The 70121-nt window shown below is 40.7% G+C and overlaps 6 protein-coding genes across 9 annotated transcripts; 4 read left to right on the top strand and 2 right to left on the bottom strand.

Annotated features, from left to right (window-relative positions):
• Positions 1 to 9711: 9711 nt before the first annotated feature.
• Positions 9712 to 14619, bottom strand: LOC306700086 (uncharacterized protein). Its single transcript, XM_079164986.1, has 5 exons — positions 14529 to 14619; positions 12279 to 12641; positions 11053 to 11322; positions 10675 to 10737; positions 9712 to 10478 (listed from the first exon to the last, which is right to left on the bottom strand). The coding sequence occupies exons 1-5, from the start codon at positions 14596 to 14598 to the stop codon at positions 10366 to 10368; spliced, it is 879 nt and encodes a 292-aa protein (XP_079021112.1). The 5' UTR covers positions 14599 to 14619; the 3' UTR covers positions 9712 to 10365.
• An 865-nt stretch (positions 14620 to 15484) lies between these two features.
• On the top strand, positions 15485 to 20312 carry psmc4 (proteasome 26S subunit, ATPase 4). The gene is made up of 11 exons (XM_079165550.1): positions 15485 to 15544; positions 16193 to 16291; positions 16482 to 16668; positions 17268 to 17414; positions 17779 to 17888; positions 18046 to 18139; positions 18328 to 18495; positions 18607 to 18683; positions 19106 to 19274; positions 19612 to 19667; positions 19828 to 20312. The coding sequence occupies exons 1-11, from the start codon at positions 15512 to 15514 to the stop codon at positions 19939 to 19941; spliced, it is 1254 nt and encodes a 417-aa protein (XP_079021676.1). The 5' UTR covers positions 15485 to 15511; the 3' UTR covers positions 19942 to 20312.
• A 2747-nt stretch (positions 20313 to 23059) lies between these two features.
• On the top strand, positions 23060 to 37790 carry LOC306699653 (beta-1,4-galactosyltransferase 3). Of its 2 annotated transcripts, none has more exons than XM_079164347.1 (7): positions 23060 to 23163; positions 30140 to 31487; positions 33240 to 33475; positions 33999 to 34186; positions 34299 to 34421; positions 34580 to 34684; positions 34798 to 37790. In XM_079164347.1, exons 2-7 carry the CDS (start codon positions 31214 to 31216, stop codon positions 35066 to 35068), a joined length of 1197 nt encoding a protein of 398 aa, XP_079020473.1. In that variant the 5' UTR covers positions 23060 to 23163; positions 30140 to 31213; the 3' UTR covers positions 35069 to 37790. The 2 variants fall into 2 exon arrangements, with proteins under 2 accessions (XP_079020473.1, XP_079020474.1); XM_079164348.1 differs by lacking the exon at positions 23060 to 23163 and adding an exon at positions 23294 to 23373.
• A 2666-nt stretch (positions 37791 to 40456) lies between these two features.
• Positions 40457 to 45979, bottom strand: LOC306700067 (uncharacterized protein). Of its 2 annotated transcripts, none has more exons than XM_079164960.1 (5): positions 45768 to 45979; positions 43556 to 43720; positions 42817 to 42955; positions 42328 to 42435; positions 40457 to 41922 (listed from the first exon to the last, which is right to left on the bottom strand). In XM_079164960.1, the coding sequence occupies exons 2-5, from the start codon at positions 43699 to 43701 to the stop codon at positions 40861 to 40863; spliced, it is 1455 nt and encodes a 484-aa protein (XP_079021086.1). In that variant the 5' UTR covers positions 43702 to 43720; positions 45768 to 45979; the 3' UTR covers positions 40457 to 40860. The 2 variants fall into 2 exon arrangements, with proteins under 2 accessions (XP_079021086.1, XP_079021087.1); XM_079164961.1 differs by lacking the exon at positions 45768 to 45979 and adding an exon at positions 45035 to 45158.
• A 5024-nt stretch (positions 45980 to 51003) lies between these two features.
• LOC306699694 (uncharacterized protein) lies at positions 51004 to 55500 on the top strand. The gene is made up of 11 exons (XM_079164410.1): positions 51004 to 51073; positions 51647 to 51677; positions 51829 to 52286; positions 52980 to 53036; positions 53185 to 53214; positions 53394 to 53654; positions 54135 to 54173; positions 54325 to 54387; positions 54488 to 54528; positions 54745 to 54761; positions 55014 to 55500. The coding sequence occupies exons 1-11, from the start codon at positions 51031 to 51033 to the stop codon at positions 55024 to 55026; spliced, it is 1053 nt and encodes a 350-aa protein (XP_079020536.1). The 5' UTR covers positions 51004 to 51030; the 3' UTR covers positions 55027 to 55500.
• Positions 55501 to 56588: 1088 nt separating this feature from the next.
• Positions 56589 to 69892, top strand: lsr (lipolysis stimulated lipoprotein receptor). Of its 2 annotated transcripts, XM_079164408.1 has the most exons (11): positions 56589 to 56781; positions 57823 to 58152; positions 59851 to 59970; positions 60249 to 60305; positions 61958 to 62104; positions 63393 to 63605; positions 63741 to 63797; positions 64827 to 64943; positions 65831 to 66128; positions 68056 to 68533; positions 69159 to 69892. In XM_079164408.1, exons 1-11 carry the CDS (start codon positions 56742 to 56744, stop codon positions 69192 to 69194), a joined length of 1893 nt encoding a protein of 630 aa, XP_079020534.1. In that variant the 5' UTR covers positions 56589 to 56741; the 3' UTR covers positions 69195 to 69892. The 2 variants fall into 2 exon arrangements, with proteins under 2 accessions (XP_079020534.1, XP_079020535.1); XM_079164409.1 differs by lacking the exon at positions 60249 to 60305.
• The last annotated feature ends 229 nt before the right edge of the window (positions 69893 to 70121 follow it).

Raw genomic sequence — 70121 nt, 5'->3', positions numbered from 1 at the left:
TTCATTAATATAATGAAACCAGGGCTTTCCATTTGTGTTCGGGTTACTCGCCTTAAAACTAAGTGTTTGTCATTAAATCACTCATGGAAAGTTTCTTATTTACTCGCCTGTCCCGTTCTCAGCCTGCCTGTCAGACATTTTAACTGCAAGGTTTTCAACCCACTCTTCCAGCCACCATTGCTCTCTGATTTAGTCATTAATCCACACATAAACGGGCATGCACACACAGCCACACAACCACATGTAACATAACCACAGGTGCACTGACTCACTGTCTGACTCAGAGGGGAATCAGTCCAGTCTGTGTGTCTGTGTGTCTGTGTGCGTGTGCGTGCGTGTGCATGCGCACTGATCTCTCGTTTTGGCCATTTCATCATGCCAGCAGTGAGGATTACACAGCAAATTCCCCTGTGTCAAATATGCAGTGTCAAAGTATATGGACTCTTTCAGAGTTATTACAACAACTGCAAGAGTAAATGCAACCAATATAGCCGCCAGTGTTGGTGAAAATAATCAGAGTTAAAAATGTCAGTGTAAAATATACAGTGTTAAAATAAATTGACTATTTCAGAGTTATTACAACAAAAGCAAGAGTTTTGATGAAGATGTTAGTGTAATCTGGAAATAACTCTTTACTCTAGAAAGCCCCACCCCACCTCCTTCTCTTTTCAACCAGACCACGAGTTTCAGCACCGCGCCTTTTTCCGTCTCAAAAGACTGTGGTAAGTTGTTTTAAATCAATTATTATACCAACTTTTTACATTTCAGCAGACACAGTATTTTAGACTAACATTATATTATTGTTCAACTTAGACGTGAGCTGTTTTTGTGTCTTGAAATACCGAATTGCAGAGAGCTAACGTGACTGAGTTGAAAGCTAGCTTAAATGCGTAAGCAACATCAATTAAGGCTAACAAGTATAACGTTAAACTCTACGTGTTTTATAATTTTGAATGTCCATAGATTACAATAAAATAGCAAAGACTGCATGTGCGGGGAGTTGTTTCAACTATCATTAGTGACATTATCCAGGACAAACCTTCGGACACTCCTAGGATTACTTTCAAGTTAGTGAGTAAACAAATTAGTTTTGTATTAATTATTTACTGCATATAACCGCTTCTTTTTCGGCTAGTTACACTGAATAAGCACTTTTCAAAGTAACGTGAGCGCCACATTGCTGTTTAATTACTGTCAGTCCGTTCTAATGTGTGGTTAGCAAAAGCTTGTCAGTGTTAAATTTCAGTGTTAAAACTTCACTGCGTCATCTCATACGGTAAAGAGAACGTGATTTTACTGCACGTGTCTTTATTGAGAAACTCGTCCCGGGATTTTGATTGGTAGGGTTTCCGAAACTCGCTATTAAACGGTCCCATTCTGATAACTGAAGCACCGACGTTAACGCACTTACAGCGATACCCGTTGACGTTGCGGTGCATTTTATTATCATGCTGCAACCTCTCCATGCTACCTGTGCTAGAGCTGAAACTCCCTGACCGATTAGCACGCGCACACACGTAGGTAAGTCAGTGCACAGCAGAGAGAGTTACGTTAACCAGGTGAAGTGAATTTTAAGAAAGTAGAATACTGTCTGGAGCTACTGCATGAGTGTGGCTTTCAAATGGCACCGGCTAGCAGGTAATATTTACAGGTGAATTAACAGAACACAGTGTAGTGTGCTGAAGTCAGGACAGAAGCGTGTTGACAGAGCAGTAGCTACATTCCATAGTATACACACAGTATATCGTACTTCAAAACTACTACTAATTCTGCTATCTACCTAATGTAAATATGCAAGCTAATGGCGTTCAAACTGTGTCACAATCATGTAGCCTGATGAAGAGAGACAGTAAAGTAGATACCAAAATATGCACAGAAAAGAAATGACAAAATACTATTATTTCATGTGGACATAGCTGATGGAGTGTTTCACCTTTTATTAAATAGACAAATAATGATGAAACATCAGAGCCTTATTTCCTAATGAGCCTAATTGAGTCATCTGATCTGATATTTTCAGAAAGATAAGACACTGATTTGGCCACTCTCATCTTACTGTCTTCTTGTGTATTTTGTTAAATTGTATCATTCCAGGATATAAGTTAAATATTATTTTACATTTATTCCTTTTAATAACAGGGAATGTCTATACTTTTTTCAGATTTCCCCATTCTTTGCTACGGTTCAGTGATGGTAGGTAACAACTTCTAATTAATTAATACTAACATAGGTCTTTGTTTCCACACATCAACATTATTTATGCCTGCATGTCATAGGGGCACCACACAGAGTCCAGTTACCTTTAATTTGCAATTGGACAAATGCTGATTGGGATTTTTTTTAAACCCAAATACAAAAGTATTTTGTGATATAGATAATAATATGGTTTCATTTTGTTGTTATTACAGATCCTATCATGTTGATTATAGCGAAAATCTATAACGAACAGAAATATGTCAAGGTCAACGAACCAAGCTTGGATGCATTTTTGAATGCTGGTAAGTCATCAGTCATACTCCATTGTAAAAACAAAAGGAAAGCAGATGTCACTTCATGACTTTTGAGTGTCTCGCTTTCTGGTAAGCTACATTTACTGGCAAAGTCAAAAGATATCACTTACAGTGTTTTGGGTTTATACTCTGTTATTCTTATTATCTCGTATGTATTTTTTCCCCCTTAAGCTTTCATGAAGTTCTGCATCCCACCTGTCACTGAAGGCATCAGAGTATTTGATGATACGGGAACAGAAGTGGATGCAGATGTCTTTCAAGAAGTTGCACAGCAGCCCAACACTGGCGTATTTACCATCAGATTTGACAATGGTAGACTTGTTCTATCTTGATTACCATTTCTTTCAGCATAGTTCATGGAATGTTGAATAAGACTCAGTTACACGTTGAGGTTGTTGTTTACCTCTCGTCCTTCTTTCTCCTAAACAACACATAGATCCCCAGGGAACAAGTTCACCTGGCTCTTCCAAGGGGACAACTTCGTCCACCAGTTCACTGCTTGATGTCACAACCAATGCTTCGGTGGACCTTTCAGGCTGCAGCCCTAATAATATGGTCTTCCTAGAACTTCTATCCTGCAGCTCGGATGATACAGTCATCCTAGATGAAGATTACAGCCCTTCCAGAAAAAGGCAGAAGGAGGATCAAGATGCCAAACATGTTAGTTGATGTGTAAAACGTTAGCTTCCTTTGGGATTGCCCCCTTTTATAAAAAATAAATTAAAATCCTGTGTATCGATTGTCAATTGTTCAATCATCATTTAATTTCTATTGAATATTGTCTTGTCATCTACTCTCATTTCACAGTTGGTTCAATCTGCGCTGGCCAAAAAACCTGGTGGAGACCGTATTGCCAAAGAATATAACCGGACGAAAGGTCTGACTGACTCCTCACGGCGACAGATGGTTAACATACTTGCTGGGGACATGACGGAAACTCATGGGTATTTTCAATGTCTTTAAGCACATCTTTCTTCTATGCTTGTGGAAAAATATTAATATTTATTATAGCACTGTATCCAACACAGAATTTTGTCCATCAATGGGATTTGGCTGTTCAATACAAAGATGTATTTGTTTTCAGCTCAGCGCCACACTAAATTGAATTATCTGTAGTGTTAAGACATCAGATTCTCACATCGGAGAAATGGCAACATTGAGCATCTATCTTGCTGGGGTGCTGAAAGCACTGCCAGCCATTGCAGCTCATCACCTGCCCTGCACAATCCGCAGTGCACTGCCATGGCTGGTTGCATCACCTGTCCTCCATTATCTTCTCCGCTTCCATCACAGTTAGTTTTATGGTGATTTAGAGACTGTTTGTAAATTTTTCAGCCTGCCATCCTGTTGCAAACAAGAGCTGAGACTTGTTTTACCAACCATTTGTTTCATTCATTTTTATTAAGTGGCATTCTTCAATTCTTATTGCTCTGAAATCTATTGTAAGCCTTGCCGATAATTGAATTGTTCACTCTTCCCTTATCAGGACGGCACCGCCACGACATGTGAGAGAGATGTATGCTAAAGGCATAGTTGCCCTGTTCCCATACCTGATGGATCCATATTCCAAAAATGGATATGTAAGTCTTTTTATGTGTTCTAGTTATTTCAACAACTTAATTAGGATAACCCCTCGAGATGAACCAATGTGTTTACAAGGGGTTCCTTAACACAAATATACAGAAACTACAATACATAAAGCAATTAGACTGTTATAGATTGTTTTATTGGACTGTATAGCATACCTGATGTAGGCAGTACAAAAGAAAGAAAGAAGCCAACAACATAAGTACCTTTGATCACACCAATGTGCCCTAATTTATGACTCGCACAAACTGCAGACTTACATAGTTGTACTTAAGAGACCTGATGTATGATTCACTATTTGAAAATGGTGAATAGCTATTTACAAATATTCAAGTGTTCAAAGCATTGAGACCATACAAATAATCTTGTATTACATTTATCCAATTTCACAATCTTCATAACTTCTGCTGTTTTCATAAACATTTCATCCTGTTTTTATTCAAATTTAAAGGAACATTTCTACGATGGTGAAAGTGGCACTGGTTATCTAGCATGGAGGCTAAAAACCATCCAGAGGAGGAGTGCTTCATCAGAGGTCAGAGGGTCATCACGTCAGACTGGTGGAGGGCCAACAGCTAGAAGAGATGCCTCATTTAGTCCTGAGATGACCCTTAGTGAAGAGCAATGCAAGGAGGCCATATCGTTCATGAAGTATTCTTCTGATGAGGCCACTATCATGCAGAAGATGAAGATGACATTTGAATATCGTCATAATATGGTCCTCAATGAAGAAACATCCTCAGACGTCTTAAGTGAATTTCCACGCTTCAAAGATGTCAAAGGCCTGGTAATTGATTATTTTCCCCCCAAAATGTGCATTATACGAATCAAATGTAAATTAATGTTTTAATGGGACTAGCAAAGAGACTAAACAATGAACCCCTGTGGATGGGGTCTGCAGCAAAGGTATTTTAGACACTTAAAAAAGGTCCACCTAAAGAAAATCTATATCAGTTGAAGTGTAGGCTATGTTTTGAATATTTTCACAACTGCCGTCATATCTCCAAACCAACCAAACTGCATAGGCGAAATCAGTAGGAAAATACTGTTTTCCTGTCAGAAAAGGCTGTCTGGCAGGCAAAGTAAAGCAGCAAATTATTTTAAACATAGCGTAAACTTGAACTGATATACATGTTTTTAGGGGGACATTTTTAGCTAACACACCAACTATCAATAGGTACCTCATAAAATCACACATAAAATAAGAAGAATTGTCCATTTAAGTTTTTCTTTTTTTCTTAAAACTTTCGCAGATTGAGCAAGACTTCATCATGCAGTTTGGAGAAGATGTAGCTGCCAAGTTTTTGGAGAGGTTGGTTCCAGCTCTGTATTAGTCCAAAGCTAAAAACCCAGTTTGTGGAATGGAATATATGATTAAACAAGTATTCTCTATCTAGGTGGCCTACTACATTTAAACAAAAGGTCATCCAGCTGAGCAAGGCTCTCCCGACCACAAGTGACCTTGAAGAACTGATTCATTGCGCAGAAGCTTCGGCAAATGAAAAGGAAATGGATGATGCGACTCTTGCCTCTGGTAGTTTGATTTACTTTGTCTAGGGCTTTGACTTTTTCCTGTGTCAATTTTTCTTGGTTCATCTGTAGCTTTAAAGAAATGGTGTTTTTTAATTTTAAGATTATAGTACCATTACATAACATTTAGCTTTCTTGTTTCTGTGTATAGGGTGGGACAGTGATATTTCTTCCATTATCCTCCTCCTCCACCTGATTCCTCCCTCAGCCCAAGGTCGGAAAAGACCGGGCAAGGTGTCCGCAACCGTGGCTGAAAAGCATCTTGTTGTGTTCAAGAAGGTTTGTATTGTAGGGATTTATTATAGCGATGTCAAAGGTGTTGTTTTTTTTCATTTTGAAACAAATAGGGTGCATATAATGACAACAGAATCCAGGAAGTCTTGCTTGATATTAAGTTGTGCAGACAACCATTGAAAAAAACTAAGGTACTTATGGTGAAATTATACTTTTTATTTATTCTTCAGGCCTGTGCCATCTGTATTATATCCCATGTGGGAAATTGATTTTGGTGTAAAAAAATATATGTTTTACTGACGGTTAAATATTGATTGGTTAAATTGATGGATACAGTTACTTACTTTTTTTATATACCTACAGTAATAATTTAAGAGCCAGAGATATTTAAACCATTTATATCTGTGCTTTTCAACGTTTAACTTTTGCAATATTTTTTACTCTCAGAGTGGAACAAGCATCCAGGAACACGTTGATACCATCAACAGCACCACTCAGCCCTATCTACTTGCTGTTGGGATGAAGAGGAGCACCATCCATGAATTCTTCATTGTTCTGGACAAGCAGGTCATACCATGCAAGTCAACTAGTTCTCTTGGTGCTTTCGATGAACTATTTAAGGTGCACTTTGTATTTGGTACCATGTACAGTAAGCTGCTCCACAACATGTACACCTTCGTACAGACAACTGTGTACAACATAGATATCGGCAAGGTCCAGGAGAGCCCACGTGTTGCAGAGATTCGGGCTAGACTTCTACAGTAGTTAATTCATACATTGAAGGAAATAACTGAGTAGGCTTATCTATAAATACAGTTGTATTGTTGCAATATCTACTAATGTTCTGTCAGCGAAGTGGGTAAAGCACCATGGCACTGAATATCGCCCTGGTTTATTAGTATGTGTTGAGGTAGCTGATGACATGCCAGTATTTTGTAAAATCAGGACTGTTATTGTGAAAGATGAGCAAGTTATACTTACTGGTTCAGGTGTCGAAACCATTTGTTTTGATGAACATTACCATGCATTTAAAATTGTGTTCAAGCCATTTCAGGCACTTAAGGTGTTACATGTTGAAGAGTTGCTCTACTATAAAGTAGTAGATGTTCAAATGGCGTATGGACCAAACGATTCGTCCCTTTTTGTAGTACCATATTGCCATTTAATGCAACCATGAAAGTGTTACGGCATATATTTTAAGATGTAGATGTTTGCATGTTTGTTTGCACCCTTTTACATCACTAAATTCTGAATCAAACCGAAGATTGTATTTTGAAAAGAAATGGAAAACTGTTGAACCTGTCTAAAAAGTTCTCGGTGTCAGATTTGAAAGCAAGAAACCAATGTACTGGAATTTACGATCAAAAAGGCAAAATTTGCCTATGCTTTTTGTATTTTCCTATGTTTTGCAATTTAGCATAAAAGTGTCATTGCTATTCAATTGTTGTGTTGTTCTTTCAGCATCAACAACATCATTTGACATGCATACTACTACATGGACACAGAATATATCTCCAACTGCAGACATTTTTCACACACAGGTTGAAAATCTGTGAATCTCCTTAAAAATATTATTTGAACACCTGATGGAATAGAAGCTGTGGTAAATCAAAAATTCCAATATTGAATCTTACTGCACAATTTGGTATTGAAACAAAGATATACAGATATAACCCTTTTTATTGTTCCACAATGTCGCACAAATGGGAGCTACAAGATAATGAAAAATGTATATGGTTATTTCTATTAATGTATTTAATGGTTTTCATTGTTTTTTCCCCTGTAAACATTTTTAGTTCTGTGTTAACTGTCTTAGCTGGACATAGTAAAGTAGAAAATTGCAAAACACTTCAAAGTTATTCTGTTGAAGAGTTTATTTTATTTAAAAAAATGTACATTAAAAATGAAGTGTTAGTTAACAATAACTCTAATAGGGAGTTAATACAGGAGTAATGTGTTTTTAACACTGGCAGGAGTCAGTTAAAAATCAACACTATTTAGAGTAATTTATTAATCAACACTTAGTGTCAAGTAGGTCTAACACTCATGAAGAGTAACTTAATTAGAGTTAATTTTGATTAACACTAAAAACGTCCTAGTGTCAAATTGAAATAACACTACAAGTGTTATTTACATCATAGTGTCAAATTTGAGTAACACTTCTCAGTGTAGTGTAGTGTAAAATATTAACTCTAACCATTGTTAAATTGACTCTAAAAATGTAACACTATGTCCAGTGTTACTTTAACACTCTGTAGATAGGGACCATATGTTCACTGAATCAGTGTTAAAATTTACTCTTTAAGTGTTGCATTGACACTGTCGATTTTACTGTGTACCAAAAGTCTACGTGAAATAATTTGATTATGACATATAATAAAGGATGCAAAATAAAAACAATAAATGATTGATACACAGAGATCATAAATGTGCAGGGCAGAGCAAAGCAGAGACAAAGAGTGAGCTCACCTTGCTAAAACTAGAGCAGTCGAACACAACAGCCCTGCAATAAATCTTCCCTCCATGAAGGTTATATTATATAAAGTCCACTTTTATTAGTTGAAGCTGTGTTAGAAAGTTCAAGTTTAAACGGTCATTTTGGAGGCTGTTTGTGGTGCTGTTGACAGGTATATGTCTGTGTCCTTTGTCTCATAATCCGTCATGACTAGGCTGTTGCTTTTTTCAAACTCCTATTTCATATTAGAATATTTCAAGTTGTCTACTTGACAAAGCAATGCAACTTTCATTAATATAATGAAACCAGAGCTTTCCATTTGTGTTCGGGTTACTCGCCTTAAAACTAAGTGTTTGTCATTAAATCACTCATGGAAAGTTTCTTATTTACTCGCCTGTCCCGTTCTCAGCCTGCCTGTCAGACATTTTAACTGCAAGGTTTTCAACCCACTCTTCCAGCCACCATTGCTCTCTGATTTAGTCATTAATCCACACATAAACGGGCATGCACACACAGCCACACAACCACATGTAACATAACCACAGGTGCACTGACTCACTGTCTGACTCAGAGGGGAATCAGTCCAGTCTGTGTGTCTGTGTGTCTGTGTGTCTGTGTGCGTGTGCGTGCGTGTGCATGCGCACTGATCTCTCGTTTTGGCCATTTCATCATGCCAGCAGTGAGGATTACTGTGCTGATTGCTTGCCTGTCCTCGCTCTGACAAATACATCCTTCCTGTGTGTGTGTGTGTGCGTGTGTGTGACCTTCCTGTACCTAATTCCACTAACATCCGTTTTCCTTATTTGAAAATTTGTGGATTAATTTCAATCACAGCAACAAGAGATAATATAAATATCCACTCGTGCTTCAGTGATTCTTGTACAAAAAGGCAGGTTTGATGCATCGATAGGCGATGCATTTGAATTAAAAGGTGATTTGAGTTTTGTCTCTTAATTTTAGGCACCGATTTTTCCCTTGATTGCTTGTTGTTTAGGTTTATGCTGAAAGTTAAGCCAGTGGAATATTATTGCATTACTGAAACTGTTGCTCATGTTTACATTTCTGATGAAAGAGGAACGTGTGGGCAGCGATCTGATTCAGAGCGAACTGTTCCTGAGAAATCAACCCCCCCCAAAAAAAAACCAAATGATAGTGTCAACGTGAGACTGTACATTTAACAAAAGATCAGTGAACAATAACATAGTCTACAATTTAAAATGCCCTTTGATACTCTATCACCTCTCTATGTAATATTATTCACAGTCATATACAGTTTACATTGTGAAACAGTTTACAAATAATTAGAGGAGGCCACAGATGTCAATCTTGTTTTGCTTCCTTTGATGCATTTTTCCCCTCAAAAATTGAACTACCATGATTTCATGATTTATTTGACCTTGACATATCATCACAATATACCATCACAATTCGGTTCAGGGGCTGAAACAGTTTTGTTGACTTATCTGACATTATTTACACCTTGCAGTCCACTTCATGTGGTATATATATATATATATAGTCTACATGATATTTTCCAACTTTACAGGTTCAAGACGACTGAAGAAACTACAGTGATGGGGGCAACGTGAGCTCACAAAACACCTGATTTAAATCGCAAGCCGCCATGCAGAGTTTTACTTTAAAACAACCTAATTCACTGGATACACTGCCACTCCTGATTAGAAGTTATAAAACTCCACTCTTCAGGCATGTGCATTTCTATTCTATGCCAAGATTGTGGATGCATTAATGGTTGAAAAACAATCCTCCTTCGTTTCAATGTGCACTCCACATCAGATGTTCTGTGAAGCACCATGAAGTGGCTGGCTGGTTCATTGTGGATTTGGGGATTCTGTGGGTGGGTTCTGCCCCTGAATTAAGATGTCGCCATGTAAATATTTGACAGCGCAGGAACAGTTTTGCCTGTAGTATGTTTATTTTACCATGCACAATATTTTCATTGAAAGTGCTCCCCCTGTTAACTTCAATGGACATAAGCTGACTGTCCATTGCTAAGCCTTTCCGTTTCAGCCAGATGTTGACAAACTCTCAGCATCTGTACATCAGCAGGGCAGTTGCGAGGCTCAGCAGGATGACGATGGGCACCAGGAGGAGAGCCATATACAGGAGCCACGGCTCTGGAAACACCACCACAGCTGCCTCTGAGAAACACAAAACCGAGGACATGAAGCGTAATCCTCCAGAAATTAAGGATTAAAGAGTGCTGGGTTTATTGTAATCATTTCTCCAATTAAAACAAAGCCAACTATCTGCATCGCTAGATTCCACTCGGTCCACAAATGCCTTTTTGTGACGTGTGTGAACATTTTTTCCTGAATCTGTTTTGGACAGACTCACCCGAGGCAGTTGTCGGACATGTTAGGGAACCGTTTTTTGCAGCGTCTCCATCAAAGTCAGCCACTAAGGAGAAAAGGTCAAACAAGTGTTGTCGACATAAGTGCAGGACTTCGGGCCAATGACGCCTTGAAATTGTCGTGTGCAGCTTTAAAATTATATCCACGGTTGTTTTTCACACTCAAGGCTTTTCTAGTTAGAAGAGAAACGCTTTTTTGCAGATGTGGATGGATAACTGGAAAGATGCTGGAACCACAGCAAAGATGTCAGAGTTCATGTTGTGTGGAAGCCTGCAGGCTGAACATTTACAATAACTGGGTGAGCAGTATGTTTATGGCAGCTTTTGTGTTATTCTATAATCTTCAGTACAGAGATTATTACCAGGCGAATGGTAGTGGAAGATGCTTTTCGTTATCAGTTCTCCGTTCAGGTGCAGCTGACACTCGTATTCTCCTTCACTCCTCAGCGGGACGGTGTCGGAGAAGGTGACGTAGGGCAGTACTGCGCCCGCATCTCCTGGAGCGGAGTCAGCAGGTTGGAGTTTGCATCCATCGTGAAAAATGGACAAAACAAATCCGGGATCCGGAGTCACGTTTACTTCGCACCAGAGCAGAGAGTCATTGTGAGCGGTGAGGTTAAAGATCATGGTGTCTGAAAGAGACGCAGGCAGATACACAGGTGTGTACACGGCACGTTAAAACACACTCAGAAACACACTCATTTGCATTGAAGGTTCTGTCAACGTTCATAAAATTCTTCTCCAACTTCTAAATGTTTTAGCCTACACTGCACATTCATATACCATGAAGACTGGTGCTCGTATTCACATGTACAGAAGCAATCTGGATACCAATACAGAATAGTTTTTGCCTTAAAGAATTAGCTTAAAGCTAAATTGTAGGGGTTTATATGTTCTATAATAACCTTTTAAATACTTGTTTGTCAGCAAGCATATTTTTCCTTTTAGTTTAGAGCTAAAAATGTCATATATTAACTTTATCTATCAGTGATATTTAAGTTTGAGTTTATTTTTTTATTTTTTTATTGGAGCAGTTGTAATGAATCAGTTGAATGTAACTTTATTAACTAGGAATAATAGGACAATAACGTGTAAATCCTCCTCCTCCTGGACTGGACCACAAGACAAGATACAATGCTCAGTTACACAAACTAATTCTATGATCGATCCAAACGTCAGGATCTCACTTTAACTTCACTCTTCCCAGAAAATGTAAATAAGATAATTGTGATGATCTTTAATCCCAAATGTAGGTGTGAAACATAGACAATGCTTAGCACTGATATTTCAGTCTGGACTGAAGTGGTGGGCCGCAAGACGTTAAACCAAAGTTCTAACATTGTCATGAACTTCAGTTCATTGTCAAAATCAATGCACTCAGACTTCTGTTTATCTGCGTTCTTCTTCATATCACCCACATTGTATAACTTGGTCATAAAAACAAAGGCCAGAAGGGGATTTTCTTTCATGTCAACATTTCTTGAGAAGTTCATAAGGACAAAATCACAGCCAGCATGTTTCCTCATGCGTCAATGCACCGATATTTGAATCTTAATAGGAATAGAACAATCTAAAACCTTGTATTCACCATAAACCTTCAGTGAAGTTTCATTTCCTTTCTTCCTGAAACTTTTAGCCTTCTGTGTGGTGATGGAGAGTTTGCACAGGTACTTCCCACTGTCGGCCCACTGGACATTCTTCAGGACTATGGACTTGTTTGAAGTGTTCCGACTTTTGTCCAGAAGTTCAACACGGCCCTCATATTTCTCAGAGGGGGACCACAGTCTGGGATTGTCAGTGTTGTCCTGTGTTAAGTACATCCAGTACAGAACCGGCAGGGTCACCATTCCCTCATCGTGGGAGAGATTGAGAAGGCACGGCATCATGACGTCATGACCCAGAGCAGCGGTGAGCACAGGAGGCTGGTGGACTGTGACCAGAGAGCGAGTACCTGAAAAACAGAAAGAAAAAACAATGAATGAGCAGTTTCCTGTTAAAAGTAACCTTCACAGTATCTTTCACCAAACTTCTCAACCTCCATCTCTTTTCAATTGTGTTATGACGGAGGTGAGTTTAGCTACTGCCAGCGACTGACACAAGCAAAGACCACAAGGTTTATACATGTGAGTTTAAGTTTCCAGTTTAACAGAAAGGTGCAGGAATGAGTCCTAAACCCGGCAATGAGTCAGCATTTATGCACTTCCAGTTCGCTCATCTCAAAGTTAATGGGTAAGATGCCTGAAATAAGGTCTTTGGTTAGCACGAGTTTAAGAGATTGCAACGCTTTGTTCTACGATTTAAAATCTGCCAGTAAATCCTTGTGACATTTGAGGCTTTTACGTGTCTTAAATTAGACACATCTTTGCAGTTAGTGGACGCACGAAAATAAAAATCCAAATGCAGACAAAGAGATGCACAGCTCAGCAGCAAGAAACTGCAGCTACCAAACCTTGTCTCTTTCAGACTCAATGCATTATTTGATCATAAAGAAGAAGTGAAATTAGACTTATTTTCCTCAAATTTAATAATTGGGGATTTTCCGAGCAGCTTTAAAGTGCCTACAATATATTGTTCTTGTATTAAGCTGATAAGAGGATATGTGTCTTCTGCGTATGTTGGTTTCTGCTTTCAGTTGTTGAGGTTGCCACTTCCTTTTTGGTCAATGGCAGCCAAACATTTACCAACAACATGTCAAGTAAAAGTTGTCACATGACAAGTTGTTTTCACTTTTTTACTTATGTTGGCCCAGTAGTTGCTGCATGATCTTGGAATATTTTACCAGAATGTTGTAAAGCTTTTAAAAGGAAGACAAAACTTTTGGATAAAAGATTGAAACAAAGAGATTGAAGACTGTGTTTACACATTCATTAGTGATAACAATTATTTTGGGCGTCCTGATAGCTGAATGTTAAATAACCGCAACTCCCTCGAATCAATTCAGGCTTTTTACCTTTGTTACATATCCCCTTCTCTCTTTCTCCTCTACCTTTACACTCTTATCCAATAAGAGCAAAAAAGAACCCCCAAAATATTTTTTTAAATGATGGTCGAGATATTAATCATGGAAATTTTCAATATTTTAGTGTGCTACCCACAAGCCTTGCTGACTTAGGCCACGAGACCAAAGATGCTCCATTTTCTTTTTACATATCCAATGATGGAGAAGAATCTAGCATGCAAAGATATTTGATACGGTTTAAAACAGATTATTGTCAAACTCAGATTGCATTTATCACAGTTTTTAGAAGTTATAACAGAATAACAATTGAAACACAAGAACTGGTTCTTGTGAGAGAGGGAAAAAGCAAATTGCCAAATATGAAAACAGAATTTACAGGAGGTTTGAAATGTAATTTGAAATGTAATTTGAAATGTAATTTGAAATGTAATTTGAAATGTAATTTGAAATGTAATTTGAAATGTAATTTGAAAAGACGTGTCCCGGTCCACCAATACAAAGTTAAGTTGTGAGGGTTCTCTCTCCCTGGATTTGTCATGGACCAAATGCAGAATTAAAAACAAGTTTTTGCCTCTGCCTTCTCCATCTAACCTGATGCATGTTGTTGTTTTTGTTACATATCAGAAAAAAAAGTAGAGCGTGAACATCCACACACCTGTGTCAATACCACAGCAAAGAAATCACTAAAGAAAGGATGAAAGCGCCTGAATGAAACCTGATCACTTACAGGAAGCAACGTCAACCGTATAAATTGCAATGTGCTGCAAGTAAGCCTGCAAAGCATTTATGATAAAACACACTGTGTTGACTTGAGTAATGAGTAAAAAGCCTGTCATCTGTCATCTATAAATCAAAAATATGTCAATCAAAAAACTGTACCTGCGACCATAAAGTAGAACAGTATCCGCTGTGTCCATCCCCATTTCGTCACAACGAGGCTGCGATGCATCTCAGACAAAATGATCTTCAACATGCGTCTCTAAACGGACGACTTTACCTCTTTTGAGTGCAGACAGATGAAGCACATGAAGGCGCATGTTACACCACTCCCACAGAGGCTGGAAGATGTTAATCTTCTGACGCCTTTAAAATGTCACACAGTCCAAAAAATAGTATTTTTAAAATTCTGCAAAGAATTTAAATGAATAAAAAAGGCAGTATAGAAAAAATGTTCTTTATTATTTAATTCTTTATTAAAAATTACATATCAAAAATGAAAGCGCAGTAACAGGATGTGGTACTTTGGTTTAAAGTCAGTTTTAGTTTTTTTGACGTGTATTTTGATGCATGGGATATGCCTCACAAATGTGAGGTGTGAAGACCACCAGCTCTGCAACAGGATATTACATCTTTCTGCACACCCACTTGCACAGTCGGTTAACTTCAGGACTGTGTTACACCTGCATGTGGTGAATTTGTGTAAAATAAAAACGGTTTAAAAGATGATTTTGTATTGTTTAAAATAAACCCAGATGTGTCTCATCTGGGTTTATGTCAATTTAGTCTGACAGAATGTGCTGTGAATATTTATCGCCAAGTACTTTTCCACACAACAAAGAATCAACATGGCAAGAGAACAGAAAAAATATTCAAAAAAAGTCAGGAAACAATAATCTAATAATAATTAATATGATAATGTGCAAGTACAAGTTAAAATGAGAGAGCTGTTCATTACAAAAGTAATTCGTATCCAAAATAATTATTAAGTGTATGTTTCTGTTTTTTAAATATAACTAAATTTATAAAAATATAAATAAATTTAAACAAGTAATTGCCTGTAACACAGCGATGAACTCCATTACCCATAAAACCCCTCTGCCAACGTGTTGCGTCATTACGTCAGACGGCAGGCATATTTCAACATGGAGGACATCGTAGCTGTGGAAAAGAGCCCGGTATGAATTAGTGAGATTGTTTCCTGGTTTTTCTCTTAAAAATTGACAGAGTTTCTTTGGTAGGCCTTTGTGAATTTAAGTGTGTGAGTATTGCTTTCCTCTGGTGTTTGTCGCAGTATTTCACTACTCATTAGCTTGTTAACGCAGCCGAAATGTAAACCTGCCAATTCATTCTCTATTCAGTTTAACGTTAGTTGCTCTGTCACGCAAGTTAGCTGCTAGCGTTAGCTACTAGCGTTAGCCTGATGTTTGTTGAGCATGAGAAAATTGATTGGCTTACGATGACGACGGTTTTATGAAAGCTATACATAGCAAAGCTTGATGTGAGATTGTGTTATTATTACTATTCGGTTTTAAATAGTCTTTTTTTTGCTTTTAGAAGCAGTTTAAGTAAGCTAGCCGGTAACGAGCTAACGGGAACGTTAGCTAAGCCACTGTTTGTCTTTGCTAGGTGCAAGGTAATAGCCGAGCATACAGTTGTTGTCTATCGACAAGTTTCTGTAAGATTCAGTAGTCTGTGACATTACCATAAATATATATTTTCTTGTTTGTTTGGGTGAAATAGAGTACAAGCTCTTCGTTGACGTGTGATGTTAAATATAATAGTTTTAACATTTTATGTTATACTGATGCTTTCACCCTTCACAGGACGAGATGCCTGCAATACTGACCTCCAGACCTCAGACCGGTCTTTCTTTTCTGGCACCAGAACCAGAAGATCTTGAGGACCTCTACAGCAGATACAAGGTCTGATACCTATTACTACATTTGTGTTATGTGATCAGACACAACAGTTATTTTTCTTAGTGGTTGAACTATTCATGGTCACACACAAACGTTACCAACGTTGGTCAATTATCTGCAGCCAGCAGATGTGTGGTACTTTTATCTCCAGCAGGCTCTCACCCGTCTTTCCTTTTTTGCTGTGCGTTTGCAGAAGCTGCAGCAGGAGCTGGAGTTCCTGGAGGTGCAGGAGGAGTACATCAAAGATGAACAGAAGAACCTAAAGAAAGAGTTCCTCCACGCCCAGGAGGAGGTGAAGAGGATACAGAGCATCCCGCTTGTCATTGGCCAGTTCCTGGAAGCTGTTGACCAGAACACAGCCATTGTCGGCTCCACTACAGGTACCATTAATACAATATATATATATATATATATATATATATATATATATATATATATATATATATATATATATATATTCTGCCAACATGGACAGCTGTGCACATAAACAGTGACAACAAATCTATGTATAATAAGACCTATGATACATTTTAAGAGGAAATTTACAATTCTAATTTGCACTCAAAAACACTGAAAAATAATCAGTTGTTTCCTGTTGTGTGTTGTCCTTTTTACAGATATTCATACTGTGGCTGACATTTTGTTCACAAGTTAATGTCGAGCTTAATATTAAGGGGGTACTGAATGAACAATTCAATTCTTACGAGCATTAGGTTTCCAAGAGATAGGTGGATTACAAAAAAGTGTGCATTAAAAGCACAAAAAGAATGACTGAAAATAGATTGTTAAACAGACATTGCAGATAATTAAAAATGAATGAAACGGCAATCGTGCTGTGTATTGGAATGCTTTATCGTGTTCTTGAGTCTTGAGAGACAACCTAGAAGAGATGTACTGTGTGCTGTCAAATTTGAATTATTCAGAGTGAAGTACAAGTTCTAAATCTGTAATGAGTTCTGTTCCCTTGTTCTGCTCTCAGGGTCCAACTACTATGTGCGCATCCTGAGCACCATCGACAGAGAGCTGCTGAAGCCCAACGCCTCGGTGGCTTTGCACAAGCACAGCAACGCTCTGGTGGATGTGCTCCCCCCTGAAGCTGACAGCAGCATCATGATGCTGACGTCAGGTACAGCGCTCGCAACCACTTTCTCCCGGAGGTTCTCTGGTTCGGTTTTAATAGCGCCTCAACAAAGACGGCCGTGGTCTGATGAGGAGATGACGTTTTTCTACCAGTGTCACAGAAGATTTTACTCTCAGCAGTCCAATCACTGAATTCTTTATCAGTTGGCGGTTCATTTATTTTACAAATCTGTTAACAATACATAAATGTAATATTCTACAGTCATGATTATTAAATCCAAAGGGACAGAAACAAGAACAACTCGTCGTTTAATTTCGTCCTCCCTGCCACCAGAAGACTACTTGTATGAAGTTGACGATGTTTGAATCAGAAAGATAACTTTCCCTTTTCGCTGTGTTTGTGCTCCCAGACCAGAAGCCAGATGTGATGTATGCTGACATTGGTGGTATGGACATTCAAAAGCAGGAAGTTCGAGAAGCTGTTGAGCTGCCACTGACACACTTTGAGCTCTACAAACAGGTCAGATGTTCTAGAGAAATTAGACATGTTTTACATGGACAACAAATGCTTTTCGGGGATTTTACACTCGCACTCGTGAAATAACACAAATTTGCTCTAACACAAATTTGGAAAACCTGCACTAGACGCACATTAACTGGTCTATTTCCTTTCTCAGATTGGCATTGACCCACCCAGGGGTGTCCTTATGTACGGACCTCCAGGTTGTGGCAAGACCATGTTGGCCAAGGCTGTGGCGCACCACACTACAGGTAAGTCCTCCATATGAGACCTTCTTGTGTTAATGTACTGAGATGTCTTGTTTTATTTCAAGATGGATTCAAACACTATAAAACATGTCATTATTTAAAGCAACAAAGACACTGTATTTTAGAATATTTATAAGGAGTATCCACAGTGAATAGAAGTCATAATCTTTGTCCGATCACTCTGTCCCCAGCGGCGTTCATCCGTGTGGTGGGCTCTGAGTTTGTTCAGAAGTATTTGGGTGAAGGCCCTCGTATGGTGCGTGATGTCTTCCGGCTGGCGAAGGAAAATGCTCCGGCCATCATCTTCATTGATGAGATCGATGCCATCGCCACGAAGCGTTTTGATGCGCAGACTGGAGGTATGAACGTGTAGACTTCATGTATACAAACCAATGTATTGTTTGAAGATGCATTAACAACATGGTAAAAAAAAATTCCGTCTGACCTTGTTTTTTTCTCTTTTTCTGCAGCTGATAGGGAGGTGCAGAGAATCTTACTTGAGCTGCTTAATCAAATGGACGGTTTTGACCAGAACGTCAATGTCAAGGTGAGCTTACTCCACCTGTCAGAGAAAGCTCTTGATGGAGCTTGAGCTTCATTCACTATGCCCTCTGGCCATTCATTCCCCTTCGCCAGCATGTTGTCAATCTTCAAAACCTTGAATAGACTTTTGCTTTCAAGGAAATGCAGCACAGACTTGCACACAAATAGCCTTCAGTCTGTAAAGAAGGTGGCTGCTATATTCAAGGAATGTTTCGTCTGTTAATAAATACATTATCTAGGGGGGGGTTCCAACTTCATACATTTCAATGAATAAAAATTCAATTCCAAGGACTGGCTGAATCTTTGCCCAAGAAACCATATGTGCATTCGGTCCAGAAGCAAACATTTTATGTGGAACCAAATGCCCCTCATTTCACGCTATGTCTGAATTTTTACCATCGTGCTCACATTTGAACCCTCTCTCAGGTGATCATGGCCACCAACAGAGCAGACACGTTGGACCCGGCGCTGCTTCGTCCTGGTCGTCTGGACAGAAAGATCGAGTTCCCTCTGCCCGACCGCCGGCAGAAACGTCTGGTTTTCTCCACAATCACCAGTAAAATGAATCTCTCTGAGGAGGTCGACCTGGAGGACTGTATCCTTTCTGTTCAATACCGTGTTAAAGTGATGTTTAGTTATTGAGCTCATGATGGGAAGTTGGCTAAATGTCAGAGATGCTAAAATCGCGTATCGTTACCACTGTAAACCTTACAACAGGGTGGAGCTTGTGTTGAAATAAAACCAGTTTATTTCTTACAAAATGTTACATTTACAGATATTGAATATTAATAGAACAAAATGTAATATAATCAGTTGGTAACTTGATGTTTATCTTCCAGTCATAGGAGTGTGGACTTACACACTATCTAATCTTTGTCTCTGACGTTCTGTTGCTTTGATGTATTGTTCAGTTGTCCTTAACTGATGTACAGATGTTGCCAGACCAGACAAGATCTCTGGAGCCGATATCAACTCCATCTGCCAGGAGGTGAGCTAGAGCTTTAATTATCTGTTGATTTACCCCCAACCCTTTTCATTTCTATTTCTCGGAGCAGTGCAAAATGAAAAATCTTTTACTTTGTGTATAGAATCATAAATATATATATATTTTTAAGATGTTCTCCTTATTTGTTCCTCTGCTGTCTCAGGCTGGCATGTTGGCCGTGCGTGAGAACAGGTATATCGTCCTGGCCAAAGACTTCGAAAAAGCTTACAAGACCGTCATCAAAAAAGACGAGCAGGAGCACGAGTTCTACAAGTAGAGAGAAAAAATATATCTTTGGGGGGGGGGGGAACCAAACGGTGTCCAGACACACAAGTTTGTTATTGATTTACGTCTGTGTGTCTGTATCTACAGTGTGTCTTTTGAGGATTTGCAGTCCCTGACATTGATATTTGGACTAAATTTCCCCAATTCAGCACAAGGCCTAATGTCAGATTCCACCTGTCAGCCTGGAGAAGACACACTACTATGTGAAGGAGTGCTTTTTGTACAGGCACTCTACTGGTTCCTAACAATATCTGGCCCTGACTGTAGCTAGGATAGAACATTTGTATCTATATGTACTCACTTAAGAATGCGTTACAATAGAAATATCCATTAAAGATGTTTTCAATAATACAATGTAAATGTTGGTTGTTTTTCTGCCTGGAAATATATCACTTTTTAATTGAAGATGACCTCAGCTGTAGTCTACCATTGCTTGACCTTTTATGTTTTTATCCTGCTAGCAACATTTTGCCAAAAGCAACGACTCAAACACTGTTGCTAAAGTAGATGGTGAATTCTGTCTGAATAAATTGTGTATTAGCCTGATATTTACTTTTAAAATATGAAACAATACCTCACACACACACACACACCCACATTAAAGTGTTATCTATGCTGGTATCATATCAGACACATGCTCAACGTTCATTTCTTTAATAAAACGTATTTATGGCAATGAGACGCAAGCGTCAGGTCGTTGGCAGTTAGCAGCAGTGGCCATACATCATATAAATGTACTCTTTAGTGGTTACACTCCTGCCAGTGTTTGGATTTTGGAGTTGACCCAGTCCACTCAGGCGGATGCCGGTGCTGGGCCGGGTTTCACGATTGTTGCTTAAACACAGTCTGCCATGTTGCTCCGTGGCCCTCTGCCTCTCTTGTTTTAAGTCGGCCCACGAGTTGAAACAGTGCAGCTGGAGGTTGCAGCGATCCCTTCAGGCCACAAGAGGGGGGAAGACTATTCAGTATAGCAGCCAAGCAGCAGTGCCGGAAAAAAACAAATTGCAGACCAAGCTACACCGCAAATATGACCTTTGTCAACCAATAGTCAGGATCCACATAGACCGGTTAAAGGGATAGGTTTGGTGTTTCTAAATCACCAAAGTTACACAATTTGTGGCTTTGAAGAGAGCATAGATATAACTTATCTTCTATGGAAGCGTGCCGACCGCCATACAAGCCCACTTCAAAAGATCCTAACAATCCCTTTGAGGTCCAAAGGCCCTTGAAGAACAGCTCAGGTTTTACTGTCGTACATTAACTTGAAGAAACAATGAGAGAATCTAAAAATGGATTCTTCTGATCAGAAGTTCCAAGGTAACCATTGTAACCAGGTTTGGGAGCCCCCCCCCCCCTAAATATGACTTGATGTAAAACATAACAGTGGAAATCACCTGTGTTTCACTTGGTCTCTGCTAGGAAGTTTGGAGGTGACCTGGTCAAAATAGAATTGACCGAGTGGCCGGGTTGCCAGGTCTGGAAAGTGGGACATCCCAACAAAGATTTGATCCAGCCTGTGGTTTGGACCAAAGCACTTTCCAGGGAAGAGTCTACACCAAAAGGCTGACACCAAAGTATCCTTGCAGGTTTGAGCTCCAGAGGGCCTGGGATGAAATAGCTGGTACAGGTGTGGTTGGACAGCCATTCTGATATCTCTATCCCATCAAAAACATCAAGCAAGAGCAGAGTCAGTGTACAGGCAGCCACAGAATAAAGAGATTTTATATATATTGTTGTCATTTACATATTTCTGTTTGGGTTTTATTAATAAGAAACTGGCATTAGCAAGGATATGATTGTGATCAGAGGTGGAAAAGGTACTTTGATCGTATACCTAAGTCAAGGATGCAATACCACTGTCTTAACATTAGAAATACTCAGTTACAAGTAAGTCTTTTCACTTTTTTACTTAAGTAAAAGTACAAAAGTATTGATATCAAAGTACCAAAAGTAGAATTTCCTTCGGGGGAATCTATAACATAAACGTTACATCATAATTTATATGTCGATTATAATCCTGTATCAATCTGAATCTGCAAATGTAACTTGCCACTCAAGTTATTAAGTAAATGTGGTGAAGTAAAAAAGTACCATAATTTGCCCCTGAATTGTATTAAATTAGAAATAAAAAAAAGTAGCAGAAACTAGAAATACTCAATAAAGTATGAGTAGGCTACTTAGGTAAGGTGCTGAAGTAAATATACGTAGTTACTTTCCAGCACAGATTAAGTCAAATTAAATAAGCAAATGTAAATAGTTACTTACCTTAACCGTGAAATATAATCTCTTGTATGAAATGTGAAATTTGTTTTCTTTTGTTGATTTTTGGTCCTGTTTTAGAACATGTGGCTTTATTCAAACAATGACTCAATTTAATCACCAGGAATCCATGAATGCACAAACAAAAACAAACTACAATTAGGTTAAAAAGCATGTCCAGCTTAGTCAACATTTGTTTTGTTGTAAGTTCCGGACCTGAAACGTTATTTGATCACTTTTATTGTTACAAGTCACCCACTGCCTGGTGTCATTTTTCGTTTATATAACGGGTGAAAACTGATCATGTTGTGGCTTTAAAGTCTCAGGTCAGATCAGGGTTTCAGGCATAAAGTCGCTCATCTTTGACACTTAAATCTAAGCTATGTATTTATACGTTAACACCTGCTTTGTCTGTCAAAGCACTTTGTAAACTCTGTTTTTAAAGATGCTATATAAATAAAGTTATTAGTAGTAGTAGTAGTAGTATAACCTCCTTTTACTCTTAATAACTTCATTTGTATGACTCTTAGTGTTGGTTGTGTCTATAGCCTTTGAACAGCATTTATTTATTTTAAAATATTTTTGAAGAATAAACACATACAGGCCTAACTTTACCCACTAATTCTACCTTAAATCCGGGACGTTATACTAAATAGAAACCACTACCCCTTTTAGTTGAACTATACTAGTAGTGCTGTGTACTGTGTACTGAAATAGCCAGTTCATATTTTTCTCGTGTTTAAAACGAAAGTGGGGCTTTCTTGTAGGCACATGGTGTAATTTGGGGTTTCCAGCGAAGGGGAGGAGAAACTGACTGTGTTCATCCGCTCATCAGAGCGACCACACGGCGTCAACTTCAGAACATATCGGACGTGCAATGGAGGGCGGGTGTTGTGGAGGATACCAACGGCTAACGGCTACTTAACCGGACAAAGGGACAACGGCAGACCGGCTGGTAAGAATAAAACCGTTAAATATGTAGCTAAAAAGAAACCCGAAAACACAACTGTGTGTGTGTGTGTGTGGCTGCTATAGCTAGCTAGCCAGCTAAACCAACGCCAGTTAAACCGCAGCGACTGGCTCGGCTCGGCTCGTCTTCCGCGACACACACACACACACACACACAGCTGGCGAGGATCAGTCGTAGTTGGGAGTTTGCGTGAAGGTGAGTTTCCTCGACTGAGTTTTACAAGATTAACGGTAAGTGTTGATAAAAAGTGCTTTAGGTGACGTCACACATAACCGTTAAAAGATTGAGCGTCAAAGTAATGTCAACTCAACGCTAGCGAGTCAAACGGTCGCTGAAACAACGGAAAGACACGTTTTCTCAGTTTTTTATGTTACGTTGGATAACTATAACCAAAGAAGCTATAACTTACACAGCCTACAGTGTCAAAAGCTAACGTTGATAAATGTCAAGCTCGGTTTACGTTACTCAACCAAAAATGCTTGCACAACTTTTTAGTTGGTTAAACGAACCACTTCAAAAGTTTGCGTGCCTCTTCCAGTTTGACCTTAAAGTGCCACAAGAACAACGGCGACGCAATCGAAACGTTTTGTAGTAACTTCAATGACAACTAGCTAAACAACCATGTTTGTTATTAGCTATCTACTCGTGGTTTAGTTAAAGCTGATGACGGTCACTGTTAGGTTATCAGGGAGTGTTGATTGCGTCATTGCGTGTCTCCTTTCTCACTGAAGTGGCTTGACTTTCCACGGCCTCCGTTCTTCACCTATGTTTTCATGTTCATCTTTCTAAACGTTTGTTGTCATAGATTGCAAATGCACCCAATGACTAGTGATAGTAACTGACACTAAGTACCAGTAGCCTCGATGTACATCCAAATAAGTTGGAGCAATTTAGACTAAGTTTAGCTCAAACCATGTACAATCTCCTCTTCTTACATCTCTACTTTTACCATCTCTGAAACTTAATTACTGGCAGAGAATAAAAGGTTCTCCTCTGCACATGACCACTGATAATCATTGCAGGTTAATGCAATATTAAGGTTATTTTTATACTAAAGTCATGTGACAGGGTATGCAAACGAGCAATGCTTTTTTTTCAATCATCTTACACCATAATCACGGTGATATGAGACTAGATATAATCTTAGATTTTGTGTGTAATATACACACGTATTGTCTTGTACAGTTTTTAAAAGCTGCATGACAGTAAAGTGATGTACTTTCTCCATATTGCCCAACCCTTTTCTCATGGAGCAACTTAAGGCCGGGTCGGTGACGGTACCATGCGGTTTTATTTACTTTGAATGGGCTTTGTGTTATAAGATCTTTTGGTGTCAACCCTCTCCTTTCTTGTGTTACTTGTTGCTCCAGTTTTTGTGCGTGGCCCCATGGGAGCTTCCTTATCCCCGTGGTTTGTCATTGCTAAGTCTGCAAGTAGCTGTGAGTGGATAAGTGGCTATCCCTTGTGGGGTTGGTTTCTAGCTACGCGATGGAAACAGCGTGATCAACCAAAGGAGGAGGTAGGAGGAGGAAGGAGGAGGATGATTTGTCCCAGCAGAGTGGGACTGGAGGGAACATCCATAGAGACGTGTACCAGCTGCACCCCCGATGAATGGCCCGGGCTCAGGATGGGTTTCCATGACAAGGACGCTGGCACGCGTTGTTATGCAGACGCCTCTTTTCTTGGAGGCATGTTTGCACATTATTTCGTTGCTTGGTTTGGCGCTTGAGAGAATAGGCCCTGCTTGCGTATACAGTATACAAATACTGTTTGTACCCACAGTCAGTCTGTTTTCCTTTGGTTTGTGTTTAAAGAATATTTCTCTGTCTTGGCCGCCTAGTAAAGGAAAATATGATGATGCTGTGTAAGAGCTGTTTGCGGTCCGCTGACCACATCTGTCCAGATCAGTTTCACCCCTATGTGCAGTATTAAACACCAGTTGCATTACTCTCGTTAATTAGCTCACACTGACATATCCTCAATATGAGTTGTTCGGCTGTTTGAATACTGGATCCTTTTAAAACCTATCGTACGTAATGTAACCGTGTAGTCTAGAAGTTAAAGTCTGGATTCTCAAGCCATATCTCATTTATTTAGGCAATAAAGGAATGATAATACTATGCAATCATTGATTTCTAAAGCACAATTGCTTTATGTTTCATAGCTGAGAGAAAGAAAACTCAATTAAGTTACCTCTTTGCCACCATTTTTAGTTAATTCAACACAACAAATCAGTCTTTTAGTATCGTCAATGTTGTGTGGTGAGTGTGTGAGACACAGTATTGATTGTTGCTCGTGAACATGTACACAGACAACCAGTTTAAATCTCCAGAGGGAGCATACCAATGCTTTCAATCCAGACTTCGTACCACAGTTCTGCTCTGATGCCAAACGTGGTGCTGAGCACCTGTTGGAATCATGTCGAGTCACGATAACCCAAGAATCGCACTAATGCCGCCTGGCACCGGTTTTTATAATGCATTTCTTATCAGTGCTCAAAAGAATCAAAAGAAATCCAGGCGCTCCAAAATTTTAGAGCAAGTAGCAACAAGGAAGGGGATGTGAATCTGCTCTCTCCTCACTATTTTTCTGTAGGATTCCATTTTCCTAAAAGAGAGACCCCGTTGACATTTGGCATTAACATGTGTCTTGGGCGATCTGATGATGTGGCTTTGTCCTCAATGTCTGACATTTTGAAAAAGCACATTGTGAAATACCATGGGTGAGTCTGTATTGTTTGGGTTTCTTCTCCTTTTTTAAATTTCTGGCAGACGAGGCATGAGAAGGGCATTGCTGCTTCCCGCGGGTTGAAAACAACAACAACAACAACGCATTCGCCTTTATTTGCATATAGTGCAGGGAAGTGAGATCCGATCGCATACACGTGGAGATGCATTCTAATGCCAGGTGTAAACAAAGCCAGAGACCAGCTATACATTTAGCCATCTCCTGTTTGTCTATATTAAGGGAATGGATATAAACTAAAAGGTAAACGGCTCTACGTGTTTGGTAAATGTTACCCAGCTCGTTCAGTCATGGCACTGTGAGTTTGCTAATTGGTTGCCGTCAGTGTTTTATATTCTGACTCTGGCGACCTAAAATAAGGTCACATTTTTAGCCATTTCACATGTGTTGATGATTAATTGAGATCTTAAGAAGTTGGGGTTTTTCCTGCATAGAGAATTATGAGGCGGCGGCCTCCCTCAAACATTGTCCCGTCTCCAGCTCTTGGCAAAGCTCTGATGGCTGTCTTCATTGAAAACACTCCTTTCCTACAAAACGCTGCACTTGTGGAATTCTGGTATTTGTAATGGAAATTGCGGTTTGCTGGTGTTGTAGTGAACTGGTAACGGTACTGCCAAAGAGGAAGAAGAACAGAGCTGTCTCTTTTTTTTTTTTTGGGCTGGACCGCAGCAAAGCAGCAACAAACCCCATGGTGACGTGTCAGGAAATAGAATGTTAATTTATGTTTTATATCGAATCAACTCTCTTCCAAGTTAATTTAATACAAATCTTCCAACAGGCATCTGTAGAACACATTAGTTACAATACATCTGAGAACATGACCGACACGAATAAGCCTACTATAAGTACATGGTTGATTTGGTGCATAAAAACCCTACAACAGCTGTATCAGCCTATTGCGACTTGCTTCGCTCTCTCTCTCTCCTGCTGACTGTCCCTTCGCGTCACCGTTGCTTCCCGTCTGTCCGTGTGTTGCTACAGTGTGGAGAATGAATTAAGACAGAAAGTTCTATTTACAACCCATGAAATACAAGCAGGATTAGAAGCTGTGTCTCTGTCTGTCAGTCTCACGGGCACCGCAACTTTCATATCTCATCCCTCGTTCTGTTCCTACCCGATATTTCTGTTTAACTCATTTCTACCTGCCCTCTATGCAGCCACAGATCTGGATTTACAGTAGTTGCATAAATGCTTTTCAGAGAGTCGGATAACTGGTCCATGCAGGAGCTTTATGCTGAATCGCTGAATAGCAGCTTAACGTGAATCTCTGTGCAAAAGCGAGCGAGATTTGATGGACTTTCCACCCAACGGCAGAAGAGGGGTTTAGCATATTTAACAGGAAGGTCACACATTTAAGGCTGAGAAGCGCTCGCTCACTCTCAGTCGACTGGCACATATAGAGCTGATGACACACTTAGGCAGATGTGTAAGCTTGGTGGGTGAAGAGGTTAAGGCCCTCACTAGATGAGCAGTCTAGTCCAGGTTTTGTAGCAAGCTTTTCTATCCTTGTGCTTTCTTTGTATAAATATTTGGAGCACAAGTGTTGAGCATTCCCGTCAATATTTACATAAATTGTGGCCTTTTTCCCCTCTTGCCTCTGAGGGCTTTAAACCTCAATAACCAAGTTAGTTGGTTTTGTTTCCCCTTTCTTGCGGCAACACTTCACAGAAATAAGTGTTAAAAATAATATGAACTGTGCGTAAATGCTGCTGGTCTGGTCTGGGTATGGATCGCCTTGACAGTTGGAGAGGAATAAAAAACGCCTCGGGTGTTTGTGTCAATAGAGACTCAAAAAACGCCGCTCGTTTAGCTCCCTCTGTTGCCGATATGGCTGTGCACGAGTGCTCTGCTGTCCCTTTAGCATTTCAACACCAGTGCACAAGCTATTAGTCCCCAGATGATGATCTAAATATAGCTCCCCTACTGTACACCCCCCATCCCCTTTCATTTTCTCGTTGGTCCCCCCCCCCCCCCCCCCCCCATGCTAGCCCTCACGGCTCTTCTCACATTCACTCATGTGTGTGCAAGCATCCATGTGGACATATGCAGTATTAATGCCCCACAGGCAGAAAAGAAAAGGTCCCATTTGTCGGCTGTTATGTGCCATCATTCTTTAAAGCACACATTGCACAGCGAGATGAAGGGGGAAAATGGAGAGCGGGGGGTGCTGGGAGCAAGACCAGAAAAAAAGGCTTTCTTTGGCGTGCTGAAGTATCTCATGCCAGACGTACCTCTTTTTTTAATTTGTAAATGTAGAAAGGAAGGATATTGGAGCAGGAGAGACAATGGCGGTGTAACCAGACTGTTGGGCGCTCTCATGCTCCCCTTACGTTGTTTTGTCGTCCTCTCTCTTTGGTTCACTCTTTAGCCTTTTGGCTAACGCACAGAGATTCCTCTAAATGGAGTCACTGGATCTCTTTTATATGCGTGTTAAGTCGGTCCTGAGCTTTGTTGGAGAACATGCCTGCTGCCAAGTTCTCTTGACTGTAAAGCCAGCTCCAGCACGACGTGGCCCCCGAGCTCTAAAGCAAACTACATTCATCATTTCTCCCCTTTGTCGTAGAAAGTTTTGATTCCCTCTCTGGGGGTTTTCCTCATGCATGGATGCTTAGTCATGTTGCATGGATGCTTAGTCATGTTGCAGCTCAAACTTGCTCAGCACATTTATCTTGTCGGCCATGCTTTGTCCGTTGAAAACATGAGAGGTTTATTTATCCAGTGAGCATAAAAAACGAACATGAACCAGTTCAAAAGTCTTCAACCTTTTTATTAAGAACGATTACTTCACTGGAGTTAAATTTCCCTGCTGTGGGATTAAGCATTAATGTTAGGATCTTTATAATCTATAGGGGCCAGGCAAAGTGAGAGGGGTCAATCTCCCATCTGCTCACCGTTCTGCATGCAGATAAAAATTATCTGCGAGAAGCTTTCCTCTCCGTTATGATCCACATATCCCCTCAGAGGAAAACCCTTTTTATTATCCGTGAACTGGGAGTCCTCGCTGTCAAATCAAAATGCATACGAGCGCTGCAGTTCATTAAGTTTGTCGGATGATATCAGTCCATCTGTGTAGTAGATCGAGTAGGCCGCAAGCTTCAGTCGTATTTTTCTGAATTAAAGTAAATAAAGATTTCCTGTCAGTTATGATGAACATTTGAGTCCCAATTTATAATTATTTATAGAACTGCATTGCAGATCTGGCTTTAAAAACTAGATGCCAACATGAGGAAGTATGTTAGAAAAGTATTTTTCTCTTTATCAAGACTACTTGAGGTAATTAATCCCTCGTAATGCATCCTAGCAATAAGTAGGCGCTCATCCTTCTCTCCTTCTCTTATCGGAGCTCTTTTTCTTTGGCGCTGTCTCTCTCCTTTAACATGCTGTGTGTAGTGTACCTGTTTGTAGAGTGTGACTGACAGACTGCAGCAAACTAACGCGTTGTTTTCCTGTAATTAGATGTGCTCTAAGGGCTGAAGAGGTCAGCACCGTAATGATTCAGTGAGAATGAAATAACTGACATTAAAACTGTGCACGTTGGGCTTATAAAGCACTTATATAGGCCTGTATGTCTTGAACAATAATGGTTGAATCCAAATACATGACAGACGTTGCAGTTCTTCAAACATTTAGAATCTTAACAATGATGTGAATTAAATGTTGTTTTCCTGATCTGTATGTGAGAGGTTGGAAGCTGCTCTCGTCTAGCTCTGTCGTCTCCACCAGTCTGGCAGCATTCAGTGGGATTAGGATTAGTGGTCTTAGACTGGCTTCTTTAACAGGCAATAATTGATTTGCGCCTGGGGATGTGTCGGACACTGCAGCTGACAGCACCAGAGCGGGGTTAGGGGTTAATGCAAGGTCTGCAAACAGCACGTTGCAGCACCAGTAGGGTCGTGGACTTTGTTGGCTCTCAAACGACGGAGTTACATCCACACGGCGGTGCGGTGCCTCCCGTCTGTGGGCAGCAGGCCTCTCTCTGCACTGGAGCCCATGCTGGGGCCTGATTAATCAAGGCTATCCAACTGTGCTGTTGAGTCTCCATGTAAACAAACACAATCCATTTGTTGGGCCTGTGTTGCACACAATAAGTCATTGTTTGAGTGGGGGGGAAAAGCATTCTGCTGTAAGTACAAAATCGCTGATGTCAACAGTTTGAACCAAAAGGGGATCAGTCGGTGTAACTGTCCCGCCTCCTCTTCTGTGTTGTGTCTTTCAGAGCGCTGCTGGAGCGACTGGTCCTGTTCCCGTCCGTCCAGCGAGCCCAGTGGCTGTCGGTCCAGTGAGCTGCTGGAGGTGTCTCAGAGCTGTGGATTGCATCATCATACGACTATAACAATCAAAGCTCTCCCTCCTTCTCCTCCCCCATTTCTTTTTTCTCTCACCCCGACTCTCCACACACACACACACACACACAACCCCTCTGACCACTCCTCCCACGCTGGTCATGGTTTAACTCCCGTCCCCCCGTCCCCGTCTCTCCAGCCAGTCAGGCAGTGACTCGATGGAAGCTGTGTAATCCTCTGTAAAGTATAGGGCCTATACGGCTGCATTTGCTCCCCTTTTGTCATGGTGGCGGCTGTTGTTGTTGTTGTTGTTGCAGAGGCCTCCCTCAGGAGAACACATGAGGGAGAACAGAAAGCCGCATAAAAGCTCACAAAGGGAGGGAGAGAGAGAGAGAGAGTTGAATAAGAGACACTGACGCTGCCATTTATTTGACCGGAGAAGAATGAGCTTCACGGGGCAACGGATGGAATTCAATGGGGGTGAAAGTACATGATGTGGGACTGGCATCACCACCCCACACCAATCACAAATCGGACCAACTGTCAACTTTGAAGATAGTTGCCACATAGTGGGCTGCAGCGAGGGATGCAGTGAAAAACAGAAACTAGACAATACTTTAGTTTTTTCTTGGTTTAGAGTATTTTTCTATTTTTCCTTTCCTTGGTGGTATTTCTCAATTACAGCCTACCAAAAGTGCCTTTTTTGTTTTACTTTTTGTCTATTTTTCTTATATATTCATATCCACAGATTATTGCATGTAACTTAACATAAAGTAACCGTCACATTCAGTAGGTGTTGCCATATTTTGGAGAAGGTACACAGTATATTTGACTGTGTGGGCCACAACACCAGCCAACCATCCCTTTTCTGAACTTAGCTTCTTCTTGGGGGTAACTTACTTAGTTCCAGGATTAAATCACCGAGGGGTCACGTTGCGCCAGCTGACTTTCTACACGTCCTTCGCCCCCAAAACTCTTGTTGCTTTTGACAACGCAGAGCCGTCGCCATGATCGGTATCCAGTCCAAATGGCGCTACCTTTTCATGTTCCTGGGCATTCAGCTGGTGGTCATGGCGCTGCTGTCCCGAGAGGGATACCAGAAGAGGGTCTCCTACTTCATCCGCATCTTCCGCAAGCCTGACACCACTGGCTTGTCGGGTCGCAACCACACGGCGGCGGGCATCGCTGGAGGGGACGTATACGCCAACCTCTCCCACCTATCCAAAGCTCACGGCCACGGAGACGAAATGCCTTACTGCCCTAAGACGTCCCCTCTCATTGGTGAGTGGTCCTGTCTGCGTCATTCAGCCTGTTAATCTCTAAATATTGATATACGAACAAGCTTGGCAATTTTTCCCCTGACTAACATCATCATTAATTTATTTTCCCTTCTGACTATGAGTTACTGATAGCAGCTGATGGGTCTCTGCAAATAAATTGCCGGGGAAACCCATCAATAGTTAATGAAGCCAAATTCTGTTCATTTGAAATTTGAGGATCTTTGCGACTCCACTCAGTAGTGATGGCTGTGTTGTATACAGCCAGCATAGGGAGGGCACTTGTTTTTGCTTCAAGTGAATTATTTTTTATGTAAACCGTAGAATTCTGTTTCCGTTTAGCTCAAACATGTGTAAGGAGTTCACAGCTGCTGCCTGTTAGTGGAGGTTCATCTGCTCTCTGATAGGCTGCTTACAGCCTGCAACACGGTGATGTAATGTGAGGTGTATCGAGTGCAGGGTATGCAACCTGAACAAACAAACATTTTCATTTGTTTTACAGTGGCTGTACGGTCAATTTTCTTTTTGTTGCTGATGATCAGGAATGCCAAAGTGAAAACGCATCTCTAAAATGTGGTCTAGAAGTATGAAGTATGAATATAGCTTTAGAGCTCTAAATATTTCAGTACTCTGCTCCGTATCTGGAAAACTTTGCCAGCAGTTTAGCACTACATGCTGATAACTGAGCCAAAGGGCATTGGCTATCTTTTGTATTCATTTTTGCCAAAAACGTAGTTGAGGTATGACTGAATAATATAGCAGACAGCAGGAAGTGAACAGAAACCTTCTGCAGTTTGTTTAACGAGGGGACGCAGATCTCCTGTATGAGCTCAATGAGACCTTCTCGTCTGACTTAGTAAGTTTCTTGTTTTTTTTTTTTTGTCAGTCTGTGAGCATTGACTTTCAAATCAGGCAAGGTAAATAACAATCCTGCAAACAGAGACAGGCAAGATATAACACACACCAACAAAGGCAACAATGCATCACTGCCCATATTCGTTCATTTGAAAATAAAGTTGTCGGGGCAAAGATGAAGGGTTATAACAAGCAAGCAGATCAAATGGAAGATATTTTGGCCCCAGTTCTCAGCTGAGATTATTAGTAGTGATCTCCTTTTTTATATTGAATGATTTCCATCATGTGTCATCGAGCTTTTAGGTTTATTGTACATTTTGTCAATTTTTCTTGCATCATTTTCACAGAACAATGCACAATCGTATAGTCATCAACACATAATCCGTGTTAGGACCGCGCTGTACTGCTTGAGCCATTGTTCCCATATGGAGGACAGCTTTACTGGAAAATTACAAGTGAACAAACTCCACCCACTGAAGAAGACTGAGCGAGAGGATTCCTACTCGTGATAATCTGATCCTGCGTAATGTTTACTCGGTATGAGGCACCGTCACAGCAGGCTTAGTTTTCAGGGCTCTGCCCTCTGCCCCTTTGTCCCCACATTAATGCCAGTCATTTGACACTAAAACAACAAATAAAGGTCATTGAACATTCTGTCAGGCAAGTGAGCAGAAACCACCTGAAACAGGTTTGACAAAGAGTCGATGAAAAGAATGGCTTCCTCATTTCCAGTGAGAACGTCAGAACGTTTACTGGAACATTTCCAAACGCATCCGGCTGAACCCACGTGTCTTATTCAAATCATAGCCTATCATTCTCTAACCAGACGATTTGCCTTCGCTCCATTAAACGTCTCTGTTGTTTTCCGACTGCTAATGACCGGACCGGCTTCTGCCCACAGGTGGGCCGATCCACGTCAGCTTCCCGTCAGGCCTCACTCTTGCAGAGGTTCAGAGGAAGAATCCTTTGGTGGTGCGCGGAGGACGCTACAGGCCGCCTGACTGCGAGGCGAGGCACCGAACAGCCATCATCATTCCCCACAGACACAGAGAACACCACCTCAAGTTCCTCCTGTACTACCTACATCCTTTCCTGCAGCGGCAACAGCTCAACTATGGGATTTACATCATTCACCAGGTGAAACACACACACAACCAAGTCGTGTTATACACAAAGGGAAGAGGCAGCGGGGGAATACGGGATTTAAGTAACGTTTTACTTCGTGCTTTGGTTCATATAGATTTCACATTTGGTAGAAACTAATTTTTTATTGGATATTAACAGCTATCATCTGGTTGATTTTGTCTGTATGCAGTGTGAGTCCATCGTTTTGTATCCGCTACAGTTCAGACAGGAGGAAGAGGGCCCTCTAGTGGGCCGTCGCTGGACGTCCATGTTAGAGGATAAGAACGCTCGAGTGGCTCAGAGGGTTTAATCTCCTGAGCTGCTTGTAACTATTGATTCATGTGTGCTCCTCAGCATTTTATCTCTTGCTCTTCATGAGCTGGATCTGTGATTGTGCATATTAGGAATGTTATAATTTAAATATGAAGTTCTGCTGGTAATTTGACGTTTGGTGCGTTTAGTTTCCATATCACTTGTAGACCAGTGTGTGACACACAGCCTGCTCTGACATTAGGCGCCTTTGTTTACTCCGCAGGCCGGAAACTACACGTTCAACAGGGCCAAGCTGATGAATGTGGGTTTCCGGGAGGCCATGAAGGAGGAAGACTGGAACTGTCTCTTCTTCCATGACGTGGACCTCATCCCCGAAGACGATCGAAACACGTACGTCTGCGACTCCAACCCCAAGCACGCAGCCATCGCCATGGACAAGTTCGGCTACAAGTACGTCCTCTTCCTGTCTGTGAATGTCCATTGACGGGTTCGCTCTTCACAGATCGACCCGTAGCACATTCTGTGTTCCACGTTTATGCAAAAATGCTTCAAACCTCTCCAGGCTTCCGTACAAGATGTACTTTGGAGGAGTGTCCGCTCTGACGCCGCTGCACTACCTCAAGATGAACGGCTTTCCCAACAACTACTGGGGCTGGGGCGGAGAGGACGACGATATTGGCGTCAGGTGAGAATAGCTTAGGCCAGATGCTCCCAGCAATGGGACGTTCCAGTGCGGAAATAAGGCATCTGGAGCCGGTTGAGTTTTTCAGTCAATCATTTTAAGTCTGTTATGGATACAGGATCAATGTTTGAAAGACTGACACGTGTTTCCCGTCTTCTCAGAGTGACTCTGGGGGGGATGTACATCACTCGTCCATCTGTAAAGGTCGGCCGTTACAAGATGATTAAACACAAGCTGGACAAAGGCAATGACGTGAACCCAAAGAGGTACCATAAACGGCAGAAGCGGTGCTATTTGCTAAGCTTTAACCCGTACCAGTAAAATGCGAAGGTACGCAGCCGTCATCATTCACTGCTCTGTCTTTGCTCTCCCTGTAAAGGTTCAACATGCTGGCCAAGACGCGTCAGACCTGGAAGTCGGATGGGATGAACACAGCTGAATATGAGACAATCTCCCGGCAGTACATGCCTCTTTACACCAACATCACCGTCAACATCGGCACAGAGGCCGGCCTCCATCCGCCTCCACCACCTCCTGCCAAAGCTGCGGTCAAAGCACCTGCCCAAGTCCCAGCAAAAGGCCCCGCCAAACCCCCTGCCAAGCTCAAAGAGGGCCACGCAGAGAAAAAGTCTACCCTAAAGGACCACTAGTCATGATTCAATGGGATGATCCTGTTGGTACATGCTGTAGGATGGTGGGTTTTCTCCTCTATCGCAGTTTGTGAAGGAGTTAGTCGGCGCAGAATCAAACATTGACTGCCTGCGGTGATTGCAACACCTGACTTATTGAAAATATAAACAATTGACCTGAATCTCTCCCCCGTGGTCACCGCTCTCCTCCTTGGTTCCTGTTCATCGCTGAGTCTTCTTCCGAGGAGCCACAGTGAAGAGTGAGGGGTAAACGTTGGACTCTATGAGTTTATATATCTACAGCGCTGTGGTCGCTGCTTAAACCTTGTGATGCCTTAGAAGCTTCTTCTTTTTTTTTGTCTTTTCACTCGTACCTTACATTATTTAGAATATTGGGTTTTATAGAGCAGTAGCTCTTTTTTTTTTTTTGTCTCAATGCCAATGAATACATAAGTGAAGGAGACGGTTTCTTGTCTCCAGTTGAGTGTGTGAAGCTGCTACAATGAGTGCTGAATGAAGGAACTTTACAGATCTGTGTATCACCGATGTTACTGCTTCTGACGTAACGGTGCACATATCACATCTGTATCCAGGCTCTCGTTTAGAGAGGGCCTCTACACAGAGATGCTGGTCTATATCCGTATCAAAAGACCGACTCAAGTCTTTCTAATGGTTTCAAAGTTGCGGATGCTGTACACATAAGTTTTGCCTCCTGTCATGTTCGTTGGAATCATCAGTGTGAATGAGAGTAAAGTGAAAACGTTTTAAGTTCTGTACTCCAAGGCCAACATTTGATTGAAGTTTCTTTTTTTTGTGTGTGTGTGTGTGTGTGTGTGTGCCTTTTATCAGGTAGAGCAGGTCTTGGTGACGGTGTTCAGTTTTCTGCCTTCAGAGGAGCTTGAGATTCACATCGAGATGGAGTCTGTGTTGCTTCGCTTTTCTTTCTGTTGGTTATGTGCGGAGTACTATACATCTCCTTTTTATGTAGATGTATCTCTCAACAGTGCGAGCTTCCTCCCATAACACTTTAGAAGCAGTTGATCTTCATAATGTATCTTTCTGCCTGTCTCCTGTCCTTAAACTATACATATCGCTGAGAAATGACCTGGAAAAAAAAGCATGTGCTCTGCACAAGCATTGTCATTTCTGCAGCATCATCAGGTCCAGGAATAGAGAATTGTAAATGCTGCTGTTTCAGGCTCAGGGTACAGTAGCCAAATGTATCCATGTAGACAAACGATAGGTTCAATAGCTGGAGCCCGAAGCACAACCTGACGGATCTCTGTGATCTTCTCTTGGTGGGCAATGGAAGTTGTTCTGCTATCACACGAGAACGATGTGAATTTGCATGTTCCGTTCAACTGGAGGGTTGTATTGTCCTTTTGTTTGTGTTTCGAGAGCATCCTGTGACATCTTGGACCGAAACTCCACAAGTTTGTTTTCACATAATGCCGACGGTGGGAAATCTTAACTGGCACATCTGTGATGCGTGTCCGATATCTTGAGCAATATTGTTGCGCTGGTGGGAGGCTCGTCAATAAGGAAACAGGCCCGAGATTCTGCCTCTTTTCTGATCTCCTTTTTTTTTTATTCCTTCAAGAAATTAGTCTTCCCTCTCGACTCTTGTCGATCTTTGTCACAATGTGACTCTGAAAGCCAGTTGTCACACGGAGACGTCTGCCATTTCCTTTCCACTATAGCGCCCCTTATTCTGCATCTCCGCTCTCTGCAACGCTCCACTTCTCTCCACTCTTGACAGATTTGATTGTAAACACGAGAGAAGGAAACGCTCCTTTTTAATCCGGTGAGAGTGGCTGTGTGCTGGCAGGTGAGCCGGCTGAAACCAAAGACGACTGCGTGGAAAGCTGTGGTGATGGATAAAAAGTCTGTGTGTGTCTGTGCGTGTCGTCATGTTATGAATGATTTTCCGTAGCGCTCTCTTCCTATCTTCAATATTTGTAGCATATTTCAATTCTGCGTTGCAAGAATCTTAGCCAACAGGTATTCAGATTTCACAAAATGTACAAACCGGTGAAAAAAACAGTTAATTTGGTGAAAGGATGGTTAATAATAATAATTATCAGTGATTTATTTTTTCAAATTGTACTGAAAGCGTATCTCTACGTCATTGTGGTATTTGTCCTCTGAAGTGGACGAGAAGCTGCGAGTGGTTACCTGTGATTTTCATAAATAGATGACTATATACTGGTGTTATCGTTTTGATGTGAATTCAACTCCTATGGCCTTAGTAACACACACACACTACTAGTATTTCAACCTGTGGTCACTTAGCGTCTTTATATCAAGACTAAATATGCATGGCAACAAAGCTATTACTGAGGGAATGTATGGAGCACAATGTGAAGATGATTCATACATCTAGAAATTAGGAAGCATGCTGAAGTGTCTTTGTTTTGACCTGGAAACCTGACTTGTTGTGACTGTAAATGCAAGTTTCCATCTGCTGAGCTGAAATGTACAAAGAAAGCTTCTATTCCCAAAGTCACAACGTACAGTCTGCATCAATTACTTGACCTGATGTTTTGTTTCTTTAGCTCCTTCATGTTTGATTTGACTCCGTTGTGATGCGTGTGTGCTCGGCAGCGATGGAAAGCAGTCATAACAGGGTAGTACTGAAGCAACCAAGGGCAGGGTGACTTTATGAGTTATGTCTGCGCTCTTTATGAATTCTGCACAGTCCATAGTGGCCTTAAATTCATTAATAAACTGATAATTCAAAAGATTTTTGTTGTTTGGTCCTTTTTTAAAACAAGTGGAAGTAGAGCATGAGTCAGAAGTGTATGTCCTTCCCCATACAGTACATGTCAAGTGCAGGCAAAGATATTTATTACAACACATTTTCATTCCACGAGTTGAATTTCTAAATGTTTCAAGAATATACTTGATTTAAACATGTCCCGCCTGCTTAGTTTGGTCCACTTTCATCTGGGTTTGAGTCATTGTTAGTTTGTCCACGTTGCACAGACGCCTCCAGACTTTGCAGTTGTTCAGACGTAAAGCCCATTCCGATCAGCTGGACATGGTGGTGTTTCTCCAGGATCAGTTGAACCGATGTGGCGTTCTTTCACAGGCGCATCATCTGAAATCAAACCTTGGATACCTACACATGTATTTAACCCCGTACTTTAGATCATATAACATTGTTGAAGGTTCAGAGGCTGATTAGCAGCAATACTTATCTCGTCAATTCATGAGCACTTTTCTCATAATTCTGAGCAAATGATCTAGAAATAAGACGGGCAAATAAGTCATGCAAGTTATTCATTGTCAAGTCTGTTTCCTAACAATGGACCCAAACTCAAAGAGATGTTGACATTAACGGTCCTGCAAACTAAAATATATAATATATTAAATATATGATTTAAACAAAATGGAGGAAAAGTACAAAAAACCTAAAGGAGCATCTTGAAAATGTATATTCCAATGATAGAAGTGACTTGAGCCGGAATAAAATGATTATAAAACTCCAATAAAGTGTAAATGACAAAGGAAAACCGAATATAGATGTTTGTTTCTTTTTAACAAGCCATGTTGTCTATCAATGATAGACTAACTGCATGTAATTTATTGTCACATAAGATAATACTCTGTCGCTAACTTCTCCGACTTGTTACTGGAACAGGGCCAACTCGGGTGTGATGTCATTCCCAGCTTTGATTTCCGACGTCCGAGATAAATGGAGCGCAGCATTAGATAAGACCTCATATCAGCAAAACTAATGACATTCCCATCTACTTTGTGTTTAGTGGTATTTAGCAAATGGTAGAATGCTATCATGCTACGTCTACACCTGCTGGACCGAAGCACGTTAGCATTGTTTGACATCTTGTTTTCGAAAGCAGACTGTCATCACTATGTCGGGTCACCCTGGTAACTGTTCTTCAATTCATCATGCGATGATGGCAGGCTGAATGAGGAAGATGATGTGAAATTAAAAAGAAAAGTCAGTGCATGCAGAGACCTTTGTACTCCTAAACTCTGCAGAGGAAACCACACATCCCACTTCCTCTCGATGTGTGGCGTAGATAGACTGAAGGATTAACATCTCCAGATCCACAGATAAGTGAGAGAAATAAATCCATGCAGGCTGAAGCTGTTGACAGAGAAAATTAAGTTTACCTTTATGTGGAGAGTTCTCAAAGGCTCACTTCTGACACTTGAGAGCTGATGCCCTTGTGACAAAGACGGCCTGTGAATCTCAGATTATGCAGAAAAGCAAAAAATACAATTTTGCAATTTTGAAACAGTGAGCACAGTTCAGTGCAGTCTGCAGCATTTTAAGGCACCCTGCATGTGCGGATTACCAGAGGGTGGTGGGGTCAGACGCAGTTCATTACTGCAGCAGTGTTGCACAAAAACAAAGGGATAGACCGTCAAACAGGCTCCTCTGGGTTTTTTTAAAAAGGTCAGTAGAATTAGAAAACAATTCCTTTGGTTTGCAAAACCTTTAAAAAGTGTTGTTTTAACAATTGAGATATATTTTAAAATATATACACAGAGAGTGATTGATGCACAGTGGCTGATAGTACAGCCAAGACTTTAGGAGGATACCTAAATTATGCTCAGGATGACTTAAACATTTAAAGTGAGTCAGCCTCATACCTACCTAAAGGTGAAAGACGATCACACTCTTCTGGTTTGCTTGGAAAACAAAATTTGTGAGTTTTTTTTTCTCTTTATTTTACAACTTAAATCTCAGAGAATATTTCTTTCTCATAAATGTACGACTTTAATCTCTGAAATTCTGACAATATCACCCCCTACCCCGGCTCCGTATTTATTTTTGTATCTTCAATGGCCCTAATACGCCGTTGTAGGTCTCTGCATGTGTTGTCTACATTTGGTTGCAAATGCACAATGTGCTCAAGAGCCTTAAGAAAGACTGTTATGAACCAAGTTAGGGAAAGATTGAATGAAATATGTAATTTCGCCACAAAATCAATATGACGGAAAATCTATTTACCGATGTTACTCCTTGCAGTTCAGGAGCAACGGGCCAAAGTCAAACAAAACACAAATATTTCAGTGACTGACACATTTAGCAATATTAACATATTTTCATTGTTCAGTCAATAGGATGAAATGTGGACAGAGACTTTCTTGACCCATGGAAGATGGATGTAGCTTGTAAATATTGGACTTAATGAAAATCAGTTTCACCTGTATTATATTATAGTATATATAGTATATTGTTGTGTGCTACTAGCCCATGTTGTCTGATTCTGATTTCAGTAACTACTTTTGTTTTTATCAATTATAGTGTTGGCTTCTTTTCATTACTTGCTCAGATGTTTTTCTTATTACTAAAACAGCTAAAGTAATGACAATCTAATGAAAAAACAGTTGCAATAAATACAGAAATAAAGCATCCCAAAGAAACAAAATCTATAAATTGAGATTTCTGAATTTATTTACATACATACACATAAACATAATGTATGAGCCTTGTTCACAGTCTTATGCATTCAGATGCTGAAAAACATTCACAGGTTGTTGTTTGTGCCTACAGATTTTTCATTCTTGGCAAGTAAATGAGCTATCAATCAAATTCCAAACATGGCTGAACATAATGCACAACCAAAGCCATTTCAAGATGTCTTCTCATTGTGTTTTTTTATTTTACGTGTGCTAAAAAACAGATGCCTACTGTAACTTAATCTCGGTTTACTCTTCTGCACAGTTGAAATGTATTTTACGCGCTCTCTTAAGAAAATACCAAAAGTTAGTTGACCCTGAACTAACCGTTTAACCAGCTTACGTAATCATCCGCCGAACGACAAATCCTCAAACTCTTAGTCTGACTTGGTATTATACTTGACGTCGTCGAACTTGACTATCTTCCCATCACGAGTCACCACCTCCTTCTGCTCCCATGTTTCAACCTCCCCGTTTTTCTCCTCAAAGCGCCGCACCACCACCCTGCCTGTTGTGGGCAGGTTGCAGGGCAGATCGAATTTCATTTTCAGGAAGTCTTGGGTAAGCTCGGATCCGCCTGTCCGGACGGGAGCCTGGTTTTTGTTCCTGTCCTCTGCCCTCTGAGGGGTAGGAGGGAGGTGCAATGCGGCTTGAGGCCGCAAAGCTTGAAAGTGTGGTTTGGGTGAGCGTTCCCATTTCAGCGGTGATGGAGACTTGTGGAGTGGTAATGGATCACTTTTAGGTGACTCAGCTCTGGTCATTGGCATTCGGTCCCTGTTAAAGGGTGACGGAGCTCTGTTCATTGGTGATTGGTCCCTGTTAAACGGTGAAGGAGCTCTGTTCATTGGTGATTGGTCCCTGTTAAACGGTGAAGGAGCTCTGTGCATTGGTGATGGGTCCCTTTTGAACGGTGAAGGAGCTCTGTGCATTGGTGATGGGTCCCTTTTGAACGGTGAAGGAGCTCTGTGCATTGGCGATAGATCTCTTTTCGCTGGAGATGCTCCTCTGTCCACTGGTGACAGAGACGTGTTTCTGACATTAATGTGAGGTGAAGGTACCTTAATCTGCTCTTTTTGAACGGGTGTATCTACACCTGCGGCACTTCGTATCTCACTAATGACCCCGCCCATGGACGCCCTCAGAGAAGGGTTGGGGTCCACCATCCTGCACACAGCATGGGAGTACGGCAGATCCTTCATGATCTCCTTGATCTTGGCGGGACAGACGCTGGGCGTGTGAAGTCGAATCCGGGCACAGAGCTCAGCGATGATCTTACCCATGGCCCACACGTCTGAGCGCTGGTTCCTCTGGCTGCCCCTGTGCACCTCGGGGGCTGAGTAGGCCGGGTTCCCCATGTTAATGGCAGAGTTGAGGCCATATTTGTAGAACTTGGCCAGTCCCAGGTCGATGATGACGGCTCTATTCGTTTCATGCTCCACCTGGAGGACAAATGATGTTTAGTCTGTTTGAAATATCGTCTTATAAAATTTCAAAAGAGTTCACAGAGCTTTAGAAGTGGGATAACGTACAAGACGGCCATCATTCAGCTTCACCCTCCCCCCAGTGATTATAAGTTTCACGGAATAGTCCATCAGCCTAGTTTAGCATGTTAGCATGGTAATATATTTCAACGTGTGTTTTCTTAAATTGCAGTGCATTGAGCTCTCTCAGCCACCGTAGAATGTATTTTATGTATCTCTGTTTTCCTGGTATCTTGTCTGCAGCAATCAGGTGCCCAGACAAATTGCAGTGGGATAATGTAAAGAGCTAATTTCATTCTTTTTGACTGCAGAATGGCAGCACTTTCCTCGCATGTTGACAGGTTGACAGGTGCCTCCACTCACCATGATGTTTTCAGGCTTGAGATCTTGATGGACAATATCTCTGGAGTGGAGGTGAAGCAGCCCTTCACACATGCCGAGGATGATCGTGCCTTTAACAGACGGAGACACCTGCAGAGGCACAAATATGAGATCAAGTTTAGCTTGGCTAGCATCAAGTATCTCAAACATAGAATATAAACCAACTTCCTCATATTGAGTTGCACACCCTTTACCTTCAGGCCTGAATAAAACGGCTTTTCTGAAGCCATTAATAAACCTCAAGCATGAGATAATATTATGATGACTCTGAGACTGAGGTTTGGTCCGTAAAAGAAGACTTTTATCCTAAACCGATGCTTCTTTATTTAATGGAGAAAAAAAATGTCATCATGGCCAAATTGGGTTTATACTGAATGTGAATGTGGTTTTACAATTGATTGTACTGTCGGTCCTACTATCCTTAAGTTCACCTTGCATCATATAACTTCTGTCTGTGGATGATAACTTTACCTTTATTTTAGATTTTGCTGCTTTGAAGATGGTGGTCTCCAGGTCCTCTCCGAAGATAAACTCGAGAGGAATGACCCATTTTCCGTCTTTGAGATTTATGTTGCCCAGAAGCTTCACTATGTTGGGATGAGTTGCCTTGCTGCAGATAAGTGGCAGCAAGTCATGGAGGGGAAGAGAAATTGACAAATCAGCATAAATGAAGAACCAAATAAATACTTACTGGGTACCCTTAGAAGTAATGGGAAAGAAGGGGTGAAAACTATTTCATTAAAAGTACTTTTTCAATCAATCCTCCACTGCCAAAAATGCAAATTAAAGGTTTAGCCAGATGTTTTGTTCACTAAAAATAATTTTAACAATATTTAAAATAAAAAGCACTTTACATACAAAACTTTTCACAATAACATTTTCCAAATATTTTTTTTTAAGAATTAAAAAAATAAATGATTTACCGTAAAACAAAAATACTAACAATATCGATATGTACACTGGGTATTTTTTATATATATATTTTTAATTATCTTTCTTATGAGAAATTATCCATTGTGCTGCATGAGACCAGAGGAGTACACATTTTGGTTGTGATGGCCAACAATAATCTTGTATCTTCAAGTATTTCTACCTTTTGTTTCCGTCTCTTTTTTATGCTAGAACATTCAGCTTCTCAGTGCCCCCTTTTACTCTTCTACTCTTCCATTTTTCTGAGTGTGCTAACATTATCAAAACCACTTGTACTTACTTGTACACTTCACACTCTCTCTCCAGGTCCTTCTTAGTGATGAGATGTACGGGGACCTTCTTTATCGCAGCCCAGGTATCGTTGTACTTCTGCTTGTACACCTTCCCAAAGCAGCCCTCTGCGAGAGTGTCGGTGGAGTACGCCATCAAGGCCACGACGGGACGACTGCAGGGTGAGGGTGAGGGTGAGGTCAATTTAATAATCATGTTGAAGCTCAGACCAAACAATGTTATTAGAAGTTGCTAAACTGCCGAAAAACCTAATTTCCTGCACTAAATGCCAGTTTGGTGAAGAACAAAATGTATTGTTTGTTGTTTGATATGATCAGAAATGATTGAATATTTTTGATGCTATCTAGTAGATGTCCTGCTCTTGTCGTTTGTTCTTTCAAGGGTCTTGTTTATCAGTGCTGTTACTGTTTGTCAATGCAGCTTCACTACGTTTTGTAAATGTTGCTGTTATTTTTGGGACTTTCCTCTTCGTCACCTTGCGTAAAACAAGTCAGACTGGAGCTACACTGTTGATCACGGTTAAAAAGGCAACCAAACCAACTCAGATTTAACTCAATTCCAACTATCAGTGTTCATCAGGTGTATTTTTCATCTTATAGAAAGCAAACAAACTTTAAAAAGTTTCAATATTGGAAATAGTATTTTCACTTTATACTTCAACTCCACTACATTTCAGGGCTTTATACTGTAATTGTTACACTACTACATTTATCTTTCTTTGAAGATAAAGGACTAAACATAGTATAGCTAATATATAAGTAGCTAATAGAATACACATTTCAGTTTAAATCATCCAACAGTTAAACCTTAAATGCCTTAAATGCGTTTGTTTTAATAATCTAATACTATAATATAACACTAACTGGAGCCATTATGTCACAGAATGAGTACTTTTGATACTTTAAATACGTTTTGCTGCTAATACTTGTGTACTTTACTTTCATTTGAAATGCATGACTTCTACTTTATTGTGAATTAGTTTTAGTTTTAGGTATCGCTATTTTTACTTAAGTAAAAGAAGACACGACACTTCTTCCACCGCTAACAGTCTCCATGAAATCATGTAATCAACATCAAACATAATGAGATTCACCAGCTTTCTACTTAACCACAGAGATATTGTCTGTCTCTACACGTACTGTCTCTCTTATACAAGCTTCCTTTCAGCAAGATTAGACCTGTCAACAGTCTGTCAGAGCGAAGAGGTTGAACTTCTCAGAAAGGGTGCGTTACCTCTATTATGTAAGACTGGTTCTGGGATTCTTCAGAAAGTCGGAGCCTGATAATCCGACTAAACTGTCTTTTGGTTTCACTTATTAACTGGAATCAATATCTGAATCACTGAACAAAGTAGAGACACTATGTGGGCGGTTATTCAAAAAGTCTGGAACCAGGATATCCTGAATCCTACAGTAAACAAACAAAAAAAAACCTGAACATGAATAAATAATGCCAGAAAGCAGCTCACCTGAGTGACCGCACAAATGAACCCACACTGAGTCTGTTGTGTAAATAACAGCTCCCATGTGTGGATCTAAACAGACATTTCTATAGTTTTAAGAACTCGGAAGCGTGGCCTCCAGTCAGCAGCACCTTCTGCACAGACTTTGAGCTGTGTGTTGTAGGACAGAGATATTTAAAAAGCTGACAAACTAGTAAGTCCACAAGAGGAAGAAAAAAATGTTTGTCTTTGCAACAGCCAGAGCACAAACTTGGCAGCACATACAAAAAGAAAAAGGCACGTTTAAGTTCAGGCCAATAGCTTGAGTCTGAATACTCGTATCTGAGATGAGTATTCATAGTCTCTCAGATACTACGAGTATTCATAGTCACGCAGATACTACGAGTATTCATAGTCACGCAGATACTACGAGTATTCATTGTCATAGTATCTGAGAGACTACAGTCAGTCACCTTACAGTCATTAATATTCACACGGACAGACTGAGGATGTTAGAAGAAACATATAATAACCAGTAAAGACATGAAAGGCAAACCCACACTGTTCAATAAAGACATTTGTGGAGCAATTAGAACCTCTTTCAGTGATTTAATCTAGTTGATCCAGAGACAGACTAGGACGATTTATACAAAACAGGAAGGAAACAAAGTGTGAAAAGGTTCTTCGTCAATTTAATTAAAATGTTCCAAAAGTGGATAAATCTATGTTGTCCTATGTTGTACCACAGAAGTCTGCTTACCTTTTTGCTGTAGAGGGAAAGCTGCTGTGTCAGGTCTGAACATGGATTCACATAGTTGCCTCTCTTTATACCTGTTCAACGCCTTCTTGTCTCTTCTCCATCTCCTCCAGCAAAGCAGGCACGCCTGAGCGCTGCGGGTCAGGAATGTGAAACACACAACAAAGTAATATACCGTGGAACCAATGAGAATGGCACATGTGTGATAAGCAGAAGACCACGTGACTGTGTGGGTTGCAGCCAAGATGAAGCGGAGGGGGTTTTCCCTCACCCATGACCAGGTGGAAAATACAGGAGCAGCATCTATAATATTATCTAATATAGTAAACCTAATATAGTGCTTAGGTTAGACTGCATATGAGAGCCACAGGCGGATTATAAAACAGTGGGCACAGACACTTAACCCTTTAAGTACTATAATTATGACAGGCCGCCTGGTCCTTTTTGTCTTTTTTCTTCAATAAATGTTTTTTCAAAATCTGGCAAGTATTTGTCATTATTATATGTTATAAATGCTTAAAACAGTGTGTAATAACAAAAAAGTAAAAAAACGGATTTGAATTTTCATCAGGTTTCTCTTTCTAAACAATTGTAAATGTACATAAAGAAAACTTTTGAGATTACAAAAATGAAACTCGACCTATTTTACACCTTCTCAAACACCTTCTTGTTTGCTTTCAGTGTCCGTGTTACAGGTTGTTATATGTGTCCATGTCTAGGTGGTTTTTTTAGCTGCAGGGGTAGTCCCTGAAGCAGTTCCTTTCCAGCTGAAGCCAGAACCCAACCTTGCACTCCTCACACATCCAGGGTGTGCTTTTATGGCAGTGAGTGCACTGTTTCCTCCCCAGGCTTGCCTGCTGTCTTTTCCCAGTGTCCTCTCTTTTGTTGGTGGGGACAGGAACGTGGCCTTGAGTGGGGGGCTTGGGTGGGCCAGCCAGTGGCACGGCAAGCAGCTTTGCACACAGCTCCTCCTGGAAAGCCTGGCGTGTCATTGGCTTCTGCTGCTGCCTCATGCTGAGCTCCTTGTGCACAATAAAAGCTGTTTGTGACAGCAATGTCCAAAAGGTGCTGAAAAAAAAAAACTGTCACGGGCCATCTCTTTGTTTTTCTGTGTCTTCTGCCACCGCAGGACAGTCTCCTCTGTGTATACAGGATGGACAGTTGTGCAGATGGAGACCTCCCTGGTGTCCATCCATTTTACAAAGAGAACCTGATGGAGCCTCTCCTTGATTTTACATTAGATTACATTACAGTCATTTAGCAGACACTTTTATCCGAAGCGACTTACAATTCAGATTCTATCGCACCGTAGGCACAGCTACGGGAGCAATTTTGGGGGTTAAGTGTCTTGCTCAAGGACACATCAACATGCTAGATATGCAGAGTATGCAAACTGTATTACTTACTGTGGTTGAGATGGCGACACTCCCCCTGTCCATCCTCCTCCACAGATCTCCACGGGACTTTCCTCTTCCTGGTAGATCTCGACATTTCTCCTTCCACTATTTACTAAATGACTACCAATGAAATCTATAAAAAGATGAACTATGGTGAAAACACTGCAAGAAACACTCCAAAACTCTCAGAAACAATACTGATACTATTATTTACAACACCAACATTTTATTTACAAAGAAAACACCGCTATAATACTCACAAGTTGTACTCTCACTCTCCGCTGCTGCTTTCCCCCTCTGCTCACTTCCACCCCTCCCCTACAGGCAATTCCACCACTGGGAATGTATAGATCAATGGAAAGCTCCACTTCTCAGCTTTCAGAATCAGTTTGAATTATTGAAGCATGTCACTTTCTGTCTCCGGCGACAGTGTTCGTTCTAAAAGGGACACATACCGACTTCTGTGACGTTTGTGGTTTTGCATCAGGAAGGAAATGTCAGTCCACCTCACATCTTAACAAGAGACGGTCCTCCCAAGACGAACGACTGCATCAGTCCTTTTAGCAAATTCCCCCAAACAACACATGTTTATGTTGAAGTGCTTCAGTGGCCGTGGTAGTTATGACGGCAGCAAAAGAGGAAATGAAGGTGAAGTTGTTAGTTGTCAGATACAGATAATCGTGGTACCCAGAGAATAAATCCCATTGATGTTGGTGACCCCCTGATTATTGCTTTGGCGCCCCAGTGAGGTCGACATTTGTGGCTTTTAAGTGAAATGTCTCCACAACTACTTCCATTCATTTTTGGAAGACTTGATGGCATGATCCCATACAAGCAAACAAATCATTCTGTGTTTGGGCGGCTACTATTCATTCATTTTAGAGTATAGGAGTGCATTCGGGGGTCTTCGAATCAGCTTTTTCCATAACCCCTTCTTTCCATTTTATTATTTATTCATTTCTATTAATTCATCATCAGCTTTTATTTGACCTCAGTATTTTTTAAATCCTGGTTACAGACCTGCCTGCCAGGACTGTTTCAGTAACGTCATGAGATCAGGAACTGAATGGACGACTCCACAGGTCTGCAAATAGAAACAATTTCACCGGCATTATTGATGACATTTCAACAGGAATGATGCGGATGCAGAGAAAACGATTGAAGGACAATGAAAGTGATCGCCGAAAGTCGGCCAGGGTAGCAGAGAGAGAGCGAGGGAGAAAGAGGAAGTGTAGGGTTTGTCAAGCTACAATATGATTTACTTTGTGCTTCTTCAATGCATTAATAGACATATTTAAGTCAAACTAAAAACGGTGTAATGCTTCGGGGTAAGTTGTGTTCACATGTTTATTTGGAGCGGTCGGCTTGTGATCATCCAGGTATTACACGGGCCTCTCTTTCACTTTTTCGTCCGGTTTGTTGCACATTATGAAACGTTAATCTAGTCCCATGTGTTGTTGATGGTGGTTCTAACTTGTAACGTGTCTTCTGGGGAATTAGAGTCCCTTTAAAACTAAACCGAATTTTCTTGCACAGAAAGCTGCTGCATCAGGTCTGAACATGGATTCACATATAGTTGCCTCTCTTTATACCTGCTCAACAGCCTTCTTGTCTCTTCTCCATTTCTTCCAGCGAAGCAGGCACGACTGAGCGCTGCAGGTCAGGAATGTGACACACACAATAAAGTAATGTACTGTGGAACCAATGAGAATGGAACATGGCTGATTAACAGAAGGGCATGTGACTGTGTGGATGAGGTTGCACTGAGGCAGCCAAGATGAGGTGGAGGGGATATTCCCACGCCCATGACCAGGTGGAAAATACAGGAGCAGCACCTATAATATAATCTAATAGCCCTAATATAGTGCTTAGTTAGACTGTATGTAAGAGCCACACACGGATTATAAAACAGTGGGCACAGACTCTTAAGAGCCCCTTCCCCTGTTAACACTCCCCACTAGCATTCAAAGTCGTTTTGCATCAGGGAGGCAAAGTCGTACCAGAAACCTCACATTTTCACAAGTGTCCTTCCAAAATGAACTTCAGCATCAGTCCTTTCATTAAATGCCCCGAAGCAACATATGTTAACGGTTTATTGGATGGATGCCATGAGATGTTATACAGACATATTCGTGGTACCCAGAGGATGAATCCCACTGACGTTGGTGACCCCCTGACCTTTTCTTGGCGCCACCATGAGATTGACATTTGTGGTTTGGAGTGAAATGTCTCAATTATATCCATTCGTTTTTGGTGGGCATTCATGTTCCACTCAGGATAAATTGTGATAACTTTGGTGATTCATTCACTTTTTAATTCAGACGACAAGAAATGAGGGGAGAGAGAAGGGGAATGGCAAAAAAAAAGGTCCCCGTTTGTGGTTCATGGTCGGCGCTTTAACCTCGAGGCCACCAGGGAACCAATAGTTTTGTTCATAATCAATTACAGCCTCAGTTGTAATTTGTGTTTTGTTCTAATTACCAAAAGTTAGCATCCTTACATGCTGAACTAAGATTGTGAACATTGTACATGCTAATCGTCAGCATGTTAGTATTGTCATTGTGAGCGCTAGTATGGCTGTAGTGGTTGTTGGTTGAAGAGCATACTGTACAAATTGTTATAGTAAACCATAAAAAACAGGTCTCTTCAAGCAGAGCTGTTCTGCTGACAGACATCTAAATTGCTTCACTAATTTGAATGTAGCCTTACTATGCCCTAAGTATGCAGGGCCCTTCTGGAGGCGGGGCGACGAAGGCGGATCCCCTCTGGAGGCAGGGTCTGAACCCAGAACTGGGTTGCAGGAACTCTGGACCGGACTCTGGCAACAGGAAGTCTAGACCGGACAGTGCATCAACAGGGGTGGCTGACTGACAGGACCCCTCCGGAACCCGGCCATTGAGACTTGGGGCCAGGGAAGACAGCCGGCAACAGATGACCTGGCTGTTGTTAGGACCAGTGTTTGCTGCCAGACTGCCAACAGGCCACGAGGAACTGGCTCAGACGGCTGACACAAGAACTGGAGCGACGTCTGCAACGGAGTTGGTGAGACTGGAGAAACTAATCAGGGTGGGGCAGACAGGAAGTACACAGGGGAGAGTAAAGTTATTAAAAAAAAGAACAGGAAACACCAAACCTGTACGAATAACATTAAACAAAGAAAAAACAAACAAAAGACCCAAAACACAAATCCTCTAACAGATGCAACACGGGCGAGTCTTCACACAAAAAGTCATAAGGGCTCCAGTGTGACATCGTAGTAGTTTCATCACATCAAAAAGCTGGTGACACAAGTATCAGCTTCCTGCTGTAACCACAGCACTTGAATAACATCTTTAACAGCAAAATCCAGCGCAAGTCTATTTTGTCTTCCATTAAAGTCTATCTTTAGTGTTGTCCAACGTCTTAATATAAGCCTCACAATGAGATTGCTCTTTTATCGTGACATGAAACAAACTGAACTCCGGGACAGATGTACTGTCCTGTCTTGTCTTGTCTAGAAATGACTCCATCTTCTTCAGTCTCCCTAGTTCTCCCTAAGGTCTCTTCCTCTTTTCTCTCCGTCAAAGGGGTTTTTGGGGGGAGTTTTCCGTGACAGAGGATGTTGTATGTGTAGAGATTGTAAAGCCCTCTGAGGCTAATTTGTAATTTGTGATTTTGGGCTGTGCAAAAATAAATGAATTGAAAGAGTGCAAACAAATAAAACAGACAGAGTTAATTAAAGATCTTTTCCACCAGATGGAGATATTGTATATTATTAGGTTGAAGTCAGAGCTGCCATTTGCAGCACTCACTTCCTGTTTGTCAGTACGTTAGCAAGACAGGTTGTTTGCAACAGCTTATTTTCTGTGCCCATCCTCGTTTGATAAAAAATGACCGACCCAAGGGATTACTTTTTACATCCTCGACAACAAAGTAAGTTTGATTATTTAAATTCCAGCATTTGACTGCTTATGGGAATAGAAAAGCGTTTTCTTTATGAGGCCTGCTGTATGTTTCATTCATTCTAGACCTGAGAACCGGCTTTATCAAGATTTCGGTCTGTGCCCTCTGAGGACTAAACTCACATCGTTTTTGATCAAATCACTGGTTCTGTTAACAACTGAGACCCAAGACATTATTTTGTTTGTGTTTTTAAAAGTTTGCCAAACTAACTGTGAAATAAACAACACGAGGAGCATGTGTCGCAGTTGTAATTACATTCCTATGGAGGCAAATTTAGTGTCGCAATGTTGCGCCTTTTTTTAACCACACTACCATTATTATTGTTTCATTTCAGCTTGTTTCTAAGGATCAACATTAGAGAGTCAACTTTTTTATCAGCAGAGCAGATTATTCTACAAAATAAATTTGCCTGACTATATTTTTTTCGAGTAATTTAATGTGATCAGTGCTTCAGACAAAAACGAAAGCATAATGTTTTGTAAATAATAACCATTATTAGTCGTTTAACGTAGTTTAACTTGTTTTTATGTTTTACTCTTGAAGCTGGCCGGGGCCTGCACACCCAGGAGATCTTGTTTGGATGAATCTGTATGTCTATGCATTGCTTGATCAGTAATGGCTGCTCATTCTGATGATAGCTGCTTATTGTATTTGTGAATTCAAGTATAATTTGATTCTCTGTTTTAATTTACTACGCATTTATTTCCCTTTTTTTTATGTTACAGCGATGCTGGCCTCTCCTCCAACATGGAGCACACATTCGATGTTAATTTGAATAAAAGTGCTTTGCCTGTGGAAGAAAAAGGCAGCTCTGTGATACCCATTCCTAAGTTAGATGTAGACATCTGTGAATGCCCTGCAAAGACAGGAAAGCTATGGCATGCTGCTGGCCCAAAGGCACACCCTGTCTCTGCTGAGGGGGAATTCATCAAACACCCCACTCTAGCTGTGGTTCAAACAAATAACTTTCCACCACAAACCCTGTCACAGAAGAGCCCAGAAGAGGAACATTTCAAGGTGTTACCCGCAACAGCCATTGCTGAGGAGCAGTCACATGCAGAGGTAGTAGGAGAAGGAAGCTGCACCAAGATGGACACCGGGTCAAAATGTCCTCCACTGGCTCCTGGAGCAGGAAGAAAAAGCCCCCAGCACAGGAAAAGAGCTGCTGGGAAGTACCAGAAACGTAATTAAACTAAAATTTGAATTGAATTTCTTGAATATAATCTTTTTCTTCCTTATTTTAATCATTTATTTTTTCACTAATATTGAAAGTATTTCAAACTTCATTCTGTTTTAGATATTTCTCATCATTGCATATATATTTCTGCGTATATACATAGTGCAAACTGTAAAAGAAAAACCTACACGTGTACAGTCTATTGCAGTTCAATACAACAGCTCTTCCATAAATTCTACCTTTACAAAGTTTATATTGTTTAGTTTTTTCTTGACATTGTCAGAAATGTGTTAATTCAATCATATGTTTATGATTGAGGTCATAGTTTGCGGTGGTGTTGTCCTGGACTACATTATATTGAGAGGCGTTTTTTTTATAATTTTTATTTTATTCTCTATTTACATTCATTAGGTTGGCAGAGTATTACAAACACCTCTCAATTTAATTCCAAGCAGTACAACACATCCCTATGACCTCAATACCAAAACATATAATTGAATTGATGCCTCATGAAAGTCGACTTTATGCTAGAACAGGATTTAGATCAGATTGTACAGGCGTACCTAATAAAGTGGCCACTGAGTGTATAATTCTCGTGTCTCAGTTATAATGTGATAATGTAATGTACTTTATAATAAGTGTAATACTACTACTTCATGCTGGGAATACATTTTTTATTAGTTTTGTCTGTATTTGCAGTGTGCCTTCTCGTTTGGATGGCATTCATACTTGTTCCTGTCTCTGAGGGCTTTCCTGGTACGTCAATTTATTTCTTTATTCAGGTGTAATGCCTTGAACAGGAGCAGAGAATTTTGTATATAATAATGCACTCTGAACACTGTTTTGAGCATGCACAGTATTTTTTAAACTGCTTGATATTTTCCTTATGTTATCTGCCATACAGGAGGTGCTAATCCTGCAGCAGAACAAAAGTGTAAGTTAAGACGTTTTGTAAACCTGTTGATTGAACCAAGTATTGTTAATATTTCAAATAATATAATAACAAGATTTCTTCGTGCACTCTTGCTCTAAAATGTAAATTTAAGCACATTTACACCAGCAGCTCTTTTTATATCTGTAACTCATCAATGTGTTTCTCTCTTTTGACTGCAGCTGACTGTTTTACCTGCAAGGACAAGGACAGATGCCCAAAGTTGATGAACATATTTGAAAGGGTTCACGACACTCCTCTGTACCACAGAGACCTGAATGAAACGTTTCCAGGATGCTCTGTAATCACTCTACCTCAAAACAAGAGTTGCTCTGTGTGCCGTGACCAATCCAGGATCGTCATCTTCTGCTCAGAGGATGTTGGACCAAAGATAGACGTGGAGGATAGCGATGGACATCACATTGATGTCATTCCTACAATCTGTACGTATAACATAAATGCATTGAACATGAATTGCTGCTGGTTTTAATCATTTGCTTGTCAAAAAAAGTCTAGACATCTAGGTTAAAACTGAGATAACTTTGGCTGAATAGAAAAACGTCTTTCAAACATTGGAGCTACATATAACTGTTGTTTCGGCAGTATTTCATTGTGCAAAAACTCCAAACTACACACTGAAATAGAGCCATTGGTATGATGTTGAAACAACAGTTATCTGGGTTTCCCCAGGGCATTGTTTTAGCCTCTGTGGTTAGCCACCTAAACCGTACGTTGCATTTTATCAGGTGATCAGTAGAATCAGCACATCTGTAAACATAACCTTTCTGAGGGTAGGATGTACAGTATTGCAGAATTACAGCATTAGTTGTAGCTTGGTGTACCTAATAAACTGTCAATGTAGTCTGTATGAGCTGGTGGTTATATGTTACCTACAGGTTTTTTATTTTTCATCCAAATTATAGATGGAAATCATCCAATCGATGCTTACTCTGTGGATAATGGTGAGGCGACATTTTCTGATACAACTATTTGTAAGATAACCCGTCATAAAATGTGCATAAAATGTGCATAAAATGTCAGTGTTTTTATTAAAAATAAAATGAGTAAATAAGGAGCTTTTGTGGAGTTTTGATGCTATTTTCATTTCTTTAGATGAGAAGCAGCAGACCCCCCCACGCACACGGGTTGGATTGATTTCTAGCTTTGCATTGTTTGGTATGTATCACTAGCACTGAATGTCAATTGAATACAGTCATTGATGAACGGCATTTTTTGCCTTGACCCAACATGACATCTTTGTTGTTTCATTTTGCAGTCGTCTCTTTGATCGTGGTGGGAGCGCGGGTGATTTACATTGTGAGTGTGACTCAATATTCACTGATCACACAACTTACATGTTAAATTGACAAACACAACTCAATTAATCAGGTTTCTGCACAAGTCACTGAAGTAATTCTATTTTAGGTCTTACATTGTCCCAGGTAAAATCTTATCAGTGCCATTGATAGGATTGTTTTGATATGGTAAGTCACATTCCACTATTTAAATCTGTTTTGTATTCTTTCCTTTTAGCACTGCAAGCAAAACGGGTAGGTACAGTCTGTTTTATTTTATTTCCTCATTGAGCCCATTCATCATTATCATTTCATAGTGAGAGAAACACATTTGGCATAAATCAAAATTTACCTAAACAGGATTTATACTAAATCTCACTCTGAATCTGACTTGCTGGAAGATATAAATTCCCAAAAATACAGTAGGCCCCCAAGTGGACTGTGAATATTGTTTATTCAACAGATTTATACTTGACACTCATATTTTTCCTTTTTTTATATTGAAAGAGGTGAACACTGAAGAACACTGAAGAAGACAGCAGTGTGCAGAAGCCATTCTCTTGCCATGCTTTAGCTGCCATAGAAAATAACAAGCCTGCAACTCCTGATTATTTTAATTATTGAATCATCTGCTGGTTAATTTCTTGATTGATACATATAATGGTTGGAGATGTCCAAAATGATGTCATGTTTTTTTTTTTTCGAACACTCACAATATTGAGTTCACTTTCACACAAGATGAAGAAAAGTAGCAAATCCTCCCAACTGATAAGCTAAGGATAAGGGGAGCTAAGGGGAGCTTTTGGTGTATTTTTCTTGATAATGACTCAAATGATTAATCGATTATAAAAAGTACCAGCAGATTACTTCTCTGTCATTTATTTAACCAATCAGCTTTTAGCTCTTCTTGTCGATAATGTTAGAAATTAGTGAGCTTTCTGCAAAAATTGCCTAACGCATATACATACTGTATGTACCTGCTGTCTTCATTAAAATGCACAAACTTCATATGGATTTGTCATTATTCATAACACAGTTAATAGGCAATGTAGTATTTTAAGTGATTTATTATGGTGGAAAAAGTACTCAGGTACTCTAACTTGAGCAAAAGTAGCAACACAGTGTAGAAATACAAATTGAAGTCATGTATTTCTTTTATACTGAAGTAAAAGTACAAATGTAGGCCTATACTTGCAACACAATATAGGTTTCTTAAAATAGCAAAAGTATAAGTATGTTTTATGCAGAATGGCCCATTTTCTAATAGTATATATTGGATTGTAATAATTGATGCATTAGAGGCACCATTTTAATGTTGCAGCTGGTAAAAGTTCACTCTATTCACTGCTTATCTATAATAATGTATTTGTTCATTACATTTTGTATTAATAACCTGCATCTGCAACGTAACTGGCTGGCAAATAAATGCAGTGAAGTATAAGGTAACAGAAAATGGAAATACTGAAGTACTTCAAAGTTGCACATTACTTGAGTAAATGTAGTTATTTTCCACCACTGTGAATATTATAACACCGTGCTACTGTACAGTGCAGTACTACTGGGCAACAGTCAGTGGTGCAATGTTACAAAATGTTACACCTTGATTACTCCATACACACGCACACACACACACACACACGCTATTGCAGGTTCACTCCCACACACACATACACACACACACACACACACACACACACACACACACACACACACACACACACACACACACACACACACACACACACTTGTCCCCACAAACGGATTGAACATTAACTAACAGTGGTGCTTTGATATCGTTGTCAGTGTCTGGGTCATACCAAATAGCATGAGGGGGGGAGGTAACGTTATTTATTGGTCAAATTTCTACTTTAGCGAAGAAAAATGTTGACAAAGTAATAGTTTGCTATTTTGAAGATTCACTCTGCTCTTATAAACTGGTCTTTGGGGTCAAATTAATCCACCGTTGCCAAAAAAACAACCCGAAACCTCTGGGTTTCGCAACCGTTCGTCACCTGTCTCTGGAAGCTCACCTGTTGGTTGCGCGGCTGACGTGGGGCGTTCAGGTACTCCCACTGGCTTACAACGTACAAAGACACAAAATGGAGCTGAAACTACCTGGCTGAGGAAAAACTACCGTTACGCTCAATACTATGCAGAAGCTGAAGTTGTACCATTGTACTTAAGGAATTAATAATAAGATAGGTCGACTGAAACCTCGAGGAAAGAGGATTAAACATGTTGTGGACGTTAATCATCGCGGCTTTCATGGCAACAGGTAAGTTGGTCTGTTGTTTTTTTCAAACAGGGTGGGCCCTCTTCCGTGAAAAGTACGTCGATAAATGCGGCTTCTATAGCTGCTCGAGACTTCTTCATTTTAACACCTGTTTTTGTAGTATTTGTTTAGTTTCGTCACAGTTTTGGGGCTGTTGATGTTTATGTTCGGAATTTGTTTAGTGCGAATTCCGCATTAAATGATCAAATAATAGTTTATCCAACAACATATTTGAGCCATGTAACAACCTGATTGACATACTTGTACTTAACTTGAATATTTTCATTTTACTTTCTACTTCTACTTCTACCACATCTCAGAGGGAACTACTTTTTACTCCACTACATTTGTTTGACGCTCATATTCTCAAGGCCTTCTTTTTTAACAGATACAAACATGGCGTGATGAAGTACTTTGCTACTATTCTACCCCGTAGAGAGTATCCTTCCTGCAAACAAACCCTACAAAGAGAGAGTGATTGCAGGGTTTTCAATCGGCAGGAATACAGGAAGTTCGAGTCAGAGCGGCCACAAAACTCTGTGGAGGGAGAAAATAGATAGACTTTTCAGTTAACACAGTTTCACTCAACAGCCCCACAAATTACAGCCTCCCAAGTGTCATGGAGTTAAACCTACAACAGCCTCAGAGAAGCAGAGTGAGCACCTCCAGTAAACCGTGTTTGACTTAAAATAATCATGTATCCAAAGCCTGGTATCGGTTATTCCTCTGTTCCCAGAGAAACCTCATGTATGCATGGCAGTCATACTTTACACAACTGTAATGGTCCGCCGAAAACATCTGAAATGACTCATGACACACACACACACACACACACACACACACACAGACACACACAGACACACACAGACACAGTGATACTGGCAGTGTGGAAATACTGATTGTCACATTCCACGCCCTAGGGGTATCACAGAGTAATTAGAAACCTTAACCCTGTGTTATAAAATGTGGGATTTTGATAACCATAATAATCATCATCTACCGCTCAGCCTGGTCATTCTAAATCTCCCAAATATCTCTTCCCAGAGACCACCATGGCCATCTCGGTCCAGTGCCCCACCAAGAGGTACATCGTCATCCTCTTCCAGCCCGTCACGCTCATCTGCAACTACCAGACAACCACCACTCAGCCTCCCATTGTCACGTGGAGGTACAAATCATATTGCCGCGACCCCATCCAGGCTGCGTTCAATCCCAGCAGTGCAGAGAACATCCTGTCTCAGAACAACCCCAACTACGACCCCAACATCGAGTGTGCCGACAGCCAGAGGACGGTGCGCACAGTGGCCTCCAAGCAAGGCAATTCCATTAGCCTCGGCAAGGATTACCAGGGTCGCAAGATCAGCATCCTAAACAGTGAGTTGATCAAAGCGTACACACTGAAGTCCCATTGAGATGTTAGTAAAGACCGACTATGACCCTTTCTTTCTTTCTTTTTTTTACTTGGCAGATTAAAATACATAAAAAAATATGTTGTTTTGAAATCAGTGACTGTAACAGAACCTGATCTGGCAACTATTTTGACGAATCCGTTGATAATTTAAGTCAATTTTAAGCAAAAATGCGAAATATTTGATCATTTTAGTTTTCCAGTTATGTTAGTGTAAATTAAATATATTTGAGTTGACACAGCATTAGAGGAAGATCAACTTGACTATCAAATACAGTTTTATTCCTTCACACAATTATTTGAACTGTGTCCGTGTTCCCTCATATTTTATTTCTGTAAATGTTGTGAACACTAGTTTCTCATCACGTCAGAGCTTAGTGTGACTTGTTCCCAATTTGATATCGTCGTAAATCTGCTTCTCAAACTGAACTAGCATGAATATTTCCACGTGGGACAGAAAGGTTTGACGTTAGGATGGAATTGTTAGTCGTACCACTGTTGCATAGATTCATTTTCAACATTCAAAGATTAATACGTCACATTGTCATATTGTCAATAAGCACAGGCCAAGTTCAATGCACTCAAGAGGAACATAAAAAGAGACAGAAGATCTAAAAACTAGTGGCTTTATGATGTGTCTTTTCAGTGGCCTGCTCAAGTTCCCGTCATCCACACACTGCCGCCGGGTTGTTATTCTGTAATGGACCCTCGCTTCTTACCCTCCGGGGTGGCAGATTAACGAGAAACTGAATTATTTAGAAATGTGCTGACGTTCTGAAAAAACTGATGATGACTGACCTGAGCTTTTAAAGGAATAGCTGTCCATTATTATAATTTATACGGCCACCATGAAAGCTAAACCACATTGTGCAGTTGACATTTTTTGTGGCATTTCTCAATCTGTGAAATCTGTACGGGTGACTCAGATAATGACCTGGTGCACATGCAGCTCAGTGATGTATATTTTGGAGGCCAGAGTAGACGAGGGGAGGCCTTGAAAATGAGCAACAGAATAAAAGTCTAAAACTTTAACATGCCAAAACAAATTGCATTATTACTTAGACTTAAAAAAATGCATGCACAATATCAACAGATTTGGGTGGTGAAACTGCCAAATCCACTTCTTTAGGCCCAGATTGAGTTGTGACAGGAGCTTAACAATGAAACACTGTGCTTGAACCTCGCAACACACACACACACACTGCTGTGTAGTGCTTAAGTAATCCCAAGAGTCTCTGTCTAGTCCATGCAATCTGTTAGACAAACATTCATCTATTAATAACTGACTGGCTAAGACATTACGGTTTCAGTTTTCACTTGAAATGTGTTTTTTTAGGAATTGACCAGATAAGTACCTGGTTTAACAGAGCAGTCATTAGGAGCTGTACATCGTTCATCTTTGCTAAATGTATCAAAATGCTAATTCCATCACTGAGACCCTAATGTGAGAGTTAAGACATAGTAAGATATGATTGGAGTTGGATGGCAGAGAGGACCCAACGTAGAAGAATACACATCGTGGAGTAATTCTTTTTTCTTGATACCGCAACTTAACATTGATTATTATCAGATCCCACAATTCTGCGATTGTAATAGTAGTACATATTAATTCTGTAGCCGCTTTGAAAGAAAAGTCAAACCTGTGGATCTATTGTTTCCCACAGATGCTGACCTGAATATCGCACAGACGGCATGGGGCGACAGCGGCGTCTACGTCTGTTCTGTGATCTCTGGCCAGGACCTTTCTGGGAACAGTGAAGACTACACGGAGCTAATTGTCCTCGGTAAGTTGCTTTCATAGGCGTATGCGGTCAGACATTCAGACACAACTTCCTTCTTTTTCTCTCTATGCTTCTCCTTTTTCTTCCGTTTTCCTCCTCCCATTCGCGCACATTTGATTACCCAAAAGGTTATCCAATAAACAAGCGTTCCACATAAACTTGGCCTGATTTGACAAGTGACTAAAAGAAAACAACACAAGTCTTTAGAGTCATTCATTGTAGGCAGTAAAAGTAGACCGATACCACTTTAAAGTAATTGTGGCTTTATCTTTCTTTCACAGAGAGAAAGTCAAATACTACTGACCTCCTGCCTGGCATTGACTTACTGGTTATGGAAGGTAGTACAAGCCCCTTGATGTAGCTCAGTCATGTTTTATTGTCACAGAAGAGGTGTCAGACAGAGCGTTAGAGCGTTAGTGTTAGCTGTAGACTAACAGCTGAGAGCACATTTCTTAGAAAAACACCCCGGCTGCATTGCTTCCTGATTTGTGGCAGTGATCATAAATACCCATTAACTGACAAAATATGACTCATCCTGAGAACAGGCGCCCCCCCCCTTCCTGTTTGCTTGTTTTTGTCTCTGCCTGAACTGACTTGCAGAGTAAAATCGTGCTTTGGGCACAAGGACGAACCGGCTTTACCGGTTTGACAAAATCTTTAAAAAAAAATACCTTATTTACCACTGTAGCCAGCATGCTTTGGTGGTCTGAACACTTAATAACAGAGATTACATCTGAGCGTTGTTTGCACTGATAAACAAAAAGTAGTACGGCCTATCAGGGCTCCAGACTAACTCTTTCACTGCTACCAACTTTCTCAGTCGGTCGCGCCCTTTTTATCTTTTTTTTTTTTGGTACAGAATGGTAATAATCAGCTATGGAAAGTAACTAATACATTTACTCAAGTACTACTGCACTTAAGTACAGTTTTGATTTCTCCACCACATTTCAGAGGTAAATGAACGTACCTCTTCACTGAGAATATGAAATGCTATTCATTGTTATACGGTCAATTAAACCAACAGTATGTAAACAAATAAAATTAGCTCTATTGCAGCTAGTTACAACATTACAACAGTCCGATTATACCTTATTTTACTTATTTATAATATCTTCACTGCTGATTACCTATTTAATATTCTTGTGTTGTTTTATACTGATGCCTCTTGTTGTTGCACTCTCCTCTTTGATGCTGTAATACTGCAACATTTTCCTGCTGTGGGACTATTAAAGGATTATCTTATCGTATTAAAAGGGATCTTACACGTAACTGCATCAATAATAATAATCTAAAATTATACTATATAATAATGTAACAACTAAAGAGCCCATTTAGCATAGTAAGTACTTCTACCTTCTACTTTAAGTACATTTTCTTCATCATACACTTACTTTGAGATTTTGAATGCATGGCTGTTTTTTTAATACTTGGTATTCGATCTAAAAATAAAAGAGCATAGTACTGATATCAATCAATGACTACGGTTCCGTTGGCCTCGTTTCACCACGTTCAGCGGTGAGTGAGTCAGCCTCCTTCTCTCAGCTTTTTTAAAATATGCTGAGTTCCTTGTTGGAACACAGCATCAGCTAAATGGGTCAAATTGTAAAGTTTTCCAACTTCACGTGCATCGTGCGTTGTGCATCGCAACTGAACTCGCGCATATAAAAAGCTGTGCATGTGATTCTGCGTGCACATGTGTGCTTCCGCAAACGAGGGCTGTGACGAGTCCGTGCACGAGCCCGCCGATCGCACTCGCAGGTTGACTTTTGAATCTGGTTGCAGTTTAGAGGCCCTGCCTGAGATTGCACAACACAAACAACTGTTACTTTCGGTTTGACTGTTCCCAACATGTGTATTGTCATGCTCGAGAATATGCAACCAAAACACAATTTATATTGTTCTTCTTCAGTGATTTACAATGCTTGTGGATTGATAATGTGATTCTTTTATATAAATGTAAATCTAACGCACCCCCTCCCGTCCCACACAGACTGGCTCCTTGTTCTTTTGGTGGTTCTTGGCTTCTTGCTGCTGCTGCTCCTGATCGGGATCTGCTGGTGCCAGTGTTGTCCACATACCTGTTGTTGCTACATCAGCTGCCCCTGCTGCCCCGAACGCTGCTGCTGCCCACGAGCATGTGAGTACCAGATGCAAATCCAATGACTAAGATGGGTCTGTAGTAGCACCGAGTATTGCATAACGGCTAGTAACTGAACGTTTGGTCAGATTCTTTGATCAGAACCTCACATCTGTTTCTGATTTTAAATCATAATCCAATATTAGACTAATTATATGTGGGCAAAGTACTTGTGTGGCTGCTTACACTGGGACAACATCAGACATTTGAGAAGTTTAGCTTCTTTTGTTCAATGAAAAAGGGTTTTGTCGAAAAAAAAAGTTTAAGAAAGGAAAGAAAAATCAAAAGACATGTTCTAACCTTGTAAAATAATTATCAAGTCTCAAAAGGCTTTAAATGTCTTTCAGTAATCTGCACCCACACCTGTGTCTGATAACAATTAACAAAAATGAAAGACTTTGTTAAAGTATATTAGAAACATTGCTAACAATATTAACTCTGATGTCGTACTGGCACAAGTATTAAAACCTGTCAAACTGGAGCTCAAATGTAACATTTAATACGGTAGAGTTCCTAACTCTTACTCCACTCATTCACATTGTGTACTGTTGTACTCTACTCTGTGCGCATTTCAATGTGCAAAGTAAACATAAATAAAATATTTCACAGTTTACTTTGGATTCTTTAGCAAAATGGGTTCTGATTGTATATTTATTGTAATTAGCTTTAATGTACATGCTGAGTTATCAAAGATTAACAAACTTTAATCTTTTAAAGCAATAGTTTTGACATTTTAGGCAAATTGTGTTTTCTCTTTATGGTCGAGAATTTCACGAGAAGATTTGCACCACTCTCATGTCTGTATGAAAAATATGAAGCTACCACCAACAATGGCTTATCTTAGCTTATGTTAGCTTAGCATAAATACAAGGAAGCAGGAGGGAAACGGCTAGCCTGGCTCTGTCCAAAGGCCACAAAAAAAAATTGTATACCAGCACCTCTAAAGCTCACCAATGAACACGTATGAATATATATATATATATCTTTTTTTGTATATTTAAAATACTGAAGCGTTGAAAGTAAAAACGGGTGGTTTACAGGGACTATTTATTGGTCTGGTGCAGTGTAAGCTAAGCTAACCGGCAGACATGGAAGTGGTATCAGTCATCTCCTCTCAGCATAATAAACAATTGAACCAATCCTTTAAAGTACACCCTTAACATTGCTTTGTCCTTTGCTATATGTTAGCTTCTGCTCCTGCAACCGAAGACATACGAGGTGTTTTATACCGTTCCACATGATCTCGTGTTCTTTCCACTTTAACCAGCTGTTGTCTGTTATTTTACAGTGTACGAGGCAGGAAAAGCAGTGAAGAAAGGCGGTATGCCAATGAGTCAATATGCCCCTACCCTCTATGCCCCCAGTATGTATGCTCAGCCAGCATACGGCGGCCCGCTAGTTAACCAGCATCCCGGTATGCCCATGCTTCCTCTACCCAACGGAGGCGGACAGCACCCTCCCCAGAATGGTTACGGTCGTGACTATGATGGGGCCAGCTCGGGTAAGAGTTCTTCTGCAGTTCTGATTGAATGTCAACGGATTAGTCACCGACTAGTTTCCTAATGACGAAAAAAAAAAATGTATTTGTTGAATCATTGTTTAAATGTTCTCTGTTTGTGTGTGTGTGTGTGTGCAGTTGGACAGGGCTCCCAGGTGCCTCTGCTGCGGGACCAAGACGGGGGAGTGGACCCCAGTGAGTAAAATGAGAAAAAAAAAAAAAAAAGCCCCGATAGGAATTGCCGTCTTTTGTAATTATGGATTCCGGCCTTGCAACCGCTAAAAGCTGCCCACTGAGAAATGACTATAGTATTCTTGAAGTGAGTTGCACCCAATGGAAAACTCTGCTTTGTTTTCACAGAGAAGTGATTTCTGCAGTGTGATTATGTTTAAATATCATCCTAGCCTAGGTGTATTTTTTGGTTTCCCCTTAGGATCTATACATACACATGGCATGAAAAACAATCTCTATAAAAATAACGTATTCAACTTCATATATATTTTTTCATATATGCAGTTTTTTGATAGTTGTGAAAATGTGACTAATGGATTTTAATGCCCTCTGTTGCCCCCTGGTGTCTCGTTAACATGTGGCACCAACCTTATTACAAGAAATTAGTGTTATTGTGACACATTAATTGAAGGTTTGTGCAGGAATTATGCTCGTTTGTCATATCAAAGTGTTCCTGTGATAACACTATCCTGGCACATATGAGTGTAATTAGAATATTATGATGTCTCTAGCCATTTAGCTATATATGTACTCCTCTTTTCCTTATGTGTATTTCTCTGAGGGAGACCTGGAGTTGGTTGAAACTACAGATGTTTTATGTTGATCAGGATATACCGTAAAGGATTGTCATCGGCTAAAATAAAGCAGATTATTATTATTTAATGCACTTCTTTCTCTTCTTCGGCCTGAGAGTGTTGCAGCACACTCTCCTTTGCAAAGATTTAGCTTAACATGAAAGTGAAAATTACTGTATAAATGTAAAATCTGCATCAGTGACTTTGACTCCTGATTCCTTGATTGGCGAAATAAGGTTCTCTCTTTCTCTTTAGCAAGGATCAGTAGACAAAACCTTCAGGTAGCAGCGTCGCTTTCAGCGGCTGAAATGGAAGGCGGCATAGTCATGTCAGCTGTCAATAATTCAAATTAATTCTGTCAGTAACTTGACTTCAGCTGCCAAAGCTGAAATCTGACATCCTCTCTTCTTCTCACCAGCTCGCAGTGGGTATCGTATCCAGGTGGACCCCGATGGGAACGCCACGCGAGCCATTTACTACATGGAGCGGGAGCTGGCCAACATGGACCCTTCCAGACCCGGCAACTACAACCGCCGTGAGTGACCGATCACTTCCTGCTCTTACTGTTCCCCAGATTACTGTGGGAGAAAATAAATCAACTTGTGGTAAAAGCTGTCGAGAGTTAAGAGGCAGCCACTTAACCACTGCCTGTGTGCAGTTTACATTTCCTCCAAATATTTCATTCCTTTCAGAGCGCGACTCGTTTCATTATATGAAGGGGGCTGACTTAAAAGAAGAGTGGTATAGATATATCAAACTCGTACTCAAGACATTGATTGTGATGCGTATTTCTTTAATCTAATATGACTTAACTGAAACAAATAGAAACATTGAATTATTGCCCAGCTCTACTCTCAGCCTACACAGATTCCTCTAAATAAAGAAGAAAACTTAAAAGTGTGATGATTCTTAGAAGTTCTGATGCATATTTTCTGTATGAGCCTATTAGCGGATTTTGGACATTTATTTGTGATGGACATCGGATATAAAGATATCTATTTGTTACACTGAATAATATCTGAATAATATATATGCGTTTCATGTCTGTGTGTTAAGGTTTATTCGGTTATGACTCCTAAGGGGGAGTACATTTTCTGACTTAATCACACCTCCTACAATATCTTTGCCTCCCCTTTAACTCTCCTGCGCCCCCCTGCGGAGGTTTTGTCCTGTTTAGTGTTTAATGTCTATTTCAGACAATATCCTGTAATTTCCTGATGTAAAACTGGAAAAGATGAGTTAAATTACTGAGGAGCACAGTGAATATTTCATTCCTCACTTTTCTGTAACGTAAATCCTGTCAAAATGGGGATTTAGTTTGCTTTTTTTGCACCCACACACCATTTTATTTCCTCTGGTTTACTGACCATCTCTTCTCTGTCCCCCCTCCCTCCCTCCCTCCCCCCCCCCCTCCCCTCTCAGTGGATAATATGACCGAAGTCAGTTCCCTGCACGATAGTGCGGAGGCTCGAGGCCGCGGGGGTCGTTCCCAGCCGCCACCTCTGGCCACCGTCTACGACAGGGACGAAGCCATGAGCACCATCAGCAGTGTGTCCCAGCAAGGACACCGCCGTGACGACAACCTGCACCCGCGTCACGGTGGAGCGTACATGGGGGATCGTGTACGCGCTCGCTCCATGGACAACCTCGACGACATCGGACGGCGCCGAGATGACTACCCACCACAAAGGCGCCCGGATGAGTTCCGAGGCAGGAGAGGGTGAGCCTTATCTCCCTTGTGACCATTATCTCCACCACCATTTAACAGGGGCAGCTGGGTATTATTTACCAAATGACGCGACAGGCACGGAGCTTACTGTTCAGCTTGAAGCACTAAGCTTTGACTCCCAAGTATCAAAGACTGTTCACATTTACTCAGCAATTGAATAAGAAAAGCAAACAGCTCAGCTCGGCTACTTGATTTATCTGTCTCTCTTCTCACCAAACAGAATGATCCTTAAGAAAACAAAACAAAAATAACTTTTAAAGTTTGTTTTACTAGTTTTGGGTTCTTCTTTGTGGATGTCGTCATTTGACTGTACCAGTATAGCTAGCAATAATAGATAAAATATAATACTTATTATCTTAAAAGAGTGGAATAGAGTGAAGAAAAGTGTCTGTTACTCTAAAGCAGCGCTTCCAAGGCCCCCCCCCCCCCCCCCCCCATCTCACTTTGTCGTGCATGTCTACATAGAGCAGAATCATTGATGCTGTCAAGTCGATGGTTCATTGCACAAAATGTTTTTTATTTTTCATTAATTGTTTTTGGCAATCGGAGACTTCATTGGCACGACTTTCAGTGATGATTTGGACCACATTAACAGTCAAATGCTGCCAGCCACAGCACTCGGAAATATTTATACACTTCTCACCCAATGTGGCCCGTTTCCTCCTGTGGGACTCATTGATGGAGGATCCCCTCGTGGGACCTCTCACTGGCGCCGCTTTGCCGTCACCGGTCATCCTCCGTATTATTTTTGAGCGTGATATTTTTTATTCTTCTACCTTCAGATGTAACTGATAACCTTCAGAAGATCACTTTAGAGGGACAAATCTGGCTGATAAATAACCAGATATTGCTGTACAGACATCTAAATCACATGATTGAGGTGGTTTTAAAACAGTGATGCACATATTTGGTTCATCAGAAAGCACTGACTGGATTAAGATGTCCCTCTCTCACTCAGTACATATACAGTCCCAACACTGTAAAAAAACAATCACATCGATGTTATCGTAATGTTGTTCATTATCAACATGAAATCGATACCTCTTTCTTATATTGCATTCTATTTGACTCATATGTGGGTTTTATATTACTATGCAAGTATATTTATAGTGTGTATTCATTTCGAGGTTTGTATTGAGCATCTAAGGCACAGAAAATTCCAGTTCCACAGAACAGATGAGCGGTGTCTTTCGAGTTGAGTCTGTGCACCGGGTGTGGTTGGGGGTTTCCAGAAGTCACAATGTGATTTCTTTCATTTTCTTCCTCCTCGGTTTGTTTTTCTGAGATGATTACCAAATGTATTTAACTGTCCCAGCAGAGTGAGATGCTTGACCGTCGTCATTCACTTTGCTATTGCTGGTATCACACTCTGTCACGTAGAGTAGGTTTCAGGTACTTTCTGGAGTTCTTCATGTTACCACCATCACCTCATTTTTATTCAAACATGATGTATGATGTAAAAAATGCAGCATGTGGTTAAAGAAAAGATTCACAATGGTTTTACCTCAACTTCTCTTTTCTTTTTTTTTCATCATCAATCAAGACTTTTTTTGCCACTTTATATTTCTAGAGGATCTGGTGATTGTCAAAGTCATTTCTCCATTGTGTGTTTATTGAAAACTTCAAAATGCTCTGAAAATACACGTGTCGCCCTGTATAGAGTTACACTGCATTAAGTGGCCTGCAGACATTTGACAGTGCAGCTGAAACCTCAGATGCAGTCTAGTTAGTTGACCTCAAGATAAAAGCAACTGGTTTAAAGCTAAACTTCAGCCATGGTTTAAACTGGAACGGAGGACACAACAGCGAGGTTTAAGCTCAAATGTAAACTCTACTCAGCAGCGAATGCAATGACGTCGCAACAGCCTCGTAATGTTGCTATTCCCCCTTCAATGTGTGCTGCTTCCTGTCTCCTTAGCTCTGATGACGGGTGGAGCAGTAGCGCCCGCAGTGGCAACAGCCGCGATGACCGCCGCGATGACCACAGGCGCCGTGAGCCCTCCCCCGATGACCGCCGGAGAGGAGATGGAGGGGGCTACGGGGGCATGCCAGGGAGACGCAGCCGCAGCCGCGACGACCTGATGGACCTGGAGAGGGATCGCCAGCATGGCGGCGGCGACGCCAGGGGCCGGCGAGATGATTATGACGACGGCATCCTGAGAGAAGCCATGGAGAGGAAGAGGATGGGCGAGCAGCAGAGGGCACGCAGCCGGGAGCGCCTGGACAGCGAGAGCGACCGCTCGGATCGGGGGAGGGCTCCACGTGGCCCCCCACCCCTTCCCCATGTCCCGCCCTCCGGAAACCCCGGTCGCCGTGATGACTACCCACCTCCTCCACCACCACCGTACAGTGAAGACGAAAGTGTGTCATCTTCAAAGAAAACCAACCTCCGCAAGGTGAGGCACCGCAAAGCTCTGTAAATTCACTACACTGTGGTGTTTCAGAGGGACTTCAAAGGATAAGCACAGTTTATCAAGTCTGTCTTTAAATATGAACATTGAAACGGGATTTTCTTGCTGTATTCATCACTGTTGCTGTTAGTAATGGCCATTAAAAGATCTCTTCCTCATGCAACTCCAATGTAAGTGATGTATCTGATGCTTGCGTATATGAGGCGTCAGCAGAATTAGTCAAATCACGAGGATATCTGCTAAAGTAACAGTTTGTATAAAATTCCCTCTTTGAGCTGCAGTGGAGGTACAGTAACAAAAAGAAGTAATTTGGGAATACTGGACTCCGTGACGAGGACCCGCTCCCTATGTAGATATTGCAAAAAAGATTCAAAATCTCTATGAGATTATTCTGCATAAATACAGTTTAAAGAAAATAAATACGAAGGGCTAATTCTAAGCTAACACGCAACGATTCTTAGTTTCAGATGGTTATACGCTAATGAAAACATAGTTATGAATATTATATTCCATTTCTGCTAATTCATCCCCCAAAGTCCTACACTCTGGCTCTTTTTTAAGTCTGATTTCAGTCAGGATTTATGTTGATATGACTCTCCTTGTCTTACAGAATGGAGCTGTGAGTCGGGAGAGCCTGGTGGTGTGAAAGCAACCAATGACGTGAGCAGCCTGTCCAGTAATGCAGCTCTGGACCAGTTCAAAGTTAAAGACTGTAAATATTAGTCACACTGCTAATACGCTGTGCTGATTTCTTTTTTTTTATTGCATAATTTACAGTAAATGTGTTAAGAGTTGATGCTGAATGTGTATGTATACCTTTTTAAACAGTGAAGAGGTGCGCAGATGAAATATTTTGTGTCTTTTCATGTATAAAACATTGTGGCTGCCACAAGTGCCTTTTAGAGTGTACAGAATTTTACTTGTAGATGTGAAAGTCAAGTTGTTAAATGATTCTCTGTGAAGGTGTTTACATCTTGACGAGTAAGCATGTTCTGATTGGTTTAAACTTACCTTATACAGGTACTGACGTAGATGTGTAGGGGTCTATAGATTCTTTTGGCTTTTTACTGAAGAAAAACATTTTGTTTTTATAAGAAAAAACGTTGTACATTTAAAGGGATTTATTTGCTTTTTGCTTTCAGTTGTGTCTGAGGGGGCTGAATGTATTTTAGAAACCTGGTGAACCAAAGTCTTGGTTAGAATTTGTATTTCAATTCTCACATTTAATTTTTATATCTCAGTTTTAACTCGCAGTATGTTGTACAGACGACCAGTAATACACTCTGAAAATGCAAATGTTTATTGTGATGAAAGCTAATTTTACAATAAAAGTCTCTATTGCTGGCTATTGATTCCATTTCCAGAGCTTTACCACTAGATGGCCCCATCTGTCATTAGGTAGATTGGGATCTCAACATTGCTGTTGGATGTGGAACTGCACAATTCTTAAGACTAAAATCGAATGTATTACTTCGACACTGAGGACGTTCTGATTGTTTATCATTGGAAGTTCACTACTAACTTTAGCATGTCTGTTCCTGCTTTATTTCTGTTGCCAGACCTTTTAAAAAGC

This window comes from Pholis gunnellus, assembly GCF_910591455.1.
Source record: "Pholis gunnellus genome assembly, chromosome: 8".
Classification (NCBI taxonomy): Eukaryota; Metazoa; Chordata; class Actinopteri; order Perciformes; family Pholidae; genus Pholis; species Pholis gunnellus.
Note: the sequence above shows the minus strand (reverse complement) of the source record. Positions and strands in the feature narration are given on the sequence as shown.

Excerpts from the sequence above, each read along its gene's own strand:
- LOC306700067 (XM_079164960.1), bottom strand. The coding sequence starts at position 43,701 with ATGGCGTACTCCACCGACACTCTCGCAGAGGGCTGCTTTGGGAAGGTG. Across the intron at positions 42,956-43,555 it reads AGAGAGTGTGAAGTGTACAA|CAAGGCAACTCATCCCAACA; the intron begins GTAAGTACAAGT and ends ACTTATCTGCAG. Across the intron at positions 41,923-42,327 it reads TCAAGCCTGAAAACATCATG|GTGGAGCATGAAACGAATAG; the intron begins GTGAGTGGAGGC and ends TTTGTCCTCCAG.
- lsr (XM_079164408.1), top strand. The coding sequence starts at position 56,742 with ATGTTGTGGACGTTAATCATCGCGGCTTTCATGGCAACAG. Across the intron at positions 62,105-63,392 it reads CTGCTGCTGCCCACGAGCAT|TGTACGAGGCAGGAAAAGCA; the intron begins GTGAGTACCAGA and ends GTTATTTTACAG. Across the intron at positions 66,129-68,055 it reads GAGTTCCGAGGCAGGAGAGG|CTCTGATGACGGGTGGAGCA; the intron begins GTGAGCCTTATC and ends CTGTCTCCTTAG.
- LOC306700086 (XM_079164986.1), bottom strand. The coding sequence starts at position 14,598 with ATGCATCGCAGCCTCGTTGTGACGAAATGGGGATGGACACAGCGGATA. Across the intron at positions 10,738-11,052 it reads CTTCCACTACCATTCGCCTG|TGGCTGACTTTGATGGAGAC; the intron begins GTAATAATCTCT and ends TTTTCTCCTTAG. Across the intron at positions 10,479-10,674 it reads ATGTCCGACAACTGCCTCGG|AGGCAGCTGTGGTGGTGTTT; the intron begins GTGAGTCTGTCC and ends TGTGTTTCTCAG.
- LOC306699653 (XM_079164347.1), top strand. The coding sequence starts at position 31,214 with ATGATCGGTATCCAGTCCAAATGGCGCTACCTTTTCATGTTCCTGGGC. Across the intron at positions 34,422-34,579 it reads GACGACGATATTGGCGTCAG|AGTGACTCTGGGGGGGATGT; the intron begins GTGAGAATAGCT and ends CCGTCTTCTCAG. Across the intron at positions 34,685-34,797 it reads AATGACGTGAACCCAAAGAG|GTTCAACATGCTGGCCAAGA; the intron begins GTACCATAAACG and ends CTCCCTGTAAAG.
- LOC306699694 (XM_079164410.1), top strand. The coding sequence starts at position 51,031 with ATGACCGACCCAAGGGATTACTTTTTACATCCTCGACAACAAA. Across the intron at positions 53,655-54,134 it reads TGATGTCATTCCTACAATCT|ATGGAAATCATCCAATCGAT; the intron begins GTACGTATAACA and ends TCCAAATTATAG. Across the intron at positions 54,388-54,487 it reads TTCTAGCTTTGCATTGTTTG|TCGTCTCTTTGATCGTGGTG; the intron begins GTATGTATCACT and ends TTCATTTTGCAG.
- psmc4 (XM_079165550.1), top strand. The coding sequence starts at position 15,512 with ATGGAGGACATCGTAGCTGTGGAAAAGAGCCCG. Across the intron at positions 18,140-18,327 it reads TGTGGCGCACCACACTACAG|CGGCGTTCATCCGTGTGGTG; the intron begins GTAAGTCCTCCA and ends CTCTGTCCCCAG. Across the intron at positions 19,668-19,827 it reads TCAACTCCATCTGCCAGGAG|GCTGGCATGTTGGCCGTGCG; the intron begins GTGAGCTAGAGC and ends CTGCTGTCTCAG.